The sequence below is a fragment of the Lissotriton vulgaris genome, chromosome 10 (assembly GCF_964263255.1).
Source record: "Lissotriton vulgaris chromosome 10, aLisVul1.2, whole genome shotgun sequence".
In the NCBI taxonomy this organism is placed as follows: Eukaryota; Metazoa; Chordata; class Amphibia; order Caudata; family Salamandridae; genus Lissotriton; species Lissotriton vulgaris.
The window spans coordinates 46,057,130-46,129,218 of record NC_141698.1 but is presented as its reverse complement, the minus strand read 5'-3'; the positions used below and the strand labels follow the sequence as shown (position 1 = coordinate 46,129,218).

The window sequence follows — 72,089 nt, the reverse complement described above, 5'->3', positions numbered from 1 at the left end:
CACAATTTGTGATGAGATCATTCCCACTTCAGCCAGTAAGGCCTACACCAGCAGGAGAAAGTCAGGGATCTGCAAAGAAAATTACTCCACGAACGCTACACACAGTTATTGGTTAAAATGCGCACTAGATGTGAGAAAATGCCATTCTGGAGCGCTCAGAAAATAACACAGTTAGAGGCAGTGTTTCCAAACACAAGCCCTCAAGAAAAACACAGAATGTTAACAATTTACCCGCCAATGGGGATAGCTCCTTAGATAGAGGATTGTACCTCTTGGGGTACAGTTATTGCTGCCATATATAACAGAACACATGGTATTCCTTCAATAGCAGCAATACCAGATGTATTAAGACAAATATAAAATGAGTATGGAGCAGAACAGGCTTTGAACTTAGGGATGAAATTGCTAGGCAAGTTTGCCCAGGTATAAACTATTATATTAGAAAATATAAAAGGGGAGGCAGCAGCAGTGGCAATACACAAACGCCTGAGGGATTTCACTCCTTTACAACAGGAGTGTAAATTACCTAGAATTATCAAAGACACCTTTGCCGAATTAGATAGAGATAGTTTGGGATCTAGAGCAACAAAACCACAACTCATGGATGGTCCTGAAAAAAGATAACACCAAGCAAGCACCTGATTCTTCCAAGAAGAAATGGGATAATAATAATTTTTTAAAAAAATAGACAGAATAGGTCTCAATCCAGGGGCGGGTCTCCTCAACAGGAGCCCTCCGAAAGGAGATACAACCTTAGGAATAAAGATAACATTAAAAAACCTCACAGGTATCAGGATACTGATACACATTCCTCTCTTTCCTTTCAGGCTTCATTAAAGAACTCTGAAAGGGAAGAATGATCAGAACACAGACAAGAAGAGCGTGCAAAGTCCAGAGACAAGGAAAGCGCTTCAGACTATACTTCCGAAAAAGAAGAGACACCAAAATCAAAACCTCAATTCAAAAAGAAGAAAGTAGCAGGTCTTAAAGTTAGACATGCCCAGAATTCTGAGGACTCAACTTCTGAATGGGGAATGGGCTCGGACGATGCTAGACAGAGCAGCACAGTAACAATACCTCACCAGAACCTGATGGAATTTCTGGTGACAGCGAAGTTGATTGGACATATCAGAGTGAAGACACCTAATACAAGAGTAAGTGTCCCACATAGGTTACATGAAATAACACTCAAAATGGAGGGGGACAAATCCAGAAAAATAAAAGGTCTCTTTTGGGAGAACCTGACATATGAATCTGGCATTCTTTTGGCTGAAATTGTTATGGAATGCCCAAAGGGAGAAACAGAAATTGTATTGGCTTTTTCTGACCTCTTTCCAGTATACTGAAAACATTCATACGTGCAGGACTGGGCAGTAGCACTCGCCTAAGCATTATATCGTAACCATGTTGGTTGGTATGTTGAGTCACCTCTCCATGTAATCCCAGTAAAAACTACTCCTACTTCACAGAGACAGTACCCAATAAAACCAGAAGCAAAGATAGGGATATCTTAGATCAACTTGAATACCAGGGTGTAATAGAAACTTGCACGACTTCAATGAATAATCCTTTGTTTCCTGCAATGAAACCCAATAATTCATATTGTCTAGTTTTAGACTACAGACATCTGAACACATGCACTAAATCAATTGCAGTACTGAATGCACATAGTGCTGCATTAATAAATAACATTGTGCAGAAAAAATAAAAAACAACATTAGATATTTGAAATTGATTTTTCTGCAGAAATATAGTACCTGAAAGCAGATATTTGACAGAATTCTCAGCGCTTGGATATCATCATCAAATCTGTCGACTCCCTCAAGGGTATTAGAATAGCCATGGGTTATTTTCAGCTAGGGTAACAGAGTTACTTCAGAATTTGGATGAAGAGGCAGGCATTGTCCTATGTAGATGATATTTATCTGAAAGACAATAATTAAAGCAATCATTTGACTAGGGTGAGCAACATCATTTTGGGGCTTGCCTCTGCGGTCTACAAATTCAACTTTAAAAAATCAAAAGTAGCCCACCCCAATGTCCTATTTTTGGGATATGAGCTTTCAAGTGAAGAGAAAATCCTAGCAGCTAACTTTCTAGTAAAGTGTGCTCTGCTCTAGCCTCCTAAATCTGTGAAAAATGTACAATCCATATTGGGAGTCTTAAATTTTGGCACAATTTACATTTTAGAATACGCAGAAAAAGTGAAACCTTTCTACAACTTAATAAGACCTGATTTTTATGTTAGGCATTGGACACAGGGACACACAGGTATACTTTGTTCCTTAAAAGCTGATATAATAGCTTCCAAACACCTACATGCACTTGTAAACACCACATATTTGGTGATTCGTGTTAAAGCGGGTCAATCTGGCTACACTCACCTAATCTTCAATGACATATAAATCACACTTGCACACAAACGTAGAAATTCGTTTCGGGTCAACAGAATTTTTTTTGACAGCAGTACAGACTACTGTAGTGAGAGAAATAGCACTTGCTCAGGGGAAAAGAATAATTGTTGTAACTCCAGTACCGACCTTAGAAGCTATCACAAAAGCAAGCGTTCCAAATCCTTAAGCTTTACATCCAAGATGGATACAATGGGCTAATTCTTTCACTGCAACAGGTGTAGATTACACATTTGATTCTACACTTAAAAACGCAAGTATTCCAGCAATACGAACAAGACTATGTTCCCCCGAATAAAATAATGCCTCTTGAACACTATGAATATATTATTTACACTGACGGATCTGCCCAGACAACCATAGGAAGTAAACAACAATATAGTGCAGCATGTGGTATTGTGAATGGTCGTATGCATGAAGGCAAGTTCCATCTTGGCAGTAGGAAGACACAGTCTCTAGGAGATGGTACGGCACAGCTCGCAGATTTAAAAACACTGTTACTGGCACTAATAAATATGGATTGATTATTCCCCACACTGATTGTGTGCAATTCATTTTACAGTGTTGACTCTTACAATGAATATCTTCACTACTTGGGTCAGAATGGGGTCAAAGACTCAAAAGGTTGCACAATCAAGCATAAATCACTATTGGAACAGGTAACAGTTAAAAAAAGAACTACCAAGAGCTCACTTGATACCCGACACAGACCACCTGAAATGCATTCTACTCAACACCTGCTCGATCCACAGACACGCCATTGACCTTTGGAACATCCTTGACACTACATCGCCGGACGTCGCCTTCCTTATGGAAACCTGGATGAACGCCTCATCAGCTCCCGACATCACCATAGCCATCCTGGACGGCTACAAGATCATCCGAAAGGACCGCACCAACCAAATAGGAGGAGGCATCGCCATCGTCCACAAGAACACCATCCGCATCACAACCAGCTCCGACGACAACCTCGCTACCGCCGAACACCTTCACTTCCAGATCCACACCGACCCCAAGACCACACTCAGAGGCACCCTCATCTACAGGCCACCAGGACCCCGCACACAATTCAGCAAAGACATCACTGACTTCATCAGCCCACACGCCCTCCCCTCCGAGGACTACATTCTACTGGGAGACCTCAACTTCCACCTGGAAAAGAAAAACGACAGCAACACCACCACCCTTCTGGACAACCTCGCCAATCTCAGACTCAAACAACTAGTTGACACCCCCACCCACTATGCCGGGCACACACTCAACCCAATCTTCACTTCCAGCAAGCACATCTCCTTCAACCACGCCACAGCTCTCCATTGGACGGACCACAGCTGCGTTCACTTCAACTACAAAAAGACCACAAACCACAACCTCCCACAACCAGTCCCCCGAAGAAACTGGAACAAAATTACCACCGACCAGCTCTTCATATCGCTCCACCAAAACCCTCCTGCTAAATCACTGGACCTAAACTAAGCAGCCACCAACCTCACACAATGGATCACCCACAGTGCCAACGAACTAGCACCCTTGAAAAACCATCAAATCAAGCAAGGTAGCAAAAAATCCCCCTGGTTCAACAATGACCTTAAGAAATCCAAGAAGTTCTGTCGCACCCTCGAGAAAGCCTGGAGAAAAAACCCCACCACTAACAACCTGACCACCTTCAAGAACGCCACCCGCAAACACCACCAACTGATCCAATCCACCAAGAAATCAGCATTCAAGGATCGACTTGACAACAACGCCCACAACAGCAAGGAACTATTCAACATCGTCAAAGAATTTACCAACCCCACCGCCGGCACCAACGACATCACTCCCTCCAAAGACCTCTGCGACTCCCTAGCCTTATTCTTCCACAACAAAATCGCAGACATACATAACAGCGTTAAAAACCAGTCCGGAGACCAGTCCACTCCACTCACATCTGAACCAAAACCCCCTTCTAATAACCTTTGCGCCTGGAACCCAATCACCACTGAAGACACCATCCGCCTGATGAACTCCATCCACTCAGGATCGCCAACCGACCCATGCCCCCACCACATCTTCAACAAAGCAGACTCCATCATCGCACCCCATCTCCGAGACGTCATCAACTGCTCCCTCAACTCCGCTACCTTACCGGAAAGCTGGAAACATGCCGAACTCAGCGCCCTTCTGAAGAAACCCACAGCAGACCCCACTGAACTTAAGAACTACCGCCCCATCTCGCTCCTCCCATTCCCTGCCAAAGTCATTGAGAAAGCAGTCAACAGTCAACTCGCCGCCTTCCTGGAATTCAACAAATCCCTCGACCCCTCACAGTCCAGCTTCCGAGCCAAACACAGCACCGAAACCGCCCTCATCGCAGCAACAGATGACATTCGAACACTACTGGACAACGGAGAAACAGTTGCCCTCATCCTACTTGACCTCTCCGCAGCCTTCGACACTGTCTGTCATAGCACCCTCATACAACGCCTCAGCAACGTCGGAATACAAGGAAAAGCATTGGACTGGATCATCTCGTTCCTCGCCGAAAGAACCCAGAGAGTCCGCCTTCCCCCTTTTAGATCAGAGGCCACTGAAGTCATCTGCGGCGTACCACAAGGATCATCACTCAGTCTCACCCTCTTCAACGTATACATGAGTCCCCTCGCATCCATCGCGTGCCAACACAACCTCAACATCATCGCCTACGCAGACGACACCCAGCTGATCCTCTCCCTTACCAAAGACCCAAACACCGCCAAAACAAACCTTCACAAAGGGATGAAAGAAGTAGCCGAGTGGATGAAGAACAGCCGTCTAAAACTGAACTCAGACAAAATGGAAGTCCTCATTTTAGGATCATCCCCCTCCGCTTGGGACGACTCATGGTGGCCACCGGCCCTGGGAACCGCACCCATACCAACGGACCATGCACGTAACCTGGGCTTCATCCTGGACTCCTCCTTCTCGATGACCAGACAAGTCAACGCCGTCTCATCATCATGCTTCAACATCCTACGCATGCTCAAAAAAATCTTCAGTTGGATCCCCACCGAAACATGAAAAACGGTCACCCACGCACTGGTCACAAGCCGAATGGATTACGGAAACACCCTTTACGCCGGAACCACAGCCAAACTACAGAAAAAACTCCAACGCATCCAAAACGCCTCAGCCAGACTCATACTAGACATCCCACGCCAAGATCACATTTCCAGTCACCTGAAAGACCTCCACTGGCTCCCCGTCAACAAGAGAATAACGTTCCGTCTCCTCACCCACGCACACAAAGCCCTCTACGACCTAGGACCCGAATGCCTCAACACGCGCCTGTCCTTTTACACCCCCACCCAACAACTACGGTCATCCAATCAAGCCCTCGCCGCAATTCCGCGCATCCATAGATCCACCATGGGGGGTAGATCCTTCTCCTTCCTAGCGGCCAAGACTTGGAATTCTCTCCCCACCCACCTCCGCCTTACACAGAACCACCTCTCCTTCAGAAAGCAACTCAAAACTTGGATATTCCATAAGTAGAGTACCCCCCTCCCTCAAGCGCCTTGAGACCCTCTGGGTGAGTAGTGCGCTATACAAATTTTTTAACTTGAACTTGAATCTGAGTCATCAATGTGATGGCGTTCACATTGAAGGGAATTTATTGGCTGATGAAGCTGCAAAAGGGGCAGTACGAACTACTGCCATAGCTACAATCACTCGTTCTAGCACAAGAATAGATGGACAGTTAATGGTAGCTGTGATTTATTCACGCAAAAATAGCCCAGCCTTGCCAAAAGGCTTTCCACTTAAATACTGCTACAAGTTAGATGCAAATAACATTCGGTATGCTCAAATTACAGGAGTGGGGGATAACAAAAATGGATTGCATATTAGACTTAATACTAGCTGCACATGAGGGTCTGGGTTCTGCACATACAGGAGTTACAGAATTCTTTTTGATGAAACAACGCTAATGGTGGTCAGGGTTAACTAAACAGGTAGAGAATTTTGCCCTAACGTGCGACATCTGTCAGCAGATAAAGGGTTTCACCGTAGCAAGTCCAGCACAGACATCATTCTTGATAGCAGACAGACCACTCGCTTGTATCTATTTGGACCACTGTGGCTCCCTACAATCAGATGGGGCTTACAAGTATATCTTGGTAGCTGTGGATTCATGCTCTAGATTCCTGTGGGTTGGGCCTCAGTGCTCGGCTGAAGCTTAAACTGTTATGAAAGATTTGGGAGTCTTCATAGGGACATACACAGTTAGCACATTACATTCTGACTGCAGACCCGCATTTAGCTCTAGAGCTTACAAGGTAGCCATGGGAAGTTTGGGTGTAGCACTGCTGTACTACTCTCCTGAGGGAGATTTGGTTGTTGGAGAGGAAAAACCAGGACTTAAAGCAATCTTTAACAGCAAGGGTATAAGGTATGGGTGGTCGTTAGGTCAACCACTTGTATGGGGTCCAGAGGGCTCTCAACAATATGCCAAGAAATTCTCTAGGATGTGTCATTCCTTATGAAGACCTATTTGGGATGAGAATGTGGGTACCTTATCTCAATTATGAAAGCACAGTGGCAGATGAAAAACCATTTGACATCATTAAACGTTTAGCTGTTTTACATGAATTCAATGAATTCTGGGCACTACAAAGCAATGTGCAAGTAAAACGCACCGCCACTGGGGAAGTCAAATCAGTTTTAGTAAGACCTGCTTGGATCCCAAAAGTCAGGGATCTGGTCAGAGAAAAGATTGTGGGCAAAAAGGAATTTGGGCCATCATACAGAAAGCCTGTACCTGTCTTGGCTGTCAAAGTAACAAGAGCAGTACTTCTTATGCCTCTTGCCAGAAAAAAAGAAAAGAGATCTGTCTATATTGATCTCATCAAACCACACTATGTGGCCAATACTGAATACTAGGCCTCATCGGCTCTTGGCTAGCCGCCGCTCTCCTCTCGCTACCATACAGGAAGTTCAGACTGGAAGATTCATAACATTTGAAGAGTTACCAATACAAAGGAATAAACTCACTAACAATGAAATAAACTTGTTCCTGTTGAAATAGAACAGTAAAACACAAATGAAAGACAAATGTCAATTTGGCCTACCACCGATATCTACACAAATATGCCTCTACAAGAGACATCCGCAAGTTCAACAAAACCTGCTGAGCTAGCAAAGATAGATAGAAGTGCATCTGGCTACTTTATCGACTTTGATTCATTCACTCTTGATCCCAGTGTACATGAATCAATGCCAGCTCCAGTTTCCCATAAAAACAACTTCATGATTTCTACATTTTTCTGAAAAGGACTTACCTGTTTTCACCATGGATTCAGCTCTTTATAATAACAAGAATATTATTTCTTCTATTCTGGATTGGAATAGTGGCTGTCTTTTGCTTGCTCATGAATGGAAACTATCTCCCAGAGTACTCTGCAGTATCAAATGTGAACTTGGACCTGAAACCTCATACGTCAGCTCATCGTGAACAAAGAGACCTATCCTTCTTGAACATTTCTGCTCTTCCAATTCTGATGGTATTGTTTGGGTCGGAGTTTTCTATGTTGTATTTGGTCCCACTGAACTTTTGAAAATAGCTCATGTGTTTAAAATTTCCTTAAAAGATATCATTACCTCCAATACATTTACTGATGATTGGGATTTTGAAAATGTTAATAACATGTTGTCTGATTTAGAATAATCCGCTGCATTTTCAAGCATTGAGATGTTAGAGGATACAACTGATTGCTACAAAATATAGTGTTATCAACATTTTGGTCATCACTTTTTACATAAATCGAGGACCCCACATAATATTTTTACATACCACCAATGGGAACATTGCCCAACACCACCACAAGGAAATTGCACTATTTTTCAGAGTTTAACACTACTTCAGACTAGACCAGATATTATTATAAGGTTGCACTTACAACTGAACAGAAAAATATGCTAACAAACACCAAACAGATTTACTCAGCATCCTTTATTTCTCACCTGTCTGAACAGGGTTTCGACTTATGGAAGGACACTATAGACACAAAATCAGTCTTCAGGTCAAAGGAATGCCAGATTCAGGGAACATAGGCACTATTTCAAGCATGCATTATTCTGCAGCAAATCATCTTTCCGAATGACACTGTGCAACAGACATCCTGTCTTGGACTAGCCATTGAACACACCTCGGATTCCCTCACCCACAAACTTTGAGGAGTGGCAAAACTATACAAACACATGGTGGGGATGCAGTTGATGACATTATCAATACCATAACATACAACGTCATCAGATCCAGAATGGAAGGGAAGCTTAGTTTGGCCTACAGACACAAATAGATGTCAATCAAGATTTAGGGGTACCACCGAAGGATTCAGTATCCAAAGGCCAAACCAAAACTATGTACAACGAGAACATATGGGGGTGGTGGCATCATACAGTGTTGGCAAGTTATGCCTCGATTGACTAAAAACCTTGTCACTGTCCTAGGTGAAAGAGCACTTATCCTTACTGTCAGACGACATGGATTTAAGGGATTTTTTACAGGGTCCCTGAAAGCCATGTCAGAAACGTGTCTCATACTCTGTTTATAATAACATTTGGAAAATCTCTCAAAAGGAATCTGCAGAGAGACTTCGTGAAATTGACAGAATTAACCTAGAAATGACCTTAGCGGTTGTTGATAATGGTATGACCACATATTATCCAGGATATATGGCTAACATTTATCTTTTGCTATAGATATAATAGAACAGAATGTATCCATACTTCAGCTCGGACAGTCTCAGTTACGTTCTATTATGTTGTTAAGCTGGACGCTGCAATCATTACATTCAGGTTATGTGCCTTGGCAATTTATTAACAGTACGTCCCCGTTCACTGCATACAATCTAACTACAAAGCTGATAACAATGGCACAAAGAAGAGCAATATATACAATGCTGCGTATTGAAAAACTGTATAAATTACCTTTCACTGTGGCAGAGTCACCATCCACAGAATGGTTAATTTATGGCCATATAATGTTATCGGTCACACTTTTTCAGTTTCAGTATTGCCTAGAACAACAACAGGCAGGCAGATAGAAAGAAATGGGTAATGAATTCATCAAGGAATCTTGGGAATTGCTGGATAGATTTCGATGCAGGAGTGGGGACATGGAAGTGTTTCTAAGTGGTACAAACTGCAAAAACTCCTTAAGTGGATCGCTCATCTGCCAGAATATCATGCTTCTCGGGCCTGTAACGTTTCAGTTGTAAACTTATCCTGTCATTTGAAAGGTTCCCGAGCCGCCGTGATGAATCCTGTGTTCAAGTTGCTCTCGAATGGGAGTTACTTGATGCTGAATGATCAAGGTTGTTGTGGAAGGCTTCGGGCATTGCATATCCTGTCACGGCAAGCTCCAGGGTTACTTTCTGTATGCAAGTATTGTTTACACCAACCCACACAGTCAGGGAGACACCGTTATGGCCTACGTTGAATTCAGACTTAAGACAGACTTAAGGCAGACTTAAGTTAGGATTCTGGCTTAAGTCTGTCCTAAGTCTGTCTTAAGTCTGTCTTAAGTTTGTCTTAAGTCAAACTTAAGACAAAATCCTAACTTGCCTACTACTGCATGCCTTTTGTGAATACCAAAAGTAGTAACTTTAGGATTTTGTCTTAAGTTAGTTCTGTGAATCGGCCCCATAATCTTTGTTGAGGCAGAGGGAGGAGAAGAAGGGCTTCCATGCACACAAGACGCTGAGGTTCCTGCACACAGATACTCCAGCTCGCAGTGGTGTGACATCACTAGCGGGGTATCCATTTTGAGACCACGATGGGGTCCCACAGTCTCTCAATTCAGGTAATGGGTTTGGCTTTATCCTAGGGGGATTCTTGTCTCTACACCTACATACATGCTAGGTACACTTAGATACATCTAGTTAGAGTTGCATCATAGGAGTACCTGTGCATTCTTAGTGTCATGTGTTTTTTGTACTTGCCTGTATTCATTGTTTTAGCACATTAGTAGAAATCTACCATAATTGTACTCTATTGGTGCTTACCATCATTTATATCTGTTTCAGTCTTATGGTTGTTTCGGCACACCTATTTTACATTAGAATGATGCTGGTTCAATAAATGCTTATTGAGAAACATCCCCACCGTTTATTCTGTATATTCCTCTGAGACGAAGTGAGCACGACTGACTGAGCGAAAAGTACTGTACTGTTTCCATATTCCCTGACGGGACAGAGTTGTCATGTTTGATAATTGCCAGAAACTATTCACTCCTTGGTAAGAGGGGTTTATAGTGGCAACGTTAGCTAACTGGTATACAGGCTGACATACTCAATGGAGGTATCTGAAATTAGTTGCCAATCCTGCAGTGTATGTTGTCTAAACGTGCAGATCCTATATGGGTTTATAGGAACTACATGACAGAGCTGCATGTTTTGCAGCTTGCTCTGTCCAAAAGCAGTGCCGGCTCCCGCAGGATGTGGGGAGCCGACATGGATGCAGATTCCTTCAGGCTCCCCTGCAGTACCCAACATGAGAAACTGGGTGCCCTAGGTGGAACAGGGCACTGAGTATTGTGGCAAAGCCCTGGGGGATGGGGTCCTTGGGCCTACAAATTGGCCGGCGGTACCGATTGAGAACCAACCCATAACTTGTGTAACAACTTTCACCCCCGGGTCTAGCAAAATCAAAAGTGTGATCAAGCAGCACTGGGACATTTTGAACACAGGCAACCTCAGCCTCGCAACACCAAGGTTTGCGTTCAAAAGATCCCAGAATGTCAAAGACATCTTGATAAGCACAAGACCTAAAGTACCAAAGAAGGGGGCCCAACAGACATTGTGGAACTTACCTCCAGTTAAGGGTCATTATCCATGTGGATCCTGTGGAGTGTGTGCCTACACAGCCATACACAAGACAATCCAACTAAGTGATACCTTTAACTGGGAGATCAGGGGACACACTAACTACAATACCTCCCACTGTATTTACATGCTAACATGCCCATGTGGACTACAATACATTGGTATGACGACACGTCCAATCAAAACCCGCATTACAGAACATCGCAGCAATTTCCGCTGCAAGAAGACACACACCAAAATGTGTAAGCACTATGTTGAGGCTAATCACACTGCAGACTCACTCAAATGGCTAGTGTTAGAATCCAGCCCTAACTGCCCTAAACAAGCCTTGTTTCGGAAAGAACAAAGGTGGGTTCACCGATTAGCTTCTGATAGTAGAGGTCTGAATGAGGATATTCCCTGGCACTCTCTCTAAAACAACCTTTTGCTACAATTGTAATTGTTACACCATATACTGTTACTGAACACTAGGAATGGAAACCCACATCTTATGTGTGTTCCTACTCCCGACATGCCTCCTTCATACAATTGAATTATAATGTATAATGGGTCCGAGGTGTTGCCACTCCACACGCACAGTCGTTGTTCTGATACAATCTCATAACACACGGCAGACTACATCCTGATGCGGGGATGTTGACATTCTAGCAACCTACACTCCATCTTGGTACATTCTATACCTAGTACTCCACTCCGCAATGGCCGCCGTCCTGTGAGGCGGCTCACCTGACCTATTCCCGACCTACTTTTTTCCATGCGAGCCATACATCTAACACGCTATTAATCAAACCCATGCTTTGGTGGAGTTTAATACAACTTGTCAGACTAGATCTTTGTACCTTCCTGGCTATTTCGAAGCCGTTTATATTCCATTGGGCTGCACGCTAACCTGAGTTTACCCATTTAAAGATGGAGGCCGTTACAACCAGGCGTACCACCTGATCCCTACGTAGGGGCGGGGCCAGACGTCATTTCCAAGGGCGCTCACGACTAGATATGGCGCCCACCACCGAGCTTTACCATCTATCCGAGCTCGGCGGCGATGGGTAGGTCAATCTGCAGGAACACAGGAAGCTAGAGGTAAGGCGGGCTCTGGATGCGTATTTGGGGTTCCCACTCTTGCTCCCGTTAAATCTTTACCGATCTCTGCCCCGCAGTGCACAATGGGCTGAGATTAACCTGCTCCATGCCTTTATTTGACAATGTACATGCCTCCTCCTCCCTCAGCCATACCTGAAGGTTCTTCCCTGATGTTCACAACCGCCGAACACTCATGTAGCATATAATTCCTGACCTTGAGGTGAGACGGATGGGTGCCTGCTATGTCACTTTACATATCGAGCGAGCACTTTTAACATTAGATGTGCACCAAAAAAGAAGTGTATTGTTTTCCTTATAAGACTGCTGCTGTAGTTGTTTTTATTCTGTAGTTTCTACAATACTGTTTTTAATATACAGCACCTTTTCAAGCACAATTGGTTGGTGTGTTGTTTATACTGCACGCTGCTATAACGCGGCCACGGTTCACTGAAGCTAGTTGATAACTCACCATCACTAGCATGACACACTGTGTGTATTTCTGGCCCTGATCATTCTTGTGTTTTGGCTAATATTCAATGCTATTAACCCTGTACCATTATTCTTATTCCCAAATGCAGGCATAGGACAATACTACAGAGGTAAACAACACCCATAATACTTGTATTTCACACATGACACTAGCATGTTGTTGAATGATTGCATTTTCTATATTTTTTACACTTGATAGGTCCTGATGAATCGTGGGTAATACCCTGATGCGTGAAACATGTTGACCAATTCCTTTTCCAACCTCATCTAGGGCCAATATACCTAACTAGTTGGCACCCAGTGAGTTGGATTCACGTTTTTAATCATAGCGGGAGACCCCCAGAATAAAGGAGTTTTTTGGTACTCCCTACTACATTTTAAATCACTTTCTAGGCTATCTGCTCTATTACCCACATACCCGCACTTCACCATAAGGCAGTTGGATTCAAAAGATCTCCGCCAAAGAGCCCCTCTTTGAGGTGAGCCCGTCGGGGATTGCACCGCCTCCCCGACGAGGAGCAACGCCAATGATGAAGCATGACACCCTTTCAGGTGTGTGAGGCAAATACATCCAACAAAATGGATGCCCAAGGGAGTCATATTTACACCCCCGGTCACGCCAAATACACATAATTTCCTCACCCAGGAACGGTTCAGCAACCCACTTTGTTTCCCTAGGAGGAGTTGCCACATGAACCCCTCCATGTTTTTTAAAAATTAAATAAAGGGCAGGTTCCGGTCATGGGGTCCTTGGAGCCATTCTCGGCCCAGGAAAGTGGAGCCAGCCTCCATTTCTTTACTTAAAAAATCTGTGCCCTACAGGATGGGGTCCTCAGGGACATAATCAGTCCAAGGACATTCTTGTTTGCCAACTACGCCTCCCATTACCTTCAGTAAGTCCCACACTATTGGATTGATGAGAGGTCTTCATGGCTCACCCCTTTCTCTACCATTCTGAAAATACGCCTCCAGGTGCACTACTAGTTGGCGGATGAAGTTCCCTTGCCTGCTCCGGGTCCATAGGGGTGAACAACCCCTCCTATTATCTCCAGTAAGTCCCACACAGCGGGAGATCTTCAGGGTACAACCGCCCTTTCTCCAGAACTCTTCAAATGCATCTCCTGACTCACTACTTGTTGGTGAATGAAGTCCTCTTGGATGCCGAGGGACCTTAGGGGCCAAGAACCCTTCCTGGTACTTTCTGTAAGTCCTGAAAAGCGGGATTCCTGAGAGCTGGTCAAAGGTCCCGCCCCCTTTCTCCACCACTCGGCAAATACCATTACTACTTAAAAAGACATAGAAATGGACTGAAAAAAACAAAGGATACAGGGACATTATAGTTAGCCTCAGGTTTCACTTCTACAAAACCAGTGAAATTCAGAAGTTATAGTAAGCTGAGCTAACTATAACTTGCGCTCCCACATTGCACTACTTATGACCTCAAATATTACATCTCTTAGGACGTGGTCAGTGGCATCACTGATAACATCACAGAGGCTGGAGGTAAGTTTACATTTATGTATAATTATTATATGTTTATTAAATAGCAGACAGCTTTTGAAAAGTCAGCACATTCAGAATATACCTTTGGGGCAACTTACCACATGCTCTTTTGTCCCAAACCATCTCTGATTAGATTTAGAAGGTACTTCAAAGACAAATTTTTAATTCTTGGATAACATTCTCAGTACTAAACAGCACACTATCTAATTATCCAAAGTTAAGGTTTCAAACTGGATAAGGAGCCAGAAATCAATTTATTCTGTACTTACATATACACAATTGAATAGGACATAGGCTGTGCAAGTGAAATCGATTGTGTGATTCAACGATAATACAACAAATATAATATGCATCCTATTTCTTTTTATCATATAGTGTTGATTTTGTAATTAAATACTGTCTAGCGTTTGTTTCTGGTCTCAAGAAAATGATATATATTTTGGGAGCAAAAATACAGTACAAAAGACCCGCACCAGATGATAGAATTGCAAAGATTTCAACAGCTACCAGGTACTTTCCTTTTGTGCTGAGATAGGCTGGGATAAAAGAGAGCCATACACTGATGAAAACCAGCATGCTGAAGGTGATGAACTTAGCTTCATTGAAGGTGTCAGGCAAATTCCGTGCTAAGAAAGCAACCACAAAACATATACAAGCTAACAGTCCCATAAAAGTCAACATGCAGTAGAACATTAATATAGACCCCTCATTACATTCTGCTATCATCTTCCCATGGATAGCCTTAGTGTTAAGTTCAGGGAAAGAAGGCGAAGTACACTGCCAGATCGCTCCAATAGCAGACTGGGTAAAACAAGAGACTAGGACAATGGCGGATGAAGTCCTGGATCCTATCCATTTTTTTAAGATGCTATTAGGTTTGGTGGCCTTGAAAGCAATGACCACTGTGGTTGTTTTGGCCAATAGACAGGAAACACACAGAGAGAATGAAATGCCAAAGATCACCTGCCGGAGCATGCATGTCACTGTCCTAGGTTGTCCAATAAAAAGCAAGGTACAGAGAAAGCACATCATGAGGCCGAGAAGTAAAACATAGCTAAGCTTGATGTTGTTGGCTCTAACCACTGCTGTGTGACGATACCATCTGAAGAACCACAGGATCCAGGTGGTATTGAAAAAAAGGAAGGCAGAGATCAAAACTAAGACAATTCCCAGGGGTTCCTCAAAGGACAGGAATTCAATCTCCTTTGGGATGCAACCATCTCTTTTCCAATTCGACCACATTTCATCTGGGCACTTGAAACAATTTATGGAATCTGAGGAAGATATAAAATATTTGAATTCCTACAAAGAATTTGTTTAATGCTACTGATGGTGTTAAAGTAGTTAAGGCAAGAATGTTTTCTGCTGATAAATATAGCATGCAAGTTAATATTTTGCTATTTGTAAAGCAATGTATTGATACATTTTCCAGGGTTAAGGCAGGTGAATAGTTTTTTCCATAAAGCTGGAATGGTTTTACTAAGAAACATCATTTTACAATAATGTCTAATTCTATTTATGTCACTGCATTTAAATTCTGATTCACATTCCTTCTGTAGAATCATAAGCAACAACAACATCTAGGACCTACAGAGCATCATGCTGTTATCGCATCTCTTGAGCCATAATTTTATAAACTATTGTTTGTATATTTCAGTTATGTTTACCAACTGTGCCTTAGATTGCACCCAATAACTGTATTAAGTATGTATTAAATTAGATTTGGATTGATTCATTACTAAACAAATTATTTAACTGTTTCCATTTGCAAAGCCAGTGAAATCATGGAATGAATGTGGTGTTAATTTCACATATAAAAATAAATGTAGGTAAATAATTTAACATTGTGTCAACATGGATCATCTAGGTCTAGAAGTCACAAAAACATATTGGTGTTGTCAAAGAGTAGATTTTCTCACAGTCGATTATGCTAGATGAATGCTTGCTAAATAAATGGCATTTTGTGAGATTTGTAGATGAGAAAAGAGTGCCCAGAAATTACAATAAAACAAACAAACAAACAATGTTTTTTCACTTTCAAATGGATATGCAATGGCATGATGAATTTCCTTCTTCTTGCATGGCTGACCAGGGCACACAATTGCAAATAGGGAGTATTATTTTCCTTACATTTCTGTTGAAAGTTGACATTTGTAGTATGCTCCCTTTAATACAAACATATCAGTTGGACAAAGACACAATTGCTTCTGTCTACCTGGGTCTTATAAGTTAATGTATTCTCCCCTCCCCTCCCCTCCACTCCCCTCCGAGGACTACATCCTTTTGGGAGACCTCAACTTTCACCTTGAAAAGAACAACGACCGCAACACCACCCCCCTTTTGGACAACCTCGCAAACCTCGGACTTAAACAACTTGTCACTACCCCCACCCACATCGCAGGTCACACACTCGACCCTATCTTCACCTCCAACAAGCATGTTTCCTTCAGCCACACCACAGCTCTCCTTTAGACTGACCACAGCTGCATTCACTTCACCTACAACAAGCCCACATCCAACAACCACCCCCAACCCACTCTGCAAAGAAACTGGAACAAAATCACCATCGACCAGATCTCCTCATCGCTTCTTCAAAAGGCCCCCGCCCACTCCTCAAACCCAGACCAAGCTGCCACCAACCTCACCCAATGGCTATCCAACAGCGCCGACATCCTAGCACCACTGAAAAAACGACAAATCAAACGAGGCAGCAAGAAGGCCTCCTGGTTCAACGATGACCTTAAGAAATCCAAGAAACTCTGTCGCTCCCTCGAGAAGGCCTGGAAAAAAGACCCAACCTCCAGCACCAAGGACGCCTTCAAAAACGCCACCCGCATACACCACCAACTAATCCGAAATGCCAAGAAAGCAGCCTTCAAGGACCTTCTAGATAACAACGCCCACAACAGCAAGGAATTATTCAACATCGTCAAGGAATTTACCAACCCCTCAGCCAACTCCAACGACATCACCCCCTCTCAAGCCCTCTGCGACTCCCTAGCCTCATTCTTCCACAACAAAATTGCAGACATCCACAACAGCTTCGACAACCAACCCGGAGACCAACCCACCCAATCCCCTGTAGGACCCCCACCTGAACATCCTCAATGACTGGAAGCCAATCTCCACTGAGGACACCATCCGTCTGATGAACTCTATCCACTCAGGATCCCCCACTGACCCTTGCCCTCACCACATCTTTAACAAAGCTGACTCCATTATTGCTCCGCACCTCCGAGACGTCATCAACTGCTCCCTCAACTCCGCAACCTTCCTGGAAAGCTGGAAACATGCCGAACTCAGAGCCCTCCTGAAGAAACCCACAGCTGACCCCACCGAACTCTGGGGTCCTATCGCCCTATCTCACTCCTTCCATTCCCGGCCAAAGTCATCGAGAAAGCTGTCAACAACCAGCTCGCCACATTCCTTGAAACCAACAAATCCCTCGACTCCTCACAGTCCGGCTTCCGAGCCAAGCACAGCACCGAAACCGCCCTCATCGCAGCAACAGACGACATTCGAACTCTACTGGACAATGGAGACACAGTCGCCCTCATCCTCCTCGATCTCTCCGCAGCCTTCGACACAGTCTGCCATAGCACCCTTCTACAGCGCCTCAAAAACATCTGAATCCAAGGAAAAGCTCTGGAATGGATCACCTCGTTCCTCTCCGGAAGAACCCAGAGAGTCCGCCTTCCACCATTCAAGTCAGAGGCTACTGAAGTCATCTGCGGCGTACCTCAAGGGTCCTCACTCAGTCCCACCCTCTTCAACGTTTACATGAGCCCCCTCGCGGCCATCGCACGCCAACATAACCTCAACATCATCTCCTACGCCGACGACACTCAACTGATCCTATCACTCACCAGAGACCCTAACACGGCCAAAACCAACCTACACGAAGGAATTAAAGAAGTAGCCGAATGGATGAAGCACAGCCGTCTGAAACTGAACTCAGACAAAACAGAAGTCCTCATCTTAGGTACCTCCCTCTCCGCCTGGGACGACTCTTGGTGGCCAGAGGCCCTTGGAAAAGCACCCATCCCGACGGACCACGCACGGAACCTGGGCGTCATCCTGGATTCCTCACTCTCAATGAACAGACAAGTCAACGCCGTTTCTTCATCTTGCTTCAACATTCTTCGCATGCTCAAAAAAACATTTCGCTGGATCCCTACCGAAACTAGAAAAACAGTCACCCACGCTCTGGTCACGAGCCGACTGGACTACGGAAACACCCTCTACGCCGGCACCACCGCAAAACTCCAGAAAAAACTACAACGCATCCAGAACGCCTCAGCCAGGCTCATATTAGACATCCCGCGTAAAGAACACATCTCTGATCACCTGAGAAACCTCCACTGGCTCCCCGTCAATAAGAGGATCACTTTCCGGCTCCTAACCCACGCACACAAAGCACTCTACGAAATCGGACCCGAATGCCTCAACACACGACTATCCTTCTACTCCCCCTCCCGCCAGCTACGATCCTCCAACCAAGCCCTTGCCACTGTACCTCGCATCAACAAAACCACCATGGGAGGTAGATCCTTCTCCTACCTAGCAGCTAAAACTTGGAACTCACTTCCCACTCACCTTCGCCTTACTCAGAACCACCTAGCATTCAGAAAGCAACTCAAAACGTGGATATTCGACAAGTAACTCCCCACCCTTCTTCAAGCGCCTTGAGACCCTCTGGGTATGTAGCGCGCTATACAAATCTTTTGACTTGACTATACATATGAAGGTCTTTCAATTGCAAGTTACAATCGGAGCATTACGAATTGTGCCATTAGGAATCTGTGAGAAATGTAATGGGTTAATTTTGTAATGTTCAGGAGTTAAACCCCTACCTTTCACCATAAACAGTGCTCCTACCCTACCACCATTCCCTAAGAAACGTTATCATTTCACACAATCTCCCCAGACTTGCTTACCTAACATTACGGCCCTAAGTCCGTCCTCCCGACCAAACACTGATGTCTACATAAATATGCCTCAAAAAGAGCCATCTACAACTTTAACAAAACCTGCTAAGCTACCTAAAATAGATCAAACTGCATCTGGCTATTTCATTGACTTCGATACCTTTTCCTTGGATTCGAGTGAACCAGAAACAAAGCCAGCCCCAATATCTTGTCAACAACAAATCAAAGCCTTCTTCATTTTTCTTAGAAAGACTTACCTGGTGTCACCTTGGCTAGATCTTTGGATAAGCAGCTGGATATTTTCTTTCTTTTCTGGATAGGTTTAGTAACTGTTTTCAGCTTGCTTATTAATGGAACTTATTTACTCCAAAGCTCTGCAGCATCATAAGTGAATTTATCCTGAAACCTCATGTTTCTTCACATAGCGAACAGGGCCTTGTCATCAGTGAACATAACAACAGTTCCCCCGCTATTTGAGACAACTTGAGTTGCGATTTTATTTGGTGTTGCACCAAAGTCATACTTTCATTTAGGGTGAGACCCAGATACTCAAAGGTCTTAACCCTTTCTAGCCGGACTCCACCTATCACGGGGCTTGGGCGTGTTGTTATAGGAGGGTTAAAAATCATGAATTTCATTTTCAGGGTGTTTTTTTCCAACCCCCGGTCCTGTAAAAAGACACAAAGCCGTCCAGGACTTGCTGGATACCCATAGGAGTCTTAGAGAGCAATAAGGTATCATCTGCGAACATGATCGCAGAGATCCAAGACCCAGCAAGTTTTGGAGCATCACTATTGGAGACCGCATTCAGGTGGGAGTTTACCCCGTTGACATAAAGGCAAAACAGGGTGGGAGCCAAAACGCACCCTTGTCTTACCCCCCTGCCAACGGGGAATCTAGCTGACAATGAACCATTTTTCTCACACCTTACATGTGCGAAGTTCTCAGTGTGGAGTCGGATTATCATGTTCCGAAGAGGGGGAGGAATGCCCAATTCCGAAAGCACACTCCACAGTTTCCGGCGTGGAACTAGATCGAAGGCTGCATGAAGGTCCACAAAGATGGTGTAAAGTGAGCCGCCCTCGATCTTGACAGTTTTCCAAAAAAGCAGGGTTAATTGAAAATTCTGATCCGTAGTGGATACATTCTTTCTGAACCCAGCTTGATAAGGGCTTAAGATGTCAAATTCCTCCATCCAATCTAAAAGGCGATCTAAAATCAACCTCGCGAAGAGCTTTTGCGGCACGTCAATGAGGCTGATTGGCCTGTAGTTGGCTGGGAGCAGAGGTGAGCCCTTCTTGAAGATAGGGACTATCTCAGCTCACAGCCAAGTACTAGGGACCGCCATGGCCCCTAAAATTGCATTAAAGATAACCGTTAGATAAGGAGCCCAGAGCCTGTGTTCGTGCTTTAAGAGGTTGCCAGGTACTTTATCCAGCCCTGGGGCTTTGCCGGTTGGGAGTTTGGAAATAGTAACCCTGACTTCTCCCTCGGTAAACTCAAGCTCACTTGTTTCAGCAATGGAACTAGGGACTGACCCCCCTTGTACCAGGTCCTTAGTAGTGTTGTCCCCCTGGTACAGAGTATGAAAGTGTTCTTCCCACACATCCGCAGAGATGTTGGGTGCTAGAGCAGCTACATGGTCAGTCAACCCGGTATTCACAATTAGCCAAAACTTCCGGGCATCTCTTGTTGCCAGAGAAGATGTTAAATTAGCCCAGTTCTCGTTGCCCCACTCAACCTTGGCATGATGAATTAACTGCCGATATTCTCTCCACCTGTTTCAGGGCCTCGAGGAGTTCTCTTTTCGCCATTCTACAGGCCTTATTGAACCAGGTAGGTTTGTTGCCAGCTCTTCTCCCTCTTGGCCCTGGAGGGTTTAGGATCTCTGCTAGACTATTGATTAGTTCCTTGTTAAGCTCTCCTAGCTTTAAATATACTTCAGGCAGAGGGTGCTGCAGCTTTAAGGTGCCTGCTGCTTCCAATACCGGAATTACCCGAGCATATAGCTCCGCCACTAGCTCTGGATGAGTAACCAATTTGTCCCATCTAACCCTGCGCCTATTGTTTGATAGAAGCACCCTATCAGTTAGTCCGCACTCTGCATTGCAGCTAACTTTGGGGATACTGGGGGATAGGCAGTCTAAGATCAGTGCATTGTGATCACTTTCACCCCTAAATACCACCCTAAAATCAAGGACCGTGTGCCAAGCACAGCTCTCAACAAAAATATAGTCCAGGCGTGACTCCTGCCCCGGTTTATTAAAAGTGCACTTTGAGGGGATATCCGATTTTACACGGCCATTGCAGGCCCTAATTGAGTGGTTCAGAGTCAGGGCCATGATTTGTACAGCCAGTGGCGCCCATGACCTGGGGGGGGACACACCACTTGAGGTATTTTCCACTGGTTATCCTCCTCTTGATTTACACCATCCAGCAGGCCCTCAAGTGGCTCGAAATGAGAATTAAGATCGCCCTCTATCACAAATGTAATGCCCTCTGGAATCTCATTTAAAAAGGAGGAGAGCTCTTCGATGGTTCTGGACTCAGATGTAATACTCACAGGTCTAGAGTTGATATTGACCAAAGCGAGTCTAGAACCTTTCTGCCACTCCAGCACCACACATTGCACATCCTCTGTTGAGGCATCCATAACCCTGGCACTACAACCCAGGTGGGCTCCAACCCAGATTGTTAACCCCCCCGACGCTCTGCCCTTACCTCCCCACCTTGCAGGGACTGAGAATGTGACAAAACCACACCAGAATTGTTCTTCCCTCGCCCAGGTTTCCTGGAAGAGGCATACATCATTCGTATCTATGAATGAACCCCATTCAGGGCAGGCCATTTTGCTACAAAGACCTGCCACATTCCAGGAGAGAATTTTCAGTGGTGTAGAGTCAGATGGGAAACTTTGGGTTTGCAAGGTGGATTCTACATCGCTGGCTAAAGTAGTCACATTATGGAAATTAGCTTGCCCCATAGCCTGACTATCGGTAGTAGGCCCAGGTGAGGCAGCCATCAATATCCCTGGGTGGATATTTCTCATACTTCCCTCTTCCTGGCTGCTAAGCTGATTCAAGGCACCCGTCCCCCCATCTCAGCCCCCAGCTCTGCATTCGTGGTGTAGTCAGTCTACCAGATCCAAACAGCTATACCTATTGCTGTGAGAGTAGTGGGTGGGCATGAAGGGCTTATAAAGATTGGTCTTGAACCCTCTGATGTGTCCCCTAGGTCCCACCCTTGTCCAACCCTCTTCGAGCCCAGGTTCAGATTGGATATTAACAGGTGGGTAAAAGAATGACAATGGGAGAGTCTCGAAGACCACTGGTGCTGTCTCTGCATCCCTTGGTATCCTTTGGCCTCAAGAATGGCACGTACTGTGGAGAGAGCCTCAGCCTTCACTGAGGAGAACCAGGCCCTGCTGGACAGCCTCCTCCCACAGTACAGCAAGCTGTATGGAAAACCTGGGGAGCAGCTGAGTGCGCAGTCCACTGTCTTCCTAATTGTGCATGGAGTCTGACTACCACTACTAGCATTGTGTTCAGCAGTCCCAAACATGCTCACTGAGTATTTGAAACTCTCTAACTTTGTGGATACAATTACTGTACAGGTGCAGTGGTGCTAATGTGTAAAATCTATTTCATGTGTGACTGTTCATGCTCAGTTTCCAGTTTGTTGATGCAGACATGCACACAGGACAAATGCCCATTACCATAGTGGCTCTAATTGTATACAGCAGAGTCCCTTGTGATGACAACATGTATGGTCAAATGTGTGATGTACAAACATGTTGCATGTGTAGTGATGGTGTCTTACAGGTTGATGCCCATCAGAAACAGGAAATCTGAAAGTCCATTGTCCGTGCTGTCCGATCAGTGGGGGTCTTCAAACGCCACCGTCACAACTGTCAGAAGAGGTGGCAAGTCCTTTGTGGCTGGACAGTGCAAGCTGCTTCCCTTTATTCCCAACAGGCTGAGGTGTGTCCATGTTAACTGATTTGTGTTACCACAAGCTCAAATGTCTAATGTGGATGCTGTGTGATCATCAGATTCTTGGTGATGTGGGTAGCAGGGATGTACATGTGTACTTGAGAGCAACAGAGTTAGCATTGCCCGCAAATGCATTGGTGTGACACCCTACACACAGTTATTCTACGTATGCACTGCCCCGGTGACAGGAGACAGTACAGACTAATTGGCCTACAGGGCTGTGGCATGTTGTGCCACATGCAAATCAGGATACTGTAGTAATGTCTGTTGTCCTGCATGCACTCCGTCTTAGCCTTGGCTATCATGACAGAAGCCATCATGGTGTCCAGGATTGGAATCATATCCATCATGGTGACATTGACTTTGGCCATCCCATTATTGCACTTTTATCTCAGCAAATGTAAGGCTCGTATCTGTAAATGATTTGAGTTGAACTGCATCAGATAACCTTGAACAATACAAAGACACTGAAGTGGATTTACTAACACATTTCTATTTGTGTTGTGTTTTTTGTGCTAATATAATTTGTATTAAAAGTTTTACCACCTGCCGCGACCCCATTTTTGATACTGTACTTATTATGACCCAGGTCAGGTAGTATATATGGGTCAACCCCCTTTATATACAACACTCTCAGAGCAAGTGCACACTTGCGAGGGTGCTTCTGTCTATTGGAACCTCTAGGTCCTACCATGTCAGATAGGGAAACACTGTCATACACCGAAGAATACATTAATAGCTTAATACAAAGAGATCCAACATCTACTTTCCTACCATCAATCACTCCTAAAGTAGACTTCTCTCTCAATGAGAAAATCAACAAATTAGAGCGACTTGAAAATAAACTGATCCGTACTAGACTACATGGTCACCTTCTTACCAAATATCTACAAGAAAACATAATACCATCAGGTGTAGGGCAAGACAGCTCCTAAAGGGAGCAAGTACGTAATGAGCCCGCTATATTTGTAGACCATCCAAAATTCAAAGAGGGTTTCAGCTACGTGGCCAACAATTGCTCCTGCCATTGGATTGTGTTGGGCATTTAAACAGCACTTGAGGAAGTTGCCAAACTGACCAAGGAAATCCAGGATCTGAGACTGGAAATCAGTGGGGATTCCGTACTCACTAATGCCAAAGACACCCTAGAAAGATTGGAGAAAACCATCAAGGAATTTGAAACTATCACAAAAACCAAAAAACTTGACATACTAGCGAAAGACGTTCGATTTTCATATAAAAAAGCAACCTACCCGTACCTGCAGGGCCTACAGACATTCAACCAACTTTTCAGAATCATCGTACAGCACAGGGAGTAACAACGAGCAGGCGGGACCCAGTGCTGGATACCAAGAGCAGGAACCATGGTTCCAACCGCAAGGGCAATACTCCCCGGGCTTTCCTTTTTTAGAGGACGCTCAGTGGAGACCACCCAGAGGCAGGGGATGCAATTGGAACAGAGGACCCAGAAGTGGACAGAACCAACAGCAACAGACATGGGACAATGCCGGAGCCAGAACACGAAACAAGTCCGGTTCCAGCCAGAGAACCACGGCGAGATCAACACAAGACGAAAAACTTACAGATGGTAGTTCCAGAAAGGAGTCCCATTATCAATCTTTCAAACCATACACTATCTGATGATGAAACCAATATTTTTTCTAAGGGATTATCATTTGTACCAACCTCATTTCCTAATCGCTTTAATGTCAAGGCAGAGTTACATAGATTTTTCCGTAAAGTACGTCTACGACATTTCTACAGAAATTCTCCCTCACACCTACCGACATCTACTACTGGATTGAGACCACCATCCATGAGTAGCTTTGAGGAACAACACATCCTGTCTGATAGGAACCCATACCGAATGAACATTACCAAATGGCGAAGGTATATAGACGACATCCTACTCATTTGGGAAGGGGATGAAGTTGGATTGCAAAGTTTCTGTGAATCGTTGAACACATGTTCAGAAGACATAACATTTACGACCACTTGGAACAGAAACACCATAGACTTCTAAGACTTCTCTATAAGGGTATCAGAAGACCACCTATGCAGCACATTATATAGAAAACCTACCGAAAGGAACTTGTTACTAAGATACGCCAGTCATCATAACAGGAGCCTCAGGGACAATCTTCCATTCGAGCAGTTCCTGCGCATCCGCAGTAACTGTACCTGGAAAGAAGACTACTTTAGGGAGTCAGACCACTTTAAAGAGGATATCCTAAAAGACTGGTTACTCGAGCCAGAAAAAGAACCTGGTACCAAGACCGTGAGACATTATTAACACCCAAAACATCAAGACGAAAATCCGACAGAATGATCTGTGTTACAACGTATTGCACACAAAGTAACAGGTTTAAGAAAATTATCAACGGCCACTGTACGCGCCATGCTTGAGTCCCCACTAAGCCCCACTATTCAATCGATGTGGAACCTACCCAGTGTAATAGGCCACTTCATATGTACACATTGCAAGGCTTGCAAAATGACGATTGAAACCAAGCAATTTAGGTACAGGAACCATGACATCCAAATCAAAACACATAGTAACTGCAATTCCAAAGATATAATTTATGCTATTGTCTGTCCCTGTAATCTAGTATATGTGGGTCAAACTCACAAGAAGGTGAAAACCAGAATATTGCTGCACTGTAGTCGTATCCGATGCGGCACACCAGGGGCACTCCTTGTTGAACACTTCAAAGAACACTCCCATCCTCCCGAATCCATCAAATGGCTCGTCCTAGAGAAAGTAACACTGGGACCAAGAGGGGGTGACATAGGGTCACTTCTCAATGTCAGAGAATGTAAGATGATGTTCTTGCTGGACACCGTGAATAATGGACTAAATGAGTTGGAGGGCACAAAAGCAGTTGACAGGTCTAACAACAGAGTAAGGCAATCACTCAATACCAACAATGCATCCCTTGTCATTTATTTAAAATGTACTCTTCTGGATCTACCATACCTATGAATAACCATGTGGGATATTTTTGAACATCTTATCCAGATACCTTATGAGTATTGTAAAATTCAAATCTAGGAAATATTATGTGCCTCTTGAGAGATAGCAGCCACCTTGTATATGCTTACCTTTACATGTTCTTCTTGTAGGTTTATATGGAACGCAGGCCAACTTAATATGTTATGTGTGTTATGTGTATATATAACGGCGGGTGGCCTAGATTTTATATTATTATGTTCAGTGGAGAAGTGTGGCTCAATGATTAGAGCAGCAGACCCTGATGCAGAGGTCTAGCCCGGGACCAGGGTTCAATTCCCCGCCTCAGCGGGTCTTGGGCTCAAAATTCCACGGACCTGATAATTCTCGCCTCGGTGCCTATTCCAATCATGGAGTCCCACTCTGCAACTCTGGGCAATAGCTTGCTTAATCTCCACAACGGCCCCCACAACGCTAAGGATGCCTGGCCTCCACCTTGGGGGTGCCCAGGAGTGGACGCCTCACAGGGAAAGCCAGGAGGGGTTCCACAGTGGTATTCGTACAAGCGCCTTGAGACCCTTGTGGGTGAGTAGTGCGCTATACAAGTATCAATTTAATGTATATTGGTAATATCAGTGTAAATATACAACTTATGCCTTTGGGGAGTCACTCAACATACATGCAAGGTTAAATTACGATTTAAATCAAGATACATCACGTGCTTCTTATGTACTAGAGTACGCCATACGTATGTCTATTGATTTCCTGATTACCATTATATGTTACTTTTGTGATTTATGTGGAACAAATGTCAATATGTATAAATAACAATGGATAATCTGGATACTGCATCCTCACGTTCAGTGTATATTGTATATACCGGATAAAATATACAACTTGTTCAAGCACACATCTTAGATTTAATCATACTAGGCTTTTCATTATGTTCAGTGTATATTGGTAATACCAGTGTAAATATACAACTTGTGCCTCTGGGGAGTCACTCAACATACATGCAAGGTTAGGATTACGAGTTAAATCAAGATACATCACGTGCTTCTTATGTACCAGAGTACGCCATACGTATGTCAATTGATTTCCTGATTACCATTATATGTTACTTTTGTGATTTATATGGAGCACATGTCAATATGTATAAATAACGATGGATAATCTGGATACTGCATCCTCACGTTCAGTGTATATTGTATATACTGGGTAAAATATACAACTTGTTCAAGCACACATCTTAGATTTAATCATACTAGGCTTTTCATACCCATCCATGACCGTACACACATATCTGTGCCCCTATATCACACTGGTGTAAACACAGCCTTTGATACAACATATCAGTTCAACTACGCTGACCATTTCCAGCAGGACAGCCGCAGTAGCACCATCCCACTTGTGCTAGCTCTACCGTTGACGTTGCACATTCAGGATGCTCTGACAGTACGCTTGTTCTGTCTCTGCCCCATCACCCGGTCATCATGACGAAGCGCATTGCGACGTCCCAGTGCTGCACGATTTTCCTTTGAAGACAGACAAAGCCGCCTCATTCCGGTTCACTACAATCAAGGTGAAACCTTCGGGAGAGGTAAGCAGGCTGACACGGGGTCTCTCAAATGGGTTGTGACGGGGATCACTTTATGATCGCTTCACACAAGGCACACCTTTTATGCAGGCCCCTTGATCACTTCCATTGTTCGTTGTCACATCGCTGACTCTGTCACCTCACATATATTCAGCATTGCACTGTAATTGAAGAACCGTCGGCCTCTGCCATATTGCATGATAACGCTGTAATACAAGCACTGTTTTTTTTGTCTTTGTTTCTCAAGGGCCTCATATCGTGAGCAGGGGCGGCTGGTGACATTTGAAAGTGGTGAGGCGTAAACTAATTTGCATATTGCAGGAGCTTTCTTGCCCTTTACCTTTACTGAATACGGCGGATTTTGTCCCCCATCATCTTTATACGTAGGTATTCATACCTGATCTATTTACTAGCACACATACCTTTGTAAACACCCCCCCTCACATGAGGTTTGTCTTCCACAGGTGCTCCCCCAGTCCTGATGAAGACCCCACCTCAAGGACCACTATCCATCCTGAACTAAGGGGTCGAAACGTCGACTACATTTTTACTACAAACTCTAGCGACATCACATAAGATACTGTTTGGGTCCTATTGAGTTATGTATTTTATTGGGAACATTCTTATCATGTATGGAAACGTACACATCGAACAACGTTGATGTGTATATGTCACCACAACCTTTCCTTGTCCCTCATCCTCACTTGAAAACTCTTTCCTTCTCATCCGCCCTTTTTTCTATGTCACCCAGAGCACTGTATAAATATTGCACTTTTATCTCATAGAGCAAATGTAAGGCTCGTATCTGTAAATGCTTTGAGTTGAACTGCATCAGATAACCTTGAACAATACAAAGACACGGAAGTGGATTTACTACCACATTTTTTGATACTGGACTCACATGAAATGGCATCACGTACTAAGTAACAGCAAGTAAATACCAACCTATCACTGTTATTGTGCCAACGTCTTGTTCTGGTGAAAGTAAGATGAAAATGAGCAGCGGAAACATGCCCATGCTTTTTATACCATGTTTATTAATATTTATTATGTGTGATGTACATGTTGGCAATGTAGAATAATTTGCAAGGATTATTGTGTGCAAAAATATTGGAATACAAAAATATTTTGTTAAAAAATATTGTCAAAAACATCTTGGTCCCATACTTATAATGTAATCATTGTGTCAAAAATAGTTACCCACTACTGCTTTAACAAATTTTGAACAGAGTAATTAAACTCACCTGTATGGTTGGAGATAGTTCCCTCAGAACAGGGTAAACACTGGAAGCAGCAGGAAGGTCGACCAGCAATGGCTGATATCCTATCTCCTGGAGGACAGCTTTTGCTGCAGACTGACATAGGGGCCTGAGAAAATTCCAGGGAGAGTGAGAGAGAGAAGAGCATAGAGAGAGAGAGAGAGAGAGAGAGAGAGAGAGAGAGGGAGAGAGAGAAAGAAAGAGAGATAGAGAGATGGAGAGAGAGAGAGGAGAGAAGAGTGAAAGAGGGTATATTAAATCTATCCATTGGAGCTATCTACCTGATGAAACATATAGCTCTTCTATTAACTATGACTAGTTTTTATTTTGTGGTAAAGATGTATTATTCTCTCCCCAAAGTACTAACAGGACTTAATAGACACCATTTATTAACTTGTAACCTAGAGGCCAGGTTAGGCTTTTGCATCAGGATGACTTCTAATTATATTCAACCCAGAAAGATGGGAAGTTTATTCAACAAACTGGAATTATCATTTTTGAGCTTCAGGTTATAGATAGGTCTATACTGTTGGTGCCTTAGCCTGCTAACCCCTTTCTGATTGTGCAAGAATGACATCACTAGACATTAAACAATTGTATTAAAGCCTCCTTGTGCCACTATTCTGGTTGTAGGAATCATGTAGCACCTAGAATTGAATACCTAGACTGTGAAATGAAAACATTAGCATCTAAATACCAATAATACAGCATCTCCTAGTGATCAGTAAAGGGAAGTGTAACGTGAAAAGGTATGTGTAATCCAATGTTTCTCCAAGTTGAAAATAAAGGAAAACACCCTTTACCACATAGTCAGAACCACACAGTGCCTTTACAACATGGGCACTACAACTAAGCGGTGGGGACCATGCGTTCCTTTAGCAATTAGTCTTTACAATGACTTGCTTTAGGGAACACGTTGTTGGTGTTAGATTTTTAATTATACTATTCCAAAGTCCACCTCTTTCCTAAGGAAAGTTGGTATAATGACTTGCGTGCTAAATGAACGTGTGGTAACAACATATTCACTGTATTGCCTGCTTTGCAAAGGCATGTGTGGTAAAGGGAAGCATGGTATCGTCATATAACAAAAAATAAACCTAGGACTCCTGCCTTACGAGTCTTCCTCTCTAGTCAGAGTCTGTGCTTATACATGCAGTGTGTGACATCATAGGTGTTGCAGCTCAAGCAATTACCATGCACCTCTGTCACATGGATGGCTTAGTTCTTTTTCAGGACATGCCTGTGTGATTATGGAACATGTTTAGAAGAGAACCTCTAACGGTCAAGGAGCAATAAGATCAGCTTGAGTGGGTGAACTCGATATATAAATTACCCTGAGCTCAACACCATATTACCTATGGCACAGAACACACGGGCTTTACTTAGGATAATATGCACCAAAAAAGTAATAAAGTCAAAACAGCAAACAATAAAAATCCTAAACTGAAAAAGGTAAAATGTAATAAAGAAAATGACACCAAAACCACAGACATCTAATAAGGGAACCCTGACACATGAATTTGTAATGTTTTAAGTTGAAAAAAGCACTAAACTCCATTGCCCATCTATGGAAGCGGTAGACCCGGACCTAGGCGTGATTTCAGGTTGACAACGATGCATACGGGGGTTAGATATATGATGCACTTTCTACCCTGTCAAATATTTTACCTTCCTGACTTGGGGCCAGATGTACGACCATTTGCTTTTGTGACGCACAACTTGCGAAAAATTGCAAATCACAATTTGTGAGTTGCAAATGTACAACATTGACAGAGACACTGTCAGTAATTCCCAATGGGGTGCAAAATGTGAGGCTTGTGAATATTAATGAGCCACTCGCAATTTGCGACCTCATTGGGAATGGCTGGCCCTCCCAGGGCCCAGGGAGCTCAGCAGACCTCCATGTCTGTGACTGCTTTTCAATAAAGCAGTTATTTTTTTTCCTAAATGCAGCTAATTTTCCTTAAAGGAAAACGGGATGCATTTTTTAAAAAAATAAAACGTTTTAGTTTCATTTTTTAAGGGCAGGTAGTGGTCCCTGGGATGTTAATATACTGTTTCTCAGGTGGAGGCATTTCCTCATCTATAAGCCTGGGCTTGTAGAATTACATCACAGTAAAGGGTATTTTGATGTCTAAAACTGGATTTCTCTGTTATATTAAGGGTTTATCAGCTGTTTGAGCCTGTAAGAGTGGCCTAATTTGAGGAATGTCGTAGTTGTCTGCCTCCTGTTATTGAGAGATATGTTCAATTTTTAATTCTCCCACCCTGCACTTTCAAAATAGGTTCCCAGAAATGTGAATTGGAAACAACTTTGAAGGACAGGATAGAAAAATGGATAGGAGCAAAATTAGCAGTATGTTTCTTGCATAAAAAAATTATTAGAGGGCACGTCAAATTGCATATCCACATAGTTTTCACTCTCATTAAAAAAGAATTGCCCATGACCCCTCTTGTTTATAGTGTGGGAAAGGCTTAAGGTTCATTACAGCAACCAGCTGAGTCTATCATTCCAGGAGGCCTTTGGAAGGTGCTAATCTTTTTAATCATAGGACCATGGGATGAGTCACCAGCTCAAAACACATTATAGTACCAGGAAGGTTGACGGAAGGCTGGAAGCAAGTAGGGCAGTTATGACTAGAGTATCTGGAAGGCATTCCCCCAATTTACCAACTCATAAATATTATTTGACTATGTTGTGATATGGTCTAATATCAAAGACTAAAACATAATTTAGTGTAATAGTAATTTTATGTTGTTGTTTTTTGTATTGAATTATGTTTTTATCTCATTGTTCATATTATTGTGAAATATATTCTTGTTGACTGATGATATAGTACGATATAATGTATTTCTGATGGTTGGGATAATCTGGAGTTTGGGTGGGCAGTGATTTTATAAAATTATATATTAATTCATCCTAATTAATGTTTTTTTTTCATTTGTAATTCATTTGAATGTCCAACTAATAATTCAATTGTTTATTACATTTCCTTGTGGTATTGAAGTATGTATCAATATTTGTATTTGTCATTGTTTTACATGGTCAATACATATTTACATAATTTATTACCATTTCTTTTGGTGTTAAGATGTTAATCAATGTTAAAATTATTACTTATCTGTTTACCGGGTTGCTACATTTTTAAATGATTTAGTACATTTTATCTTTGTGTTGTGGTGGTAATTCTGGTTTTGGGTGGTATAATCTCGATTATTTTATTGTTGACTCCCCTTGATTCCACCACAAGGAATTTTGGGAGTTATGTCCACCTCTAGTTTCAATCTATTGACACCAACAAGATTTCTCATGGAGAGACTAAAACCACAGCATATGGTGAGCCAAATGAGTCAGTCTCTAATTTGGGTCCTCAAATTGAGACAGGCATGATTAATAGGGTCCCAAGTAAACCTGTCCCTTCAGATAATTTTTTTAGAAGAACCTTGGGGCATATTAGCAAGAACCTCTTTGAAATTATCGCAGTTTTAGCTGCAGGAAAGTACAGCTAAAACAGTGATAATGGGCTAACTAATATGCGTTATAGAATTCCAATAGAAGCCCAGGCTAGATGTCCTGCACATCTAACCTGGGCTTCTATTGGAATTCTATAAAGCTTATTAGCAAGCCCATTATCGCTGTTTTAGCTGCACTTTTCTGCCGCTAAAACAGCGATAATTTTAACGAGGTTCTTGCTAATATGCCCCCTTGTTTGTTCCAGACCTTTTCATTACAGTGCCAATTAGTCTTTAAAGCTAATGTAAGCGTTTTCCTTTGGATAATTCAATGTTTACATTTACCTTGTCCTATTTAACTAATTACACCTTAATATAAAAACAAACACTCAACTTATCTCAAATTGGACACCTTAGTTATAAAATTAGCAAGGAAAGAGAGTAAATTAATAACACAATATCTGCAAGAAAACTTGGGAGAGAGGTTTATTCACAATTCCACCTTTATACCAAAATCAAATGGGAACTGTTGGTCATTCATAAAGTAACAAGAGTATAAATACATCAAACTAACAAACACTACCCTCTCCCGCTCAAAAACTATGCTGCTGGATTAATTCCATTGAGACTAATATATTTTTCGAGCTCAATCTTCAAGGAGCTTCCAATTTGGTCAGAATCCATAGGGGGGGGGGGTGAGTGCAAACCAGCCTCAACACTCGTTACAGCACAATGATTGTCTGGTGACGCTATTCATTACATGCAATGGCCCTGCAGCATTCCAGAATTTTGTTAACAGCATTTTTAAAGATCTGTTCACATTTAGTCCAAAGGTATTGAACAGTATCATACACATGTTCAAGGAAGAGAAGTACTGTCTCGGTTAATGAAATATCGATTTTACAGTAAAGCAGAAAAACGTGTTTTTAACACAGATCAGGGTTTGGCCTTTAAAAATCGCCCCTACTGCTGTCAAGGAAATACAACATTTCTCAGGCTTTCCAGATGTTAATAGAAATTGTATTAAGTTGTTTTTCACAGATGTGTGGCCAATCAAATGTTTGCTATAAAATGGCATTCTATTACCTGAGGCTTGAAATATAAGAAAGCCTTTCCCACCTTGACAATGTAATTTACAACTGTACCCATGCTCCAATGCTAATATGCAACTTATTATCATTGCTAAATCTGATGCTCCAGAATTTGCAATTGGATTTGTCCTGCAATAGAGAGATCCCACAACAAAAGCTGTGCTTTCAGGGGCATTTGCCCTGGAATGCTTACCATTTCTGAATGCAATTATAGCATCTATCATAGACAACTTCTTTTGATGAAATAGGCTTTTACACAGTGGTGAGCAATACATGAGACCAGTCTGGACAGACCAGAAAACCCTTTTATATTTCATATCTAGGCAGTTTTTGAAAGGCAGACATGCATGATATGGTTGTTTGTGTCTTGATGGCAAAACAAAGTCCCCTGTATGCCAGGAGATAGACATGGCCAGGCTGATTCAGTATCTAGACAAGGGAAAGACAGAGAAGAACTGGTGCCTGCTCCTAAAACCTTACCAGATACAACTCAAGAAAGAGAAATTTTACATCAATTAAAGAACCATGTCCAAATCAGAAAAGGACAGAGGAATGTTGAACAATTTCTACAATATGATTTGCAAGGGTGTAGAAAGGAGTCAACAGAACTATAAAGGAGCCATTCCCTATATTTGCCTCATTGAGAGATGCAATTTCAAGTCAGGTAATGTTACCACAATTCTCACATTACAGAACACAATGGTTCAAGAAAGATGAAATTGTTTCTACGAAGGCACCTTTGGTGGCCAAATTAGTCTAGATATTTCCGAGTATAACATGAAGAAATATTCAGTTTGCACTCAGATGAAAGAGATAAAGCTAAACCTGTAGAATTATTGCAACATCTTGACACCCTGACCCAGATGTTGTCCATTATCTAAATGGATTATGTATTGAATTACAATTATCACAATGGTTTAATATACTGTAGATGGTGGTGGATTATGGCATTTGTTGTGCCTCTGAAACGATTGCCGGCAGCTTCAAAAATAGCTCTTCAAGATTTATGGATGAGCTGATTAAGAAGCTCAAGTCATTGCCAATTGTCAGAAAAAAACTGATAAATACCATAGATGTTAAACATTTTCCATTTACAGGCTATTATCCACTGCCTGCTGTGCAGACACAAAGATTTAGCAAAGCTAGATAACATTATTACTGGTGATTTTTGATAAAGCACCAGAATGTGTGAAGGAGTGAATTTTCATGGCAGAGTTTGCCCACTCAACTCTGTGCATTCTCATAGAAACCTCTCTTTTCTATGTTTTGCAACTATTCACCCAAAACCCTTTGGCATATCTTTCTCCTAACAGAATACCAGGTTGGGGGGAAAGGTATAGCTGTGTGCAAAATATCTATATTTGCCAGGGTGGAACCCTAATTTTGGCTCCAGATATGTTGGTCCACATTCTATCCTGAGTAGGAGAATCAGTTGTGCAGCTTACTTAGGAGATGAAACATTCTCTATTTCAGGTAGCTTTTATTAAAGTTGGAGTCAATAAGAGAGGAACTCCACTGCCTTCCATATTGGTTCATAGCTCAGAGCTAGAACTATTATTGATCTAGTATTTAATCTCTAGTTAAGTATTTGATGCCTCAGAATGATCCTGGGAGCTGACCTCTTTTGTGCATGCACAGACACTGGTGTCTCAATTTCATCAACAGTCCCCAAATCATTCAGGCCCCAACATGAGATTGAGGGATTCATTGGGGTGGTACTGTGATGAATATCAAGAAAGATTGTGCCAGCTCAGTACACTTACCCATGCATGGAGGGATATGGACTCCACTTTAACTTCAGAAGAGGTCAATCTTGATGAGAATGGTGGATGGAAAAATAGATGCTAAGCAAGTCCTGAATTCATAGTTGCGGAAAGGACACCTGCGGTCTTAAAAAAGGACAGTGCAAAGATTGAACCGGTGCCTGGAAATATCTCCCAGTTTTTTGGCTTTCTTTGCTTCTGTCAGCATATGCGAGCCCCCACTGTTTGTTATTTACACTCTATTCATGTTCCCACCCCTGTTTGTCCTCTGAATTCCTGGCTCTCTATCCATAGTTTTCTGTGTACCCATTTGTGTCTGAAAAGTGATTTTGCTCCATGACATATTCGTGCTCTGCATCAGAAGCATGCTGCTGCTTTCCACTTTGGCAGCACCTCTGTGGCATTGCTGTCAGTTCATGGCATAATATATGCCACCTTCCTGCTAAGCTGGTGTGCTGCCTCACTGCGTTCTTACAGCTCTGGATCCTCCTCTTGGCCATTTGGCTCTAGGCTTCAACATTGACAGGACTGGGGTTAGTCACAGTATGTCGTCATCGAGTGAGAGATAACTTATAAGCACCATTGATTTGAAATATTCACTTTTTATTTATTTAAAAAGTCTCATATTGTCACTTTGCCTGTTTATTTCTCTACAGCACAATTACAAAGTAGGAAAATGGGTTAAATTAGGTCTAAGCATAGTATTTTGTACTGGAAGGGTGCACTCCCAGCACAAAACCAATGCTTTATATCAGGCACACAACCCTACACTATGGAGCAAAGTTGTGTATGTTAGTGCATACACAGCCTAAAGCACTCATCTCCGTTTTATGCAGCACCGTATCTTTGGTTGTATTTTTTATAAAGCTTAATCGACTAACAAAGTAAATGTTGTGAATTGGAATCCAGGAGTGTCTCTGTGAACTCCTATATCAAATGACACTGTGGAGGTGCTATAACTGAACTATGTGGTAAGCTGTAATTGTGTGAATATGTGGTAAAAGACACAGGTAATAAGCATTTACCATTGAACAGATTTACTTATAGCACATTGAACAGGGGAAGCAGAGCTACAGTCACCATCCATTTCTAGCTTTTAGTTATCCTCTCATTGTGATCCATGGCAAGGCATTGGCCATTGCAAGCATCTAGGAATATCTCCTTTCCTTTGTGACCAGTCCTGGTTCAAGTTTAGTCTTCACAAATTCTTTGTCTATTTGTGTATTACTGAGTTTGGGTATCCAAAGTTACTTTGTACATCTCATTCCTCACACTCTAGAGCTGTGCTAATGGGAAAAGAGGAACAACCCAATAGCAAACTAGTCGTAAAGGTGACCTCAGAAGAATATCACCGTATTCTCACCTCAGTATACTTTCCACCCCAGTGGATGCTGCTGATGTTGATAGTCAGTTGGCTTCCAGCTGCGGCCTTTCCATCGTAGGTGCCAACCTTGACAAAACTGCTAGTGTTGCTGGATGTCATGTGCCAGTACAACAGATCAAGAAAAGGTGGTGAGTCCCCGTTGGCATCGAAGAATGCCTCACCTCCAGCAGAGTTCTCCATGCGGGCATTCTTCACATAGTGCAATAGCTACATACAGAATATAACATATCATTTGGAGTGATGTTTGCCTTTTTATCTTTAATAAAAATGTTATTTACACTTGATGTATTTCATTAAAATTTCACAATCTATCAAAATGCCAAAAGGGAAAAAACATGTTGTGGTAATGCCAACTCAATCCACAGCTAATATTGGTAAAAACCCATACATAAATGGGGCAACTGACATGTGAATAATGAAAATGACACCTTTTTGCATGTTAAGAATTAAAGATATAGGGCAGAATGTACGACGTGATTTTGCATGCGCAAACAGGTTTGCACACTGTTGGCCATGTACAATTCCTAAATAGCAAGTCACAATTTATTTGTGACTCGCTTTTTAGGAATTGAGAGTCGCAATTAGGAAGGGGCGTGAAGCTCCTTAATATTAATGAGCCTTGCAAGTTGGGACCCTATTGGGAATCGCAAAACAGTGTAATAACACTGTTGTACATTTCATTCAGTGCCTAAATGAAAGGGTTCTACATCTGGCCCATATTAATGTTTTCGCTAAATCACAGGCTCATAACTGGGCATGTAATCCAGGTCACCTGGTTGAAAGGTTAGCAGCTTAGTTATTTACAATCTGCAAGGGAACAGTGGCAGGTTTGTGCCATTCACATGCTGCATGCTTACATTCATAGGGGTCTATTCACAAACGACGTTTAGTAGTACTTCCTTTAGTGCTACTCATACAATACAAATAACATAAGAGAGGAGGTCTCTGCCTCTAAAATATTTTTTGTGTGAAGGTATGACAGACCCGGGCAGAGTTTGCGGAACTCCGCGAAGTCGCAAAAAAACACCACCCGCTTGCGTGCAAAGTTTGCTGGCACTCCCATTCACGTTGCAATGGCAATGCAGAGTGTATTCTTGAGTTCCAAATCGCACACAAATGTCACTACGGGGTTTTCATGTGGGTCCTTGCAGTCCAAATATGTGTGAATGGCACCACATGGTCCGATTGGGGGCTGTTATCTTGTTTTTCTGCTGTTATGGTGCTGGCCTTAAATCATAACCCCTCTTTAATGTATTATTGCTCCACCTTTAAAACGTATCTACCACTCTATATTATATCTTACATTAGTGTGTGCCTTTGTGTATTTTTCGTTTTTCAAAAAATGTTGGTGTTTTTGTGACTTTTTGTATTTTGTTTATTTTTCCCCTAACTTCCTTATTTATTTCTTCTTTCCTTCCCTTTCTCTTCCTTTTTTTTCTTTACCCCACCTAGCACCATGGCAGAGGGACATCTTCCTTCCTTGTGAGCGGTGCTGCCACCCAAATGATCAGCTCTAGGCAATCTTTAGTGAGGAGGAAGTGGCAGCACTGTTTTTTTGTGCAGTGCCACCTCCCCTCCATGCTGGTAGCAGGCAGCAGGACCGGCAGCAGAAACCCCCTGTAGGAGCATCGGCTGCACTGGGGAGGGTGTGCCACTGAGTGCTGTGCACTAGCCAGATATGGCACACTGCAGCAACTGATGCACCACTGGGCGGATATTGTGGACAGCGAACAGGATCTGCTTGATCTGCTAGGCGTCGAGATTCCGGGGTTCGGTGATAATTAATTATTTGTTGTGTTTGTGTCCTACAATGATAAAACAAATATTCTGAATAGCATGCTGCTCAAGCTCAGAGGTAAGTTACATTTAGTTTAGGTTTAAATATTATAATGCTATCCAGTTTCTAGTTTCAGCTAGGAAGGCACTCAACAGTGTTACCTAATCATGCTCATCATTGGCACTCACTTTAGTTGATTAATTAAGAAGCCATTGCTGACTGTCCGCCTGTCACCATAGTAAATCAGTGATAGCAGTGAGTAAGCATTTCCTCTGTGACTTTCTTTATGTAGCTTGAACAGTCCCAAGCTAACATCGATGTGTAGTAAGCATATATGTATTGAAAAGGGGGTTGAACTTAAGATTGAGAAATGAGAATAGAATCAAAGATCATTCACTGCAAATTATTACTTCTAAATGTAGTCTTTGTTAAGGAAATCCTATTAGGATTAGTATGGGTAACTCAATAGTAGTCAAAACTAGTACTGTAGGTGACCTGTTTTAGAGAAGTAAATAAATGCCGTTCGCACTGATTTTCAGTGCCAGTGCAAGTGGACGCTGTTTCCTTTCTGCAGCTCGAGTAGATTTTTACTTGAGTTGCAGCTTTCTCAACGCGTGCAGTTGGTTTCTCAACGCAAGAGATCACGAGTATACGTGACCACTCGCAATGAGAAATCTGACCACCTGCGATGGGAAATCTTGCCGGGTGGTTGATTTTCTTGCGCTCGCCAACTTGATGTTAACGGTCATGAATAAGGAAAAATCTCACCGGGAGGTGGATTTTTCTCGCTCGAGCTCGCCAACTTGACATTGATGAACGCAAGCGACAGAAAAAACTCTGCTCCGCTATGTGGTACAGAGTTTTTCAGAACTCTGCAAGCTCTGCGTAACGTGGAGTGCGGACAATTCTGCAAACTCTGCGAGTGGAGCAGAGTCACCGCCCAGACTTACAATATCTTAAATCATGAATATTGCTGCTATAACTATTTTTCATGAGTAATTGTAAAGGTTTTAATTATTCGAACAATAACCAATTACTTACTTACAATATCTGACTGCGTTTGCCTGTCATAATAATTTTGTAAAGATTAACTGAATCAATAATCTTTTTTTTTATCTTAATCATGTCTTACATCAGCACCCAAGGGCAAGAAGAGGGACATTGTCGAGGGTCCGGGAAAAGCTGGTCAGGAGGCTGGTCGTGAGGCGCCGGCCACCAGTGCCACAGCTGAGGGCTCTGCTAACCCAGTATGTTTCTATTATTTAGTTTTTATTTTCCTAATGTTGTGTTTTGGTATGATTGATGTGGTTTTACAGTACAATCTTGGGGTATATTAGAATGTTGGTGCTGGGTTCCAGGATGAGAGTTGCTGTCTGGAGGCTGGTGTTGCTGAAGAGAAATAAAGTTTATCTGACACCCTTGCCTGCCGTCTTTCTTCCAAGTGGCGACAAGGTCGGGATTCAAACCCACTCACTCAAAGTACAATGGATGATGTTTTTGTTGTATTACTGTTATCCCTGCATTATCTTTTTTTTCTTACATTATATGGTTTTTCTTTTTTGGCAGCTGACTTTTTCCGGTCTCTAGTCCCTTGTTTACTATTTAATCTTTTGCTTTGTTGGTAATCGTTCCCTCTGTTCTATAATCTTGTGTTAATGTAAGAGCAAGACTAAGAATAACACATTTTTGTGGTACTCTATTTTCTACCATGAAGATTGCAAGCCCAAGTAAGCTAGTATTATAAATAATATTCACAATGTATGCTTGTTGAGAAGGGTTTCTTTCTACTCCTTGTGCACTAATAGCTGAATTCATGAGAGAGTTGCCATGGTCTCTTGGACCACCCCCCCCAATGTTGTGTGCTGTCTCATTCATTTTCATTTATACAATTTACCAGTATATTTCCACTACAGTGCAGCACTGCTGGAAACAAAAGTATGAGGTCCCTGTCCCATTGCATTTGCCAACCATCAGCATATGTTTTTAATTGACCATTTTTCCATGCCGGGCTCATCTAACATAGTGTGAACCAACCAAATGCCCAGAGTGATTAGTATGGGAAACTCAATGAAAGTCAAAACTAGTACTATAGGAGACCTGTTTAGAGAAGTACAATATGTGACTGCGTTTGCCTGTCATAATGATTTTGTAAAGATGACCTGAATCACTAGCCTGTTTTTTTAAAATCTTAGTCATGTCTTACATCAGCACCCAAAGGCAAGAAGAGGGACATTTTTGAGGGTTCGAGAGAAGCTGGTCAGGAGGCGCTGACCACCAGTGCCGCTGCCGAGGGCTCTGCTAACCCCAGTAAGTTCTAGTATTTCGTTTTTATTTCCCTAATGTTGGGTTTTGTAATAATTGTTGTGGTTTTAGAGTACAACCTTGGGGGATATTAGAATGTTGGTGCTGGGATCCAGGATGAGGGTTGCTGCCTGGAAGCTGGTGTTGCTGATGAGAAATAAAGTTTCTCTGACATCCTTGCCGGCCATCTTCCTTCCATGTGGCGACATAGTCGGGATATGAACCCACACATGCAAAGCACAATGGATTACAGTTTTTTTTATTTCTGTTATCTCTGCATTATCTTTTTTAAATAATTTGTTTTTCTTTTTTGGTAGCTAACTTTTTCTGGACCCTAGTCTCTAGTTATCTTTTGCTTTGTTGGTAATCTTTCCCTCTCTTCTATAATCTTGTGGCACTGTAAGAGTAAGAGTAAGACTAAGAATAACACATTTTGGTACTCTATTGTCTACTGTGAAGATTGCAAGCGCAAGTAAGCTACTATTATAAATAATATTCACCATGTATGTTTGTTGAGAAGGCTTTCTTTCTCCTCCTCATGTTCTAACAGGTGAGTTCATGAGGGAGTGGCCGTGGTCTCCTGGACCACCCCTCCAATGTTGTGTGCTGTTTCATTCATTTTCATTTATACAATATACCAGCAGATTTCCATGACAGTGCAGCATTGCTGGAAAAAAAGTATGAGGTCCCACTCCCATTGCATTTTCCAGCCATCAGCATTTGTCTTTCATTGACCATTATTCCATGCTGGGCTTGCCTAGCACAGGGGCCGATTAGGATGGCGGACGGATTGCCCCCGCCGGACTGGCGGCAGCCGCAGCCGGCCCGGCTGGGGCAATCCGTTTGCCATCCTCACTGAAATGACCCCCGCCACATTAGGATGGCTGGGCGGTCCGCGGCGGACGGGAAGACCGTCCGCCGCTTTTCCGCCGGTCTCCTTTGCGACCGGCGGAAAAAGTTCATACATTATGGTGGCGGTGTCTGCGAGACACCGCCAACCATATTACGATACCTGCGATCCTGTGCCTTTCCATGGCGGCATTGCCGCAGTGGAAAGGCATACGTTCTTTGCTTTGGGGGCACGTTGCGCATAGGGTTGCACATGGGGGGTACCTAGGGTACCCCCCTGCGTTTCAAAGTACAACATGGCAGGTGCCTGTCATGTTGTGCTTTGAAACGCACAACATGCATTTTTAGCATTGCGGCGGACGGTGCTTTCAGCACCGCCCACCGCAATGTTAAAAATGCAGGATGCACCCACCACTGTGGCGGGTGCATCCTAATTCGACGCACGGGACCTCCGCCCTTATGGCGGACGGTCCCTTCCCACAACAGGATCCGTCCGCCATCCTAATCGGCCCCTTAGTGTGAAACAACCAAATGTCCAGAGTGATATTTTTGTTAGAAGATACTGCAGTGGTAACCGAACTGTAGTGATGTATTTCGATTGTATTTTGTGACTGAAAAATAAAAGGGTAGTGTATCAGGCATCCAAAATATGTATAATGTTTTTTTTCCAGCCACACAGACCACTACTGATGCTGCCTTCAGTACTGCTGTAGGAGGCTAGTCAGTTGGAAGGGGAGAAGCGGCGGCAGGGACGGGCCACATAATTGTTTGCTTTTTTGACAATTATACTCACTAGCTAGTACCAGGGCGTCATCAACTCATGACGGTGAACCTCCCCCCCCGGCTTTACCAACTACAGTGGAGGTTGAGTTATTATGGCCTCTTCTATCTGCAACTCATCAAAAGCTCACATAATGAGCATTGATGCCTTGAAGGAAACATAAAGTAGGGGAAGGTTTAAAGAAAGGAAAATGGTATAAGAGTGAAAGGGTATTTGAGTGAAAGCGTGCTTGGGTGGGTAAAGGTGTGGATGGGCAAAAGGATGGCTGGAAGAGAGGGTGTTTATTGAGTGGATGTAAATGGATTGGAAATGTTGGTGAAAGGCTGGATGAGAGAAAGCAAAGCTTAATCATGGTGGCTACGGGTGAATTAGAATGAAAAGATTAATTAATGTTTTGATTCTTTTGATGAATACGCAAGGCTGCTCTTGTCATGGAGAGGGGCATACAGTTTGCCTCCGTTTTTTACTTTATTAGATAGGGTTTTCAAAACTTTGGTTCAAAGCCAGGGAGATTTTTTTATTTTTTGTTCTACTCCCTAAACTCACTGTATTTGCTAAATGAGCCAAATGTACCCCACCCATCACTCATCATCCCCCCTCCCAGCCCATGGTGTTTAGTCACCTACCACAGACCTATGGTTTAATTTGTGAAGTCATGTGATTGCAGTGTTGGCTTTTCAATGTGTGTCTGCTTCAGGCAATGTGGCATTTACAGTTTTCAATGCATTGCAAACCGATTACAAAAGGTGTGTTTCTCTTCTCCCACTCAGTCACTTCTTAGTGCTTTACTCCTCCTTCTGTCCCAGCCTACCAAAGAATTAGAAAATCCATTCTTGGCATGTGCCACATTTGATTTTATCAGGCGAAGTGAAGTAATTCCAGAATATATTTGATGGTTTCTTATAACAGATTCATTTTATACTTGTCAACTTCTGTACACTAGTACAGTGACTAAATAAGCCAAAGATGATGAATCAGAGATCAGTGAAGTGATCCCTCTATTCTATATCAAAACCTCTGCCCTACCCACCTAATCCCGCTACCCTACCCTGCAGTAGAGTAAGTCAAGTTTCCTTTCCTTACTTAATGCCCAGCGAATTAATTTGTTGGAAATAATATGTTGTGGTGATCGAAGCTAGTGAGTAAAGTGGGAGTAAGTGAATGATTTGATGTCAAGTTTGGTGTATGGATACATTGTGATGAATATGCCAAATACAATCTATATATCCTGTTCCTTTCCTTGTAGTGCAGTCCATCTACTTAAATCAGACAGGATAACATTGGCATTTCATATGTGAGGTGTGTGAATAAATGATGCGAATGTCTACTCTAAAGTGCACTGCAGCCAGGGTGTATAGGAGGAAATTGAATTATATATAACTTGATAACTGAATGCTGTTGAGCTGATGTGCACCTATGGTTAACCCCTTCGCTGCGGGGTTATTTTCCCGCTGTGCTGGGGGGGAAGGGGGGCGCGCACGGCGCCCGCATGCTCATGACGAGCTCAGCTCGTCATGACCACACCCGTTCCCATGTAACGCTCAGCACAGTGGGGGAATTATCCCCGCATGCGAGCGTTCCACGGCTCATGAAGAACTGAGCTCGTCATGAACACCGGAGCGCCGTGGCTCATGACGAGCTCAGCTCGTCATGAGCATGGAAAGAGTTCATGGATGGATGATGGAACAACCTACATTTTTTCAATTATAACATCTTCTTATAAAATATAAACAACACAAACATGTAAAATTAAAATATTTAAAAAAAAGTATTTTAAAAAGTACAATTAAAAAATGAAATTAAAACAAATTAATTATAAAAAAATTGAACACACTTTAAATAAAAAATGTAAAATGAAAAAAATGTAAATAAAAAAATAACAAGGAAATGTAAATAAAAAAATACCAACAAGTCAAATTATCTTCAAGCATTTTATTAATCTGATATAATCTGATATTGCATCCTTCTGTGGAAGCCTATGGCAAAGGCACACTGGCTTGATGCACAAAATGGCTGCCAGCCAGTGTAACATGGTCATCGACAATGATGAGCAAGAAGGCATGGGGATTTGGGAACAATGAAGACATGTAGGCCTATGGCAAAGCACACTGGCTGGCTACACAAAATGGCTGCCAGCCACATGCTGACGCAACAACCAGCAAGGAGGCATGGTCCTAACAAAGAACACATGCAGGCCTATTGCAAAAGCATACAGGCTGGTTAACAAAATGGCCTCGACCACATGGTCAAGCATCAAGCACGGAGACATGGCCACAACAAAGAACACATGCAGGCCTATGGCAAAAGCATATTGGGTGGCTACACAAAATGTCCACCATCCGCAAGGTTACAACAACAAGCAGGAGGCATGAGAAATAAAGAAAAAATGCAGGCCTATGGCAAGGTATTCTGACAGGCTACACACAATGGCCACCAGTTGCATGGTCACAACAACAACCAGCAAAGAGGCATGGCCACAACAAAGAATGCATACAGGCCTATGTAGACACTTACTATACAAAAAATGGCCCCTGGTCTCATGGCATGGGGAAAAATGGAGGCCTATGGCAAACACACTCACACACACACCCTTGCCAGACAAAGGAGTCATGCTACTAACACAAAGAAAATAGCATAAATTCATCAATGACAAATATGATAGTTAACTTGGCTAAAATGTTTTCACACATTTTCCAAAGGCATCAAATAAAATGATCCACCTATGCACTGTTTGCAGAGAAAAACTTGAAATATAGTAAGACTTTTTTTTTGTAATTTAATGCAATGCAATCCATGGCCTAAATGATGTTTCAATTAACAGACAGCACAGAAAAAGTTGCTTCATGCACCCATGTCTAGTACTGGGTCTACCGGTTGGAAGGCCATTGACAGACTAGGCCACATACAGAATTAAATGATTATTGCAAGTATAGTTAAAAACACAAAGAACCTTTACTAAATTGTGCAACATTCTGCTTACAAAGGAGAAAAATTATATGCAAAAAATAACGTATCCCCTACTGAAACTGCAGGCCACACACCACAATAAATTTAAAAAATCGAATAAAAGTAGTATAAATAAATACTGGTGCCTGCCTCCAATCAAAGAACCAACACTCCTATACATCAATTTTTTTAACTTACTTGTGAAAACTCAAATACAATGTCCTTAAATCCAATGGTATACTTGCTGGGAGAAGCCTGCTAGGCAGGAACATGAATTTGGAGTCTATGGGGCACTTTCTTCCAGTTGGAAAAACGGCCAGTTGGAGAAGAAAATCCACTCAAAAAGCTTCTAAGCTGCTTCTCAAGCACAGGATCCACAATACATTGCGCTGGTGCGTCCGGAAACAGTGCAAATAAGCACGAAGTATCACGCAAGCTTGCTAGTAGCCCATTATCGTGGCACTTGTGAGTGAGCGCCAAAACAAATGTCAAGCGCACAAACAGACAAAAAACTTCTGCTTCACATCTAGGAAGATGGAATTTCGTAAACTACACAACTGGAGTTTACTGCCGAGCCTAGATATGACCATCTGTGGCCATTCGCACACGTACATCTACATTTTTGTAGTAAATGTGAGATGGATGGGAGGTGTCTGGAAAATAGGAATATTTGCAACTAACTAAATTAGAGGGGTTTAGGAAAATGTAAGATGGGCTTAAGGAAGTGCTGTGGATTGGTTTTGGGAAGGACATGCACACACCCACAAAACATTAAGCCCTTTCTTACTTAAACACTGCCCTTCTAAAGTTACAACAGCCAAAAAGCACTCAAATCAATAGTAAATGTTCTCCAACTCAGACCTGGATTGAGAATGTCTCAGCTGAAGACCTAATGCTTGCCTTAGCCTGCAAGTTGATATTAAATAACTGGAAAACTTTAAATCGATATCCTTCAGAATGTGGCAAGAATGGATCACCTTCCTTAGAGGTGCTGACAACGTTGCACTGCAGCTCTCGCCCGGTGTTCCCCTCACAGACCAATTTGAATCTCACCGGATGCCAAACTACTCAAATAAAATCGCCCATAAAACTAGTATCTTAGGAGAGAGTTAATTTCTCTTCGAATACACCCTTTCACAGCTCAGCACCCATGCACTTATTTCTTAGCACATCTCCTACTTCGATTCTTCACCTACTTCTCTTCCAGCTAGGTCTAATGTAATTTTATTCCACTGTGCATGGTTTCTACACAAGTCCTGACCACACCAGACCTACTGCAGGATCTCCCGGTCACTCCACGACTTAAGCAAGATATCTGCACTGCTTATTATAACTTCTTCATTGTTTTGCCCATGTCTGTCATGATACTTTGATGCTATGATTAAGATATATAACAATGTCTAAATAATCCACAACCTATAATACGATGTATATGACTACAAATTATAAAGTGACGAGATGGTCTTTGGGTTATTTGCAATTTATAACCGGTACAGTCTCTTCTTCTCCCCCTCTCTGTATCCCTAGTCCATATGGCTGAGATACCCTCCACCCCCTCTCAACACAATCCCCAAGGATGGGAAGACGGAAACGGTTCTGAACTTTTGGAAGGCGGGAGGGAATTACCCTCCCGGCCGTATTTATTAAAATATGAAACAAAATTAAAACATTAAATTTACAGTTTCATATCATGTACAATTTCATTTACACATTACGATGTTCTTTTGCTGACCTTAACACATCTCTAATACAAAGGTTCTCCTAGCCGATACTAAACATCCTGCAAATGCATTTCTCAAAATTGAAATTGTACATCCTAACATTACGGGCCAACGGCAAGGTCGTAACCGGTGTCAGATCCCCCATACCAGAACTCCCCCCTCACTTGTGAGGGGCGGACGCACAGAGGGCTGTACCTCTGTGCCTGCTTCCAATTTCCCTTGTCTTAGCGGGGGCCCTCTGTTAACTCGACGCCATCTTAGTGGTCATCCGAGGACTCGTGTGAGGTGTCTAGAAGGTAGCGTAGACCCCCCTCCCACCCCACACAACTTACCACATCTGCCGTCGCAGATGTCCTGGCCCCGGGAAATTCCCAGGAGGGGCCCGTAGCCCCTCCTCCCCAGGGAGGGGCCCATGGCCGCCTTCCCTTTCGGCGTCCCCATCCTTAGAGGGGACCGCCTCCCCGTTTGAGGGGCCAATGGCCGCCTCCCCCCGGGCGCTCCCATCCGTAATGGGTGACGCCCCCACCTGTAGGGATCTTCCAATTACTGCTCACCGATCATGACCTTACCGCCCGACCAAAAATAAATACGACAATCTAAGCTAAAGAGGAGAAAAAGACGATTATACTCATGCAAATCGAAATATTATCTCTACTGTTTAATAACACATGCTGACACAGAAAATTATCAACTTTATTGCATACCCAATTACCAACTTTTATTCAGACAACCTGTAAGAGAAAAATTATCACGTCACTCGACTTTATTCAAACAATTCGCTGTCATCAGGGGCTGGTGGGCGGGTCAAATTGGCTCTTCTTTCCGTCTCGAGCTCACGTGCAACGGGGAGGTGCAGCTTCAGAGCACAGGAACAAGAGGATGCTTCATCGGCTTGTCGCTCCTTTTATCCTTCTTCGGGCGGGCGTGGACCCACCTCCAATCCACCTCCGGGGCGTGGCTAGCGTTGTCGGTGTCTAGGACAACCCTCTCTTGGGCGGGAAAAGGCTCGCCCCAGCTACGCCGCTTCGGGCATACCAGCCGGGACTCGCCTCCCGCCCAAAATGGCTTCCCGGGGGGATCGGGGTACTCCACCATACGTTCGGGGGGACCGAGTGGTCGCCCCTTTCCATATGGCTGAGATACCCGCCACCCCCTCTCAACACAATCCCCAAGGATGGGAAGACGGAAACGGTTCTGAACTTTTGGAAGGCGGGAGGGAGTTACCCTCCCGGCCGTATTTATTAAAATATGAAACAAAATTAAAACATTAAATTTACAGTTTCATATCATGTACAATTTCATTTACACATTACGATGTTCTTTGGCTGACCTTAACACATCTCTAATACAAAGGTTCTCCTAGCCGATACTAAACATCCTGCAAATGCATTTCTCAAAATTGAAATTGTACATCCTAACATTACGGGCCAACGGCAAGGTCGTAACCGGTGTCAGATCCCCCATACCAGAACTCCCCCCTCACTTGTGAGGGGCGGACGCACAGAGGGCTGTACCTCTGTGCCTGCTTCTAATTTCCCTTGTCTTAGCGGGGGCCCTCTGTTAACTCCACGCCATCTTAGTGGTCATCCGAGGACTCGTGTGAGGTGTCTAGAAGGTAGCGTAGACCCCCCTCCCTCCCCACACAACTTACCACATCTGCCGTCGCAGATGTCCTGGCCCCGGGAAATTCCCAGGAGGGGCCCGTAGCCCCTCCTCCCCAGGGAGGGGCCCATGGCCGCCTTCCCTTTCGGCGTCCCCATCCTTAGAGGGGACCGCCTCCCCGTTTGAGGGGCCAATGGCCGCCCCCCCCGGGCGCTCCCATCCGTAATGGGTGACGCCCCCACCTCTAGGGATCTTCCAATTACTGCTCACCGATCATGACCTTACCGCCACAGGCCGGATAGTTGACCGGCTATCCGGACCCCCCACAAAACTCCTACTTAAAGGTCATGGCTGCACAAACTCTTTAACCAAGCTATGAAGTCTCCTATGAGTAAAACATTCCCCTCCCGGGACAAGTGGACCCCATCTTCCAGATACATATGGTCCCCCCTGATACATCCATGAGAAATCGAATGCAATGTACCTGTACGGAACAACCTACCAAGTTTGTTATTCACTTTCTTCACCGAATGATTTATAGCAGACACTGAATTAGCCCCCCGCCACACCTTCCGTGGAATCATATGTGACCATGCAATCGTGCACCCCGGAACCCTTCTCGCCAACCAACTTACTGTGGATAGTATCAATTCGAGAAGTACCCGTCGACCAACGGTCACCAAATCATTGCCCCCAAGATGCACTATGATTACAGATGGCGGTGACCTCGTCCGCCCTAACAAACCCTCCATAAATGTTTGAAACTGGTCAATACAGAGCCCGCCCCTTCCGTAGAAGGTCACCCTGTACCCGTATTCCCCAGCCATGTGACTCATATCACCTGCTTTGAATACGTCTGTGGCACGCCTCACGTATGAGTGGCCCACGACCCACACCACTCTTGTCTCAGCCGGTGATCTGTGACCGCTGGTTCCCAGGTGTCGGGTCGACTGCACAGTCCGCCCCGCCTCGTAAGCTCGCGAAACTGTAAACCAAACAAAAACAAGAAGCGTGAGTGCATGACATTAGCTTCACAACATGTGCAACCGCACATACCTTTTATAACAATTCGAGGACCAACGCCCCAACTGTTTCACTTTTTCAACACTCAGACCCCTGGCTGTAGCCTCTGTAGCAGCCCCTATCCGGAAGGAATGGGTCCCAAACTCGCACGGGTTCAAGCCCGCAGCTGCAATTGCCCTCGCAAGCACCCGTTGGAACTGAAACCTCGTCAGTGGGGTGGCGTCGGCGTGCCTCAGCAAGCTTCCCCCCCAAGATGCCGCCCTCAGCGCCAAATATTCCTCAACGCATGCAACCGGGCACATGGGAGATCCGGGAATCCGCTGGACTACTACACTGTCCCCGATCGCTCCCTGATCGGTCTTGGACCTGGCAAACGAGACTACCATTGTCTCCCCCTTAATTTGGATGTGCTCTCGGCACAGACCCCCCCTCGAATCCTGCTTGTTCCTTGCTACCAGCTCGCTTACCCGCATAGCCCCATGGAATGCCAATGCAAAAGCGGCCCGAAATAGTACTGTCTCCGATTGAGATGAACATGTTGCAGGGAGTACGGACAGTAACAGGGCCAACCTTTCCAGACCTATCGGGTGCCTTTCGTCCACTCTGCGACCCTCAAGGCGTTGCCACCCTCGCAGCGCTTTCTGTACCACAAAAGACGCTGTGGGGTCCTGGATACCATGAGCCCGTGCCATGAAAGAAATGGCGGCCCGGTGCCTCTGGGCCGTGGCCACTGATTTGCCTGCCTGATGTAAAGATAACAGAAATTTCAGGACATACTCCTCTTGGCCCCAAAGCTCCCCCCCAGCAGAACCCAAAAAGGACCAATAGGAACGGAACGCCCCTTCATACGCCTTCCTTGTCCTGGGTGCTAGACTCTCTCCCACGAGGTCTTGTAGTCCGGGGCACCGAGAGACCAGAGAGCTTTGGGAAATGGTGCCGCCACCGGGTCCGCTGAGGGCAGAAAACCCCAGAAGGCCTGCATACGGGAACGAGAAAGCGCATCAGCTGCCTGGTTTAACACCCCTGGCACATGTCTCGCCCTAAAGTGGACGTTCAGTCTCATACACAGCAGGACAATTTCTTTCAGCAATCTCAAGATCCGTTTGCAGCGGGCTGCCTGACTATTGATACACTCAACCACGGTCATATTATCAGACCAGAATACCACAGAGCGATCACGAAATCCCTCAGGCCATGTTTTTAAGGCCACCAGAATAGGGAACAGTTTGAGAAACCCAATGTTACCTGTGAGTCCATTCTCGTGCCACCATGCCGGCCAGGTCTGTGCTGACCAATGATTACCAAAGATGGCGCCAAAACCCACACTCCCTGCTGAGTCAGTCCACAACCCCAGCTCCTCGGAAGAAACCGCTGGTTTGTTCCACACGACCCGACCATTGAAACCCGCCAGGAATGCCAACCATATGCGCATGTCCTGGCGAACCTCTGCCGAGAGCCTTGTGCGGTGGTGCCCTTCCTTAAGGCCGACCATGGCTTGAGCAATAGAGCGGGAAAAGGGGCGAGCCATCGGTATTACTCTAAGGGCAAAATTCAGCTGACCCACAGCCTGCTGCAACTGATGCAGATTTACTTTCACATCGCTAATGCATGTTTCAAGCGATGCCTTAAATTTCGTCACCTTTTCCTTAGGCAAACGGAAGCACCCCTCTTCGGAATCGAGCTCTATTCCAAGAAACTCGAGCGAAGTAGCCGGGCCCACCGTTTTTCCTGGAGCTAATGGTACGCCAAAACGATTCATGAGATCACAAAACTCATTCAAAGCCTGTGCACATTCTCTGTCCCCGGCTGCCCCCAGGAATAGAAAATCGTCAAGATAATGCATCACATGTGTAAACCCTGATGTTCTTGTGAATGCCCATTGCAAGAAACTACTAAATTTCTCAAAATACGCACAAGAGATGGAGCAACCCATTGGCATACATTTATCCATGTAATAGCGTCCCTGAAACATGAAACCAAGGAGACGCTGATCATCTGGGTGTACCGGGAGTAACCGGAACGCCGATTCAATGTCCGATTTGGCCATCAGCGCTCCGGGCCCCAGGCGATTCAACATGGCGACGGCCTCGTCAACGGATGAGTACCGCACCAAACAAACTTCCGGGTCTATCGCATCGTTCACCGAAAGACCCCTTGGAGGTGACAAATTATGAATCAACCTGAATTCCCCTGGGTCCTTTTTGGGGACCACTCCCAGAGGCGAACAGACAAAATTAGGAACCGGAGGCATGTCATATGGTCCAGCAACCCGACCTCGGGTCACCTCTTTCCCAATCTTTGCTTGTACCACCGCCGTATTCTGCAGGACTGACAGTTGGTTCCTACATTGTGCTTTACCCTGAAAACCCCCCGCCGGGATGCGGAAACCATACGAAAAACCATCTCGCAACACCCCAGCGGAGATATGATCCGGATAGTCGTTGAGCCAAGGAATCATTGCCATGATGTCAACCGGGGTAGGGAGGGGCGCCCCTCGGACTATTTCAGACCTGTTTGGCGCCCCCTCTATTACCCGTATCACCAGTCTTGGCTCTGCACATGGTCTCGGGGTGCGAGGACTGCCCACACCCTGCACATTCATGCCTAAACTTGCAAGACCCTTGCGGCCTAGTTGAAGCTCCAGCATGCCCCTTTTTTACCTGAGTTGCCATTATTCCTTGTGTGCTGATCATTGCTTGACCCCGCCCGAAAGGGCGCTCCGGACGAATGGCGGGAAAACTCGACCACGTTTCCCCCCAAAGATGGCGACTTTGCCGTGCCTGATTTCTCTATTTTCTGCCAGGAAATGGAGTCGAAACAATCCCACGTCAGGGATGTGTCGTACTCCTTGGACTTACGAAATATGTTATCGTAACAAAACCATTGATTACCACTATATGTCTCATAAAATTCCATGATACGTGTCTGATACACGGCTAATTCCACCAATAATTCGGGCCTTCGTTCCCCCATAATTGCAGTGAACATTCCAAACGCTCTGCCCCAATTGCCTATCGTTTCATCAACTCTGAAACCGGCCATCTTGGCGCGCCATACACTAGGATGCAGAAACTCTTTTTGGTTCTTTACATGCTCAATCTCATAGTGATCGGTCAGCAAGGAAAACATGTTCACATATTTATCAGCCCATATCCTTTCTTTTACCTCAATTGGGATATGCTGAACAACTTTCGCCCTCCTTGAAGGTACCGATCCCTCCCCTGCCATCGGTAATGGCTGCTTACCTGAACCGGCGACTGCGACCGTAGTCCCTGCCGAACCAACGCCCGATACTGGTTGTTCCACGGGAGCCTGCGGGGAAACAACAGGACACGGTGCCTTCGCAGCATCTTTCGATTGCCGCAACTGCTTCATTATCGCTCTGGCTTCATCAGCCGTGGCCCCCTCGTTCTCTTTGCCCAACCATGCCGCCAACTGGGCAGCCAGCTCAGGAGGCATATCCTCCCCGTTCACAGGAGTGATTACCACAGGGATTGGTTGCCCCGCGTTCGGGACAGGAGTCGGGGCCTCGATTGGGGTGACCGGGTGCGCTGGGGGCGCTTCGGGAACCGGGGCCTCCCCTCCCGACACTCCCCTCTTGGCCCTTCTACCTTTCCCGTTAGGGACTACTCCCGGCAAGGCTGGTCCGATGACTCTCTTAGGTCCCCCCGCACCATTCATTGCCGACATTTGCTTCTTCATATCCGCCATGTCTTTCATCAGCATACGAAGCATCTGATCGGTCCCGACCCTCTTTCCGACCTTCTTGCTAGGCATCGTCACCGTATGCTCCACGAGGTCCTAGGCCAGGAAACTCCGAACTCACTGAAAGAGTAAACACAAAATTAATTCAAATTGGCTCTTCGTTCCGTCTCGAGCTCACGTGCAACGGGGAGGTGCAGCTTCAGAGCACAGGAACAAGAGGATGCTTCATCGGCTTGTCGCTCCTTTTATCCTTCTTCGGGCGGGCGTGGACCCACCTCCAATCCGCCTCCGGGGCGTGGCTAGCATTGTCGGTGTCTAGGACAACCCTCTCTTGGGCGGGAAAAGGCTCGCCCCAGCTACGCCGCTTCGGGCATACCAGCCGGGACTCGCCTCCCGCCCAAAATGGCTTCCCGGGGGGATCGGGGTACTCCACCATACGTTCGGGGGGACCGAGTGGTCGCCCCTTTCCAAGAGCACTACAGCTTTCTGTCTGTATATTTAATTATTTTACCACTGTACTTCTGTATGGGTGTATGCTTTTTCTCTTGTTTCAGAAAAGTCAATAAAAAATTATTTGAATTCAGATAAGCGGTGCTCTGATATAGGATTCGGAAAATATTCACCAGACCTCCCCCATTTTACTCTCCTCTGTCCTGATGCATTATTCATTAGGAACATAGGCTCGCAATGGTAATTTCAGCCTTAAATGTGTCTTTACTTTTTACCTTACTTACGCCTGCCAGGAATGTACAGCTATTTATGAGTACAGAGATCTCCATCACAAGTGTGGAGTTTTCCGCAGCAGAGATTCTCCCTCATTGGTGGGAATGTGGACATTTCTGTGCTTACCAAGACATGGTTTAGCCTTCAAAGTGCATGAACCCCACACTTAAATTTGTGGACATTCATAAATTCCTGTCAATACCTTTTCCTGCCACATATCCACTGTTTCTGTGTGTGTCTATCTGTAATAAGGATTTCAGGTATTTTTTCTGCAAGTAGTGCTTTTTGGATTGCTATTGCTTCTTTAAATTTTTGGATGTTGCGGGTGATGGGAGCGATATGAAATAGCATTTAACGTCCTTTTTCTGGCACATGTTCTCTGAGGTTAATGCTTGTTAGTTTGGGCAGCAACATAGGAGACAGTCTGTTGAGCTGCACTAATAAAATACAATAGAGCCATATAGTCCTTCTGAACTTTATGACAAGTGACTGGAAGAGGAAAAATGTCATTGTACCCAAAGGTGCAATGGTAAATATTAACTATCATATGCATTCACTGATAGTGTTCCTGGTATGGTAGACATCCAGACTTCCTTGGTGATGGAGGTCAGTGAACCATAGGGTACAGTTAGATTTGGAACCGTGTGCTGTTGGGAAGGATAGGCACATCACTATGGGCAGCTGGGCTGCGGTAAGTAGTTGCCAGGTGGAAGGTTTCAGGCCAAATATTGGTTCATTAGTATTGGAGCAAGGGGGGATTATACCACAAGACCTCCAGGGGAACATGATACTGACTTTGAATGCTGGGTTTCCAGCAAGTTGAGGTCAGAGAGGAATATTTGTAACTTTACTGGGAGTTGGAATCAAATGATCCACCAGTCTGCAGATATTTTTCATTACAGGAATACTTCACTCATAGTTGCAGAAGGAGGAGGCCATGTCTATCAAACATACTGATAAGTCAGTGGGCTAATATTTTTAGCAACTCATCAGCCTACTTCTTTTGGGGGAACTGTGAATTTTACTTAGTAATAAATTCCAGCTGCCTGAATAAGAATGAGAAAAGCACAATGATTGGCAGTCTGCTAGCTATTGTGAAGCATGCCTTGGGACTGCTGTTGGAATTACAGATGCTGTGATAATGAGGTGAAGGGTGGTCACAGGGGCCAAACTCACTCTAGAATGCCATATTATAGATAACTCATGATTTCATGAGTTTAGAAACATGCAATCATTTTTTTCTTCATTTAGGTTAAAGAAAACCATGTAGGGGCCGATTCACAGAACTAACTTAAGACAAAATCCTAAACTTACTACTTTTGGTATTCATAGAAGTTAGGATTTTGTCTTATGTTTGTCTTAAGACAAACTTAAGACAGACTTAAGACAAAATCCTAACTTAAGTCTGTCTTAAGTCTGTCTTAAATTTGTCTTAAGACAAAATCCTAACTTCTGTGAATACCAAAAGTAGTAAGTTTAGGATTTTGTCTTAAGTTAGTTCTCTGAATTGGGCCCGTTGTTTTCTGTGACCCCAAGAACGTGTGATAACGTTTCCAGCTGATTTCCTTTCTATAAATTAGTCATTCCATCTAAGTATTTATAGATTGTTATCACTTATATTAATGTTTGAGTTTGTTCTTAGAGAAAACCAGATTGGTAAATTATGAGAAGGAGGTCTCAGTCCTGTAGTGGTCTGTGACTGCGGTCCGACAAACCGAAACAATCTGATTTCTACTAGTTGAAGTAGTTTCTGGATGGATTATCCAGCTCATCTTTGGTAGTTTGGAATAAACAGCATGGCCTTCCGCAGAAGAAAGGCATATGCTCCATATGCAACAGTATCAAAACATTGCAGTCACAGTTACAAAATAAATGGCTTACTATTTCAAAGAAACAGCAAGTATTCTTCAAATCTAACATTCTGCATTCACCAGCTTCAGAAAATAATTTGGCCAGGGCAAGCAGGCTTAACTGGAAAGGACCTGCAATCTGATGCCTTGTGGTTCAGAAACTGTTCACTCCTAGTAGACCTGAAGTAGGGTACTGGTTCATATCCAAAATATAGACACTCCCTACAAGGTATGCAGGAATCCTTTGGAGAACCATGCAAGTTTGCTTCTTGAGACATATATGACAAATCTTCAAACAACCTTTTGAACAGTGTTACCTTAGCAATGGCTGGAATAAACTCAAATTTGCAAGAAAGCTAAATCATGGCCCAGAAAGGGTACTTTTTGTAAGTTAATGTACATCTGTTGAGTGTTCTTTGACAAATTAATGTTCAAATTGTATGCATAAATCACACCATAGATGATCCACTGAGCCAACAGATCTAAAATTAGGATCTGATTGGCTTTTACCACATCAAACAAAGATGCAGTGGCTGTCATTTTGAGAGTCAGAACATGGCGACTTCCGCCTTGTTGGCTCCCAATAGCAGTGAGTTAGCATAGTCCAACCTGGACAAAACAGTAGCTTGGACTATCAACTGGCGGGTAGGAGGGTCAAAGAAACAAAGTATAGGTCAGGGACTCTCCTGGAATTTTGTTTACAAAAAAGTATTGGGGAGAATGGTAAAAATACTCTGCCCCACCTGGCCTGGTTTGAGAGGTCCGTCTTGGGGGGACGGCAACAACTGGATTTTTTTTTTAATGGACCATAAATCCACCAAGGATCCATGGACTTGTGGCCCTGTGAAAAAATAGGCTTGGGGCCTGTCCTTTTTACATTTATTTTCCCCAGGTGGGCCAGGACTGAGACGGTTGTATTTATTATTATTTAAGGGTGTGCAAGGAACCCATTCTCTTGCCATTATTGGTCTCCAGAGACCCCATCCGTGGGGCTGAATTAAAATATAAAGGTTTATGGGGGGTGTTACACCTACCCCAGAACATGAAGAGGCCCCAGGGTGCCCCGGTCCCACCCGTGACACCTAAAACAATTCCAACCCATGGGGCTTCAGTGGAGATGAAGGGCTCCAAAGGCCCCTGCCAGCCCCCTTCCCTGCACTAATCCCAGATGCCGCAGGAGCCAGTAACATTTGTTTGCTCCCACCCAGCGAGAGCAGCTCTTCTCTGACAGGAGCATACTTATTGGGAAATATACCACAGCAACGCCTGGTTCCCTCTATCTCTGTTTTGCCGAGCTCAGCAAAGCCTTTGATCTAGTTGACCATCCGCTACTCTGGTCTACATTGATTGATCTGGGTGCCCCAAGAAATATAATTTGTTTCTGAGCACATCTCTATGAGAACCTAGCTGGTACTGTTCAATTTGTCCCAAATGGGTAATGTTCTCCCTAGCTGTAAAATCAAGAGGGGAATTTGATAGGGTTGTGCATTAGCACCACTCCTTTTTTCTGTTTTATCAATGGGGTGGATGGTTCACTTCATACTGTACAGGCTGGTGCCCAGTACCAATTATATTCTATGACGAAAATGCTATCTTGTTATCCAGGACACCTGTCAACTTACAAAAAAGTATGGATGCCTTTGGGCATTTTATGGACTCTAGGAAGATGAAAATCAATAAGGCAAAACTTTTATGATGACATGTGGGAAAGTGCAGGAACATGAGACCATTTATATGAATAGAATCCAAATCGCCAATGTTAATTCAATTTCCCATCTATTAGGATTTCTTCTACAAGTAGTGGATCATTAGCTCAACAGGTTTTAAATGCACAGTTTAAACTGAGCAGGTGTGACTCCCAACCAAGGCTATGGTTCAAATTTATAAGGCAAGAGGTATGGCAACTGCTATGTTTTGGGCAGGCATGTGGGTAATTCACCCAGTCTACACTTACAAGTAGAAGATACATGATTACTTAAATGTCTACTATGTGGACCCAAATCTGCGTAATCTTTATGTAAATGTAAATTGATACTTGTATAACGCACTACTCACCCGCAAGGGTCTCAAGGCGCTTGTACGAATAGCGCTGTGGAACCCATCCTGGGTTTCCCTGTGAGGGGTCCACTCCTGGGCACCCCCAAGGTGGAGGCCAGATATCCTTAGCAGTTCGGGGGCCGTTGTGGAGATTAAGCAAGCTATTGCCCAGAGTTGCCGAGTGGGACTCCATGATTGGAATAGGCACCGAGGCGAGAATTATCAGGTCCGTGGACTTTTTGAGCCCAGGACCCGCCAAGGCGGGGGATTGAACCCTGGTCCCAGGCCAGACCTCTGCATCAGGGTCTGCCTCTCTAACCATTGAGCCATACTTCTCCACTATAGTACACAGAGACAGGATTACATTTTCTAGAGGATACTCTAGCATTAAACCCTTGTTTGCTTTGGCAGTCTATTTGGAGGAAAGCTGAAACAAACTTCACTTTTACATTTGATTGCCTAGCTCTTTCTGATGGGTGGGGAATACCATGGCTTTCTTATATAAATTATTTTTTCCAGTGCTTCTCTGCATAAAAATGTAATTAGGAGCACTTTTTAAATCATATGAATGGGCTCAGAATGGTTGATGAATATAAGAAATATACTTTAGCCTTATATGTATCAAATGGTTTGCTGGAGGGATGTCAACATTATTTGACTTGGGTGTCTAATACCCAGAATCATTTTGTACTAATTAGATTACGGTTGGGTATTTTTAATCATCTTCTGGCAGTCCACGAAATGAAAAAGAGTCTATCAGCTGTTACACCTTGTCCCTGTAGTGGTGTGTCATCCCAAAGCACTAATCACTTTATTTTATTCTTTGTGGGTTTTTTTTAGGGTTTCAGGAGATATTATTTAAAAGTACTGTTCCTCAAGGGCAAGATTAGGGATTATAGAAATGCTTTGCACTAGAGAAACCTAGAGTCTGAATTTGAACCACAACATATATCTGTGGGGCGGCACATCTTAAAAAAAATATTGTACTGTAATGTCTTTTTTTATGTGGGGTTCATTTTAAGTAGTTTTATTCCTTTTTGAAATTACTGTATATGTATGGATGAACCATTGATGATGAATGTCTATTTTTAGGTATTTCTACGACCTTTTGAAATTACACAACTGATAACAACATTGTGAATGGCTGGGTTTGATTTATAGTTACTTTAGGGAACACGTTATAGTTACAATTGCCACATAATTTGAAGCATAATATAGATAAACCTGCAACATAATTTGGTCCTTCATGACACATAATCCTAGTTGTCCTGACAATGCCAAAGATCATCAGAGTGGTTTGGGGGGCCATTATAATGTTACCTAAATCCATGTTTCCAAAGAATTCATGAGATATTTTCCATATGTCTCTGCTCACTGAAAAATATTTGTTTTTCGACCCTGCATTTTCTGCATTGAAACCAACCAACCATGTAGTGCATGTATACCTGTCACTGTGTGTGTGTGTGAATGAAAAAGTACAATTCTTAGAATTCAGTTGCAGCATTCCACAACCAGGCTGGCTCCAACCTAGCAGTAACCTCTACATCTGCTATTTACTTCATATTTACTTCCACAGTTGTAGAATAGGGGTACTCGATAAACCATTAGTATTGACTTTATTCAGAAAGGATGGCAAAAGGTTAAGCGGGTGTGACTGTGGAGGGTGTTTGGGTAATGTAATTGTTTAATGAGGGCAGACAGACCAGAAGACTAAAGAGAGTTTAGGAATGTACTGACTAGGTGTCAATACAAAATCACTACGGGGCATATTTACAACTAAAGTGGTGGAGCACAGCATTAAGCCAAGAAGGCTAACACAGCACTCCCTCACATTAGAAACGCAAGGCTGCACCGTATTTACAACAATATGGTGTAGCCTGCATTTCTCCCTGCGCTGGAGCTAGATTTAGCTGCCTAGCGCCAATGCAGGTACCCTTGCACCATTGCGGGAAATTATTGTTTATGTGCAGGAAGGTGCTCTTTCTGCACATGAACAATCAAATCGTTTTTTATGTACAGGAAGGTGACACCTTTCTGCACATAAACAATCATACATGTTGTTTTGCTGTCTATGTGCTCAATGCAGCAAAAAAGCATTTCTCCTTGGTTGGCCTGTTTAAGACCAGGTTTTTCCTGCCCTTAATTTTGGCGATGCCCCATATTTACGCCACACTTGTAAATAGGGGGAGACCTCAAAAGTATAGCATGAAAGAGTGCCTTATTCATGAGGTTCATTAAGCCACATTGAGTTGCTTGAAGCTGCCTTGTGAATAAGGGGAAGCCCCTATCGCCACAGGAACAATGATAAAAGAGATGTTTCTGTGGCGATAGGGGCTTGTAAATATGCCCCTAAGGGGCATATGTATAAAAAAGTCATGCAGCGCCAAAAGTCACTTTTCTGCACTGCGTGACAGGGAAAGGCCAGGAATGCACTGTATTTGAAAGAATGTGGCACATTCTTGCCATTGTCCCTGCACTGGAGCCGTTTTGGCTGCCTGTCTTCAAGGGTGCCTGTGTTGCATGCAGGGTTGTTTTTGTGTAGGAAGGAACACTTTCCTGCACAAAACAATCTCAGAGGCATATTCCTCTTTCTATGGGTGGTTCAGAATGCAGCACACATAGAAAGAGGAAGAAACAAGGACAAATAAATATAATTCTGCTTGTTACACCTCCCCAGCGAAGGTATATTTTTTTGGCTCATTCATATGTCTACCAGTGATGGCAAACCTGGGAATGAATCAAAATCCATGGAAGTTGCATGGGAACACCAAAGCAATGCCCATCGAATGCCTTCAGAGGGCAAAATAATGCAACACAGTGATTTGCTCTGCATCGCTTTACTCTAGATTTCTGAAGCAACTTAGGTCCATGCAAGTGGGTCTTAGATAGCTTCATAAATCCCATTTTCGGCTTTCATCGTGCATGCACCACATTTAGTGGTGCAAGAGCGATGCAACCCCAGCCATAAATATGTCCCTAAGTATTGTAGGAGTTGATTTGATTTTGTAAATGTATATGCCTAGCAATATGAAATTTCCATTAATACACAAATCCTGCCCTTTGTAATACTGCATTTATCCTGTGCTTGACAAAAGTAGGCCCGAACTAAGCCTCAACTTAATTTTGATTCTTAATGCATCCCTGATGTGTGTTTTCATTTCTCTTCTCATCAAACTTTCCCAAAATGTGCACTATGTAATGCTCTGTATTGACATGCAATTCTTGAAGCACCATGGAGGAAGCCTTTTTGGGGAATTCATATTCATTTAGAGAATTACTTTGGACTTAGGATATTTTTACTTTGAAACTTAACTTCATGTTGGACTCTTTGCTGCATCTGATTGAGCCTTTTGCTTATTGCTTATATTGATTCATCATTTTTTGTTTAACCTTGTTTTTGTCTTTTGTATTGCTTTTTCATTTTCAAAATAAACTTTACTGGCACCATTTTTTTAATTTAATTCTTATTTATTTGACTATACTTATTTATTTGCTGACAGATCTTTAATCTTGAGGGCACATTGTCTCATATGTTCTTGAGGTTAACACCATCTCTGATCATGCCAAAGTGTTTCATCTTAAAGACAGCATCAACAGTTTAACTTCTTAATCTTTCACTATATTATTTAAAGTGTAAAAAGTAGATCATTTAACATTATGTTAAAAACATTGACAAAGCATTAGGCAGAGAGTTACCTGCTGATTGACCTTCAGCGCTCTCAATAAAAGGTTGTGACCCAACTACCATTAGGTCATCATCTTTACAGGTGGACTGTCTTATTCAGAGTGGGCCTCCAAATTCACAGCAGAGCTTTTGATTAGTATATTACATATCTTTCCATTGATTTTGGGTTTATCTTTTTTCCACTTTTACGGCTTTTAAACCCTTTGGAGAACAACAGGGTTTAGCAAGGTTGATGGAGAACTTGAGTGGGACAGCGGTAGAAATACTGTACAACTATCACAATTGACAGAGGTGCCAGGAGTAGGGATTGTAAAATTGTGATGTTTTGTTTCTTTCATGTTCTGATGACCTTGCCATTTATAATGGTTTACATAGTTATATGATTTGATTTGATTTGTATATTTATAAAGCACGCGATTGCCCATGGGCGTCTTGGCGCAGTTGTATCTCTAAGTGATGGTAAGTTTCCCTTGTCAGTAACAGATAAAAGAGATGCAAAGATGGAATCTAGGATATGCGAGCAGATTGACTCAATACCAGAGGATGGTTGTTTGGGGCTTATATCTTGCTTTAAAAGAAACTCAGTTTGAATAGGTTATATATGTTAAACCTGGGCCATGATATACAATGACTTTGTGCAGACGTAAAGTCACACGATGCAATTGGAAGTCTTACAGGCATATTTACTCTCCAGGGCAATAGGTTTAAAATATTTATTGAGCGCAGCATACACCTGAGCGGTTTCTTGGCGCTGAGATAGCAGGCAGCCTACAGGCAAAGTCAGTCGCTAAGACATAGACTGGAAAGGGAAACAGAAATTAAGACAGAAAGGCCTGAGTGAATAAAAAAGTTTTCAGTTGTTTACGAAAAATGGAATATTGAGTGAGAGACCTAAGGTGAAAGGGAAGAGAATTCCAGAACATGGGGGCGAGAGTGGAAAATTTCGAGCCACCCAGTTTTTTTTTCCGGTAACGGGGAACTGCTAAAAGATGTTGTGCCGAAGAGCGAAGGACTCTGCCAGGGACATAGGCTTTGACGGCTGAGGATATAAAAAGAGGGGCCAGGCCCGTCCTGGCCTGGAACGCCATGCAGCCTAATTTAAACAGGGCGCGTTCCCGAACAGGAAGCCAGTGAAGGGTCTTCAGGAGGGGAGAGGTGCGATGAAATTTGGGAAGACCGAAAGCGAGGCGGGCCGCCTGGTTCTGCACCAGTTGCAGTTTGCGCAGGCTGTACTGAGGGATGCCATTGAACATGATGTTCCCGTAGTCCAGGCGGGACAGGACCAGTGCGGACATGATTAGTTTAAGTGCAGAGAAAGAAAAAAAACGAGAGATAGAACGGATAGTACGGAGAGTAAGAAAACAGGAAGAAACCACAGAACCTATCTGGGAGTGCATAGTGAGTTTGTCATTTAGTTTGATACCAAGAGTCTTGACAGAGGAAACTGGGATAGGAGGAGAACCAAAGGAGGGGGGCCAAAATAGAGAATTCCGTATTTTACCCTGAATACCGCATGTTTTTGAGCACAAATGATCAAATACCACTTTGCGCTACTTTACACCACTTTGCATAATGATGAGGGCTTTACTCAGGAGCAACTTGGATGGACTGGTGCACGCCTACTTCATATGAATCCCATTTGACAAGGATAGCCACTCTGGGCTTTGCATGAAAACCAGCGCTTCCTTGAAGCCAGTAGTAGCAACAAGAAATGTTGAATCTCTTCAAACATTCAACACATTGCATATGTGTCGCACTGTTCAGCACACATACAATGTGTGGAATACTTCAGAATTGTCTAGTCATAGGATTTTGTTTTGGATGGGCATGCTTTCAGTACAAATTTTAAGCTAGCAGCATCCTAACTCATCTGCACTATTGTTTAAATGTTGTGTGTGGCGCAAGGAAGCATTTATAGTGCATCTGCACACGGAACTACAGCAGCAGCAGGCCACTTCTTTGAAATATAGCTCTGCACTTCTTTCTCCCCATTGAACAAAACAGTGCAGCAGCTTTAGTTGTGGCGCTGTTTGCTATAAAAATCAATAATCTGTCTCCTATTGGCCAAGCTGTGCAGAATGCAAAGGCTGGAGTTATTCCCACAATTAAGTTAAGGGGGAATTCAGAAATGGATGAATCATGCTAGTGGGTGTGTAGATCAGCAGGAACAATGAGGAAAAGTTTGGAAAAGAATGTCCAACAAGGAATGATTAATGGTGATTACTTGTTTTATATAGCACTTCAGATGTTGCTAATACTCAATTTATTGGTATTCAATGTAATAATCTCCAGAGTATATAGGTCTGAATCATCCTTCCAGCATTCACATTCATGACCTTCAGATGGCAGCATATTTCAGGGACAACAAATGTTCAGCTCATTGGGTCATTCTGCTGACTTCCATATTTATACTCTGAGGCTGAGAAATCCTGGAACCTGGTAGTGAGCATGGAGCTCTTGTAGATGAGTTCTTCACATCCTACGTTTCTCACAGTAGGTTTATTTCTGATCCAGATTTGATAGCTTTGAATTTGGGAGCTGTGTCTGTGCCTAGCCAGACATGTTGTTATGCTGAGGCAGTCCAACCTGGATTCCTAAGGTTGGGGATCTTCTAATATGTTTTCAAGATTGACGCATAATTGATTAGGAAGCAAGACTGATTGTGGTTAATGGATGGGTGTTTGTGATAGGTGAAAGGTGAGATAGCTGAAAGGGAAAGACCAGAAAAGCTCAAGCCAACTACAAGATGGTTAGAAGGGGTTTTATGAGGTTAGTAGAGTAGGGTGAGGTAGATAGGGGAAGGGTCTGGTTTGAAGATTGGAGGGATAACCAGCAGTAAAGAAGGGGGTAAATAAGACAAGTGGAAATGGAATTAAGGAAGGAGTAGAGAGGAGGGTTAAAGGAAAGTTAAATTGTCCTAAGTGATGTGGGAGAAGAAACTTTACCCAACTCTAATGCTGTATTTCATGTAATGCAGTAGGGGTAAGGATGGGGTTGTTGGAAGAGGCACTGGAATGGAAAGTTAAATATAGATACCAAGAGTACCATGTTAGATAGATAGAGGTTATGGGGTCAAGATAGGATGAAAGGATGCTGGATGGCAAGTGACACGTTCAAGAGGTTGGAAAGGATCAAGGTATAATAGATGATTTTTGTTGAGAAAGCGAAATAGGACAGAATATTGATTTATTTATTTGACATTTTTGGGATAACGCTTACAAGATCAAGGGCATCAGGACACTTTACATAGTACATAATACCAATTTTTATACAAAGACAGTGTCCGGACCAGGCATTGAGCACCAGGTTTCATTTCTTTGACAGTAGTAAGAAGACTTGACATTTTGAGGAATCTCGGAATGTTTAATTTCAGGTCATGTATTGAAATCTATGTATCAGAATACGTTTCACAAGAGACTAGCAATAGGATTGAAAAAGTGGCTGAAAATTTTAACCTCTGGGAAAACCCTACATTGTGAAAGACCATCATTAAAAGTAAGAGCTGGAAGAGAAACCGCCAGAGGGACATTTGTCTATAAGGATTACTTTCAGGTCAGCATAGGGATGGTCATATGGATTAACTTCTAACAACTGAAATAATGTAACAAAACATGGTAACACAGACTTCCAATAAGTCAAGTAATAATAGTGCATTAATAACAGACATCTGCAGTCATCACAGATGTGCCAAAATGGATTTCAAGTATTTTTCCAGTTCCTCTATAAGAGAGACCTCCAACCTGATGGCTTCCCACATGCTTACTCGCTTCAATAAACTTGACAGACACTATGTGCACCATAAGCCTTGCAGCCAAGGGGACAAAAGATGGTCAGTTAAGTTTGTGGCTATAAATATGGTGAAACTATGGTCAAGTATGAGTGATCATGTGTAAACAATGGTTTGTCCATATCATATAACAATATGGTATGGGGAATAAATATCCTGGATCCAGTTGATTCCATAAGGTTTCCTTAAACTCAGCATCACTATTGCAATTTAATGTCCATGGGACTCACTATAGACTAGAAAGCCTGACACTTGTGCTAAATTCATATGTTCACTATATAAAAGCTCTAAATCAAAATTCCATTCACTCGTACACTAGTTTTCTCACCTGCCATGGTTTGAAGTTCTGAGGATCTGCACATGAATTATTGGCAAATGGACCTTCCTGTGTTTTGCAGGAAATCAAATTGTGGATGGCATGTGCCAAGGAATAGATGGCATTGTATGCAGCAAATGTAAACTTTGATTCAAGCACTGAAGAATCAAGCCCTTGTATACTTTCTTTCCCAGAGCAGAGTCTTGTCGAACTTAAAGCTTTTACTGGGCCTGTTTTGTTCAACCCTCTCACCCAAGTGCAGCTAAAGACCTGCTCCCAGATCCTTGTTAGAAATATGTCCCCCGTGTTTCTAGATGGATGGATTCCATAGGTGAATTCTTTAAACCCAGGAATTTCTCTGTTTGGCACTGCAATACCCAATGTGCCATTCAGCATTTTCCATAATTCTCTTGGGGAAAACATAGGTGCTGCCATCAAGCTTGTAATTCCTATCCATATTTTGTCAGAGAAGCCAAGCATAGACATTTCCTTCAGTACTGGAAGAATATGAACATTATAGGCATAGCAGATAATCACAGTGGTGGTGGATCGAAGCAGAATCCCGACGAAACGGTCTAAGGAAGCACGGCTAGGAACTGTTGGCAGAATCTCAAAAAACTCAACACAGATCCTCCTTTTCTCTGCCTCTTCTTTCAGCATCTGACTGCCTTGAAGACAAATATCATTGTTGGAGATCAAAATACCAATCCATGTCCATCTAAATGTGAGCAAAAGCTGAACTAATGCCAAAGGCTGTATGTCAACACTTGTCACTGTTCGAAGGAAAGCTGGGAATTGGGTTTTGTCACTTAGGGCTGGGAGTGCTGCTCCATGACTGATCTGTTTAATAGGGAAAACAAACGTAGTTTATACTGTTCAGAGTAAAGGGGTTAGCTTTAGATTTAGTCATCAACACAAATCTATTATAAAATATTGCTATAGCTAATGCTTGTACAAGTATCATAACATGGAATGTCTTTGTGTAGTCTATACAGTATAGAAGATTATTGCTACCCTTTTCTTTTCTAACTTCTTTATTTAGATTTTTACAATAGCATACTGTCATGGGCAATTCAATAATGACCATTCATTACACTATTACACTGTTCAGATTGCAGAGTTTGTTTCACTGTGCACATAGCTTGGCACCCAATATTTTGTACCCTTGTCTATGTGAGGGTGTCAGGTTCTGAAGAACTTTCTGACTCAGAGTCCATCACATTGAGTCCAGCTTTTTGTACCATTTAAGGGACCAGACTTGGATTGGCCTCCACCATCCTGTCCCATTCCGTGAAGATTTGTAAAGGTAGCTGTGAGTATGTGGATTCTTAGTTGAGGTGGATTGTAGTCCATCGCAAGTAAGTAATGTCACTATTCATGCTACGTCCAGTAAAGGTATCAGAAATTTAAACTTGAGCTCAACCCTGTTAGCCAAGGCACAGAGGTGACAGGTTTAACTTAAGAAAAAAAGATGAGGCATTTAGAAGTACAAAAGCAGTTAAAAAAAATAAAAAACACAGCCCTGTAAAAATCCCACTAGAATTTATAAAACCTAGAGAATATGTTAATTAATAAAATGACACTATTACATAAAAAATGCAATAATGGCAACTGGTTATATGAATTTGTAAAGTGTTAAATAAAAATAGCTCTAAAAAATGTTGAGTGCCAACTGCAGGCAATTGGTCATGTTAGACAGGGTCATAGTAAAAAATGAAGTGGGCAGGATTAGGCCAAAAAGTGATTCGATGTCAATGGCTATGGCATCAATAGTGGCAGTCATCTCAGTTGATTCTCCAAGCAGAAAGTTGACAAAAAGTCCCATCTTCTTGAGGTTTGCTGACTCGGGGGAGGATACTCTAACACCAGCCAATATGTAAATGGTTACCAGGGATAATCTTACCCACATTTGCAGCAGTTCATGTGTGTCCTTCTGCAAACATTCCCAGAGTGCTCCTCTTGCCCAAAATCCAACATGGCAGAATCTTTTTTCCCCTGTTTGGAGCTCCTATGTGCACCTTAAAAATGTGGCCAAGGACATGGGCAACACCTCCTCTTTGATTACTCAAAACTGGTTCTGGGTGCAGATCCTCTCTCACTGTAATTGGAGCCTGTCTGCTGGCTAGGAAGACATAAGGGAAAAAAGGGAGTGAGGCCCAAGCATGAGCTACATCTGCCAGTGACAATACATGCAACCTTTGAAGATATGCATGGGGCTGGGCACAGCTCCCAGGCTATTCTGTCAAGGAAAGATCAACCTCTCCAAATATCCCAATGTCTCAGGACTGGCTGACAATTCAAACTCATGAAGGAGCTATTCAGTTCTGAGATGGCAGTTGGAATCTCAGGCAAATTGACATCTAGAGGCTTTAGGCGGGTTAATGGTGACTTGAACAAGTTAGTACAAATCTGATGTTACCAATGAATTGTATTCATAATATAATTGTAAATTATATTATAAAAGTCAAAGAATTTACTTTTTATGTCATTCCTCGAGGGAGATAACATTATTAACTTTAATATTGTTTTTCTCAGTTCTTTTCAATGGAACAGCTAACCCTACTACAGTGAAAATAGCTATTAGGGCATTGACCCTCAATGACAAGTTTAACATTAAGCTTTACATGTTCTAGTTTAAAATATCATGCACCCTGCCTTACAGCCTACTTAGGGACAATTTAATAATATTTAAAAGGAGGGTTTAGGCCTGTCAAAAGTTTTTTTTTTGAGAGGTTGAATTTGAAGTTTAGCCTGCACAGATTAGTTACTTGTGACAGGCCTGCGCTCCTGTTTTGCAATGTTTCTTTTGTGATTGCGCAAAACGTGCTGCAGCTCACTAGTGTCCAGTAGTGACATTTAAAACTCACAGGCCCTAGATACACTTTCTAACATAATCCAGGGATTTATAGGTATTGTAAACTCATGCATCTTGAGTCTGTGCTTTGCCAGCGATCTACAATTCAGAAAAAAATTGAAAGAGTAACAAGGTTGTGACTCAGAGTGTTTTTCCCTTAACAGCGGCATGGGATGGTACCAAGAAACTACAATGTGTACAACGTGAGGCCACATTTTCAAAATTCAGAGAGCCACAGCAGACATTAGGCAGGGTTGGGGATAAACCCAGCAATTCCTGTATTATATATGTAATAGGAGTTGACCTCAAATGGCCATAGGTTCTGGGCCCTGGCACATTCCTGGCACAGATGGGTGCAGAGAGGCTTGCCTGTGGTGCACCAGCAGCACACAAGCGTCGCAGACACGCACCCTACATCTAAAGATAGCCAACCTCCTACAAAGGGTGTGTGGCTAAGGTGTGACAATGTGCTACTCCCCTCCCGACTGGATATCTTCCCCTCCAGGCGGCAATGCTGGTAAACAAAGGCTCAACAGTAAAACAAGAATGGGAGAAATTTAGTAACACATAAACTGAATAAAACTGCTATGTGCTGCCCCTCCAAGAAGGCTCCCAAAGATGTTAGAGCCCGGAAACAATGCAGTAGCTGCTTATTTCAGAGTAGTTCCTCACTGGAGGGATATCGTGTGCAGACATGCAACCTCCATCTAAAAATAGGCTGCCTGCTAAAACCTGGGGCATGGTTTAGGCATGACAACACATAAAACAAGCATTTGCAATGCAAAAGGTCTCGCATTAGGAAAGTTTGAGCTATTGGTATTGTAAATGACACATTTTTTATTTATGTGTTGGGTTTGAAAATAGCTAAATTAATAGCTTTATCATTTACAATGCCAATAGTTGTAACTTTCGCAAACGTGACACCTGTAGCATTTGTAATGCAATATGTGTTGTATTTACTTGACTTAGATGTATTGATATTACAAATAACAAAGGCTTTTAATTTTAATTGAGAGGGTAGAGTGGTGAGACGGTAGAGTGGTGAGAGGGTAAAGTGGTGAGAGGGTAGAGTGAGTAGAGTGGTGGGAGAGTATTGTATTGTATTGTATATTGGATTTATATAGCGCTTATCACCCAGGGGTCTCTAAGCGCTTGCCTTGGGAACCCGTCCTGGCTTTTCCCTGTGAGATAGCCCCTACAGGGCATCCCCAAGGTAAAAGCCAGGCATCCCGCCGCGGGGGGCCGTTGTGGAGATTAAGCAAGCTTAATGCCCAGAGTTGCAGAGTGTGAACCCATGATCAGGTCAGGCACCGAAGCGAGAATTATCAAGTCCGTGGACATTTGAGCTCAAGACCCTGCCGCGTCGGGAATTGAACCCTGGTCCCGGGTCTGACCTCTGCTTCAGGGTCTGCCTGCTCTAACCAGTGAGCCACACTTCTCCACTAGAGTAGAGTGGTGAGAGGGTAGAGTGGGTAGAGGGTAGAGTGGTGAGAGGGGAGAGTGGTGAGAGGGGAGAGTGGTGAGAGGGGAGAGTGGTGAGGGGAGAGTGGTGATAGGAGAGTGGTGAGAGGGGAGAGTGGTAAGATGGGAGAGTGGTAAGAAGGTAGAGTGGTGAGAGGGGCAAGTTGTGAGAGGGGAGAGGGGTGAGATGGGAGAGGGGTGAGAGGGGAGAGTGGTGAGAGTGGTGAGGGAAGAGTGGTGATATGAGAGTGGTGAGAGGGGAGAGTGGTAAGATGGGAGAGTGCTAGGAAGGTGGAGTGGTGAGATGGGAGAGTGGTGAGAGGGGCAAGTTGTGAGAGGGAGAGGGGTGAGATGGGAGAGGGGTGCGAGGGGAGAGAGAGTGGTGAGAGGGTAGAGTGGTGAGAGGGTAGAGTGGTGAGAGGGGAGAGTGGTGAGAGGGGAGAGTGGTGAGAGGAGAGTGGTGAGAGGGGAGAGTGGTGAGAGGGGAGAGGGGAGAGTGGTGAGAGGGTAGAGTGGTGAGAAGGGAGAGTGGTGAGAGAGGCGAGAGGGGCGAGTGGTGAGAGGGGAGAGTGGTGAGAGGAGAGTGGTGAGAGGGGAGAGTGGTGAGAGGGGAGATTGGTGAGAGGGTAGAGTTTTGAGAAGGGAGAGTGGTGAGAGGGGCAAGAGGAGTGAGTGGTGAGAGGGTAGAGTGGTGAGATTGGTGAGAGGGGAGAGTGGTGAGAGGAGAGTGGTGAGAGGGGAGGGTGGTGAGAGGATAGATTGGTGAGAGGGTAGAGTTTTGAGAAGGGAGAGTGGTGAGAGGGGCGAGAGGAGTGAGTGGTGAGAGGGTAGAGTGGTGAGATTGGTGAGAGGGGAGAGTGGTGAGAGGAGAGTGGTGAGAGGGGAGGGTGGTGAGAGGATAGATTGGTGAGAAGGGAGAGTGGTGAGAGGGGTGAGAAAAGTGAGTGGTGAGAGGGGAGAGGGGTGAGAGGGGAGAGAGAGTGGGGACAGGGTAGAGTGGTGAAAGGGGAGAGTGGTGAGAGGGGCGAGTGGTAAGAGGGGCGAGTGGTGAGAGGGGAGAGGGGAGAGGGGAGAGAGAGTGGTGGGAGGGTACAGTGGTGAGAGGGTAGAGTGGTGAGAGGGGAGAGTGGTGAGAGTGGTGAGAGGGGAGAGCGGTGAGAGGGGAGAGTGGTGAGGGGAGAATGGTGAGGGTAGAGTGGTGAGAGGGGAGAGTGGTGAGAGGGTAGAGTGGTGAGAGGGGTGTGAGTGGCGAGAGGGGAGAGTCGGAGAGTGGGCAGAGTGGGGAGAGTGATGAGAGGAGAGGGGAGAGAGAGGATAGAGGACAGAGAGGAGGGAGGAGAGTGAGGAGAGAGAGGAGAGGGGAGAGAGGGAAGAGGGGACAGAGAAGAGAGTGGTGAGAGGGGCGAGTGGTAAGAGGGAAGAGTGGTGTGAGAGGGGAGAGAGTGGTGTGAGAGGGGAGAGAGTGGTGTGAGAGGGGAGAGAGTGGTGTGAGAGGGGAGAGAGTGGTGTGAGAGGAGAGAGTGGTGTGAGAGGGGATAGGGGTGTGAGAGGGGGGAGTGGTGTGAGAGGGGAGAGTGGTGAGAAAGGAGAGAGGTGAGAGGGGAGAGTGGTGAGATTGGAGAGTGGTGAGAGGCAATGAGACGTCTTCCCGTTTACATTTCACTTGATTGGTTCTAAGAGGAATTTGCATCATATGTTTGTAGGGCAACAATTCTATCTGAAAAGGAGTTGCCGTGGGGTGAATTTTAGCTAGTCTAGATTTCTTCAAGCAGGTTGGGACTTCTACCGTTAAATGTACTTACAAGGACATGTAAAAGTTCTACATTTTGTTGGATGAAAAACCAGAAGTCATTGAAAATTGCGCCTAATAGGAAGAGGCGAGTTAACACATAAAATACACTGTGGTTTTTGTTGTTGTGCTGAAACAG

The 72,089-nt window shown here is 43.7% G+C and overlaps 1 protein-coding gene across 1 annotated transcript; it reads right to left on the bottom strand.

Moving 5' to 3' along the window:
• Positions 1 to 14,680: 14,680 nt before the first annotated feature.
• Positions 14,681 to 66,506, bottom strand: LOC147684544 (extracellular calcium-sensing receptor-like). Its single transcript, XM_086939703.1, has 4 exons — positions 65,859 to 66,506; positions 36,723 to 36,950; positions 29,038 to 29,161; positions 14,681 to 15,600 (listed from the first exon to the last, which is right to left on the bottom strand). The coding sequence occupies exons 1-4, from the start codon at positions 66,504 to 66,506 to the stop codon at positions 14,681 to 14,683; spliced, it is 1,920 nt and encodes a 639-aa protein (XP_086795829.1).
• Positions 66,507 to 72,089: the final 5,583 nt, after the last annotated feature.

Excerpts from the sequence above, each read along its gene's own strand:
- LOC147684544 (XM_086939703.1), bottom strand. The coding sequence starts at position 66,506 with ATGCTGAAAGAAGAGGCAGAGAAAAGGAGGATCTGTGTTGAGTTTTTT. Across the intron at positions 36,951-65,858 it reads AGAACTTCAAACCATGGCAG|CTATTGCACTATGTGAAGAA; the intron begins GTGAGAAAACTA and ends TTCTGTATGTAG. Across the intron at positions 29,162-36,722 it reads GGGGTGGAAAGTATACTGAG|GCCCCTATGTCAGTCTGCAG; the intron begins GTGAGAATACGG and ends GAATTTTCTCAG.